This window comes from Marmota flaviventris, chromosome 17 (assembly GCF_047511675.1).
Source record: "Marmota flaviventris isolate mMarFla1 chromosome 17, mMarFla1.hap1, whole genome shotgun sequence".
Taxonomy (NCBI): Eukaryota; Metazoa; Chordata; class Mammalia; order Rodentia; family Sciuridae; genus Marmota; species Marmota flaviventris.
In genome coordinates, this window is record NC_092514.1 from 52,325,498 (window position 1) to 52,386,445 (window position 60,948).

At 52.8% G+C, this 60,948-nt stretch overlaps 3 protein-coding genes across 4 annotated transcripts; 2 read left to right on the plus strand and 1 right to left on the minus strand.

Moving 5' to 3' along the window:
• Positions 1-24,782: 24,782 nt before the first annotated feature.
• Positions 24,783-40,936, plus strand: Col1a1 (collagen type I alpha 1 chain). The gene is made up of 51 exons (XM_027924704.2): positions 24,783-25,007; positions 26,500-26,694; positions 26,816-26,850; positions 26,953-26,988; positions 27,080-27,181; positions 27,936-28,004; positions 28,248-28,292; positions 28,455-28,508; positions 28,676-28,729; positions 29,240-29,293; positions 29,418-29,471; positions 29,805-29,858; positions 29,948-29,992; positions 30,112-30,165; positions 30,282-30,326; positions 30,481-30,534; positions 30,806-30,904; positions 30,992-31,036; positions 31,135-31,233; positions 31,340-31,393; positions 31,566-31,673; positions 31,762-31,815; positions 32,033-32,131; positions 32,270-32,323; positions 32,415-32,513; positions 33,208-33,261; positions 33,476-33,529; positions 33,623-33,676; positions 33,777-33,830; positions 34,295-34,339; positions 34,438-34,536; positions 34,734-34,841; positions 35,288-35,395; positions 35,601-35,654; positions 35,801-35,854; positions 36,077-36,184; positions 36,273-36,326; positions 36,436-36,489; positions 36,614-36,775; positions 36,878-36,985; positions 37,135-37,242; positions 37,345-37,398; positions 37,486-37,593; positions 37,914-37,967; positions 38,082-38,189; positions 38,561-38,614; positions 38,952-39,059; positions 39,153-39,432; positions 39,541-39,731; positions 40,147-40,389; positions 40,514-40,936. Exons 1-51 carry the CDS (start codon positions 24,905-24,907, stop codon positions 40,658-40,660), a joined length of 4,389 nt encoding a protein of 1,462 aa, XP_027780505.1. The 5' UTR covers positions 24,783-24,904; the 3' UTR covers positions 40,661-40,936.
• Positions 40,937-46,238: 5,302 nt separating this feature from the next.
• On the minus strand, positions 46,239-58,424 carry Sgca (sarcoglycan alpha). Of its 2 annotated transcripts, none has more exons than XM_071602963.1 (10): positions 58,364-58,424; positions 57,502-57,621; positions 57,256-57,410; positions 56,977-57,049; positions 56,396-56,594; positions 55,732-55,894; positions 54,115-54,323; positions 53,834-53,860; positions 49,114-49,306; positions 46,239-47,046 (listed from the first exon to the last, which is right to left on the minus strand). In XM_071602963.1, the coding sequence occupies exons 1-9, from the start codon at positions 58,398-58,400 to the stop codon at positions 49,126-49,128; spliced, it is 1,164 nt and encodes a 387-aa protein (XP_071459064.1). In that variant the 5' UTR covers positions 58,401-58,424; the 3' UTR covers positions 46,239-47,046; positions 49,114-49,125. The 2 variants fall into 2 exon arrangements, with proteins under 2 accessions (XP_071459064.1, XP_027780600.2); XM_027924799.2 differs by lacking the exon at positions 46,239-47,046 and adding an exon at positions 48,643-48,820.
• LOC139702397 (histone H1.9-like) lies at positions 52,738-53,223 on the plus strand. Its single transcript, XM_071603487.1, has one exon. The coding sequence runs from the start codon at positions 52,738-52,740 to the stop codon at positions 53,221-53,223; it is 486 nt and encodes a 161-aa protein (XP_071459588.1).
• Positions 58,425-60,948: the final 2,524 nt, after the last annotated feature.

Below are 60,948 nucleotides of genomic sequence, written 5' to 3' on the forward strand. Positions count from 1 at the left end.
TTAGCATGCACAAAGCTCTGGGCTCCATGCACAGCACCACATACACACAAAAAATAAACCCTACAAAATAAGACAAAAAGACACATAATCCAATTTTTAAAAAAACAGGCAAGGGATTTAGTATGCTTTTCATAAAATAAGATATTCAAGTAGTTAGTGAATGTTTAAAAAGCTATTCAATACAGTTAACAGAGAAATGCAAATTATTGCAAAAAAATGAAACTTTGTATTTTAGCCATTTTGTATACTGTCAGCCTTTTGTATTTTAGAAAGGCTAAAATACAAAAGGCTGACAGTATCAAGTGTTGACAAGATGAAGATAGTTGGAACTCTTATACAGCTGGGAGGAGTATAAATTTGACCAACCATTTTAGAAAACACTCCAACAATTACCACTAAAGCTGGAAATCTGCATTCACGATATCCTAGAAGTTCTACTTTTGAGTAGACATCCAACCAAGGTGCACATATGTATGCAGCACAGGAGCATGTGCAAACTTGCTTGTAGCCATGTTACTCCTAATGGTAAAAAATGAAAGAATCCCAATGGGCTATTGGCAATAGAATGGGTCAATAAATTGCAGGCTCTTCACTCAATGAAATATGATACAATGATGCTGAAGTCCACTTCTGCATGCAACAACATGCACAAATCTCAAAGATCCAATATTGAGTAAACAAAACAAACGAAAGAATATCATGTCCTATTTATATGAAGTTTAAAATGAACCCAATCATTCCGCAGTAATGGAAGTTGGTTGTCTTGAGGAGGGCAGTAGTTGGAGGCAGGTGAGGGAGATGTCTAAGGTGCTGGTAATGTTCTACCTCATCTGGTTGGTTGCCACATGGGTGCACTCAGTTTGAAAATTCATTGAGGGATGAAATACAGTAGTTGAATTTATTAAATACCTCTTTGTCTCTTTCCTTCTCTTCCCTTCCTTTCCTTTCCTATTTGCCCTTCCCTGAGTAATTCAGCTCTCCAATCATTAGGTGAGCTAGAGCAAGGTAGGCACCCATGGTAGTGGTGGTGGGAGCTGCAGTGTCCAGAGCAGGACAAGCAGGGCACCCACTCTGAGTGAGGGGCAGCTGGAATGGGTTGGTCAGCCTTTCTGGGTGAGGGTGTATATGCTTTGCAGTGGTCCCAGACAGTTTATTTTGACCCTAGTGGAGGAGTGCATCCCTCCATAGAGATGAGCTGGCATGGGATGTTGGAGCCCAAAAAGGGATTAGGAAGGATTTTATGTGTAGGTGTGGCTAGGTGTGGGTTGTCAGAGACCTAGAAGGGTCATGAGGACATCCACATGGGGAAGGGTGGTAGCAGACACAGAAATTGGTTATAAACAGGGAGGTTGATCAAATAAGCAAATATATTAAGGATAATGGAAGCCAGGTTTCTCATAGTTGGAGAAGAAAGTTAAAAGTAGGAAGAAGGAGAAAACCAGAACGAACTTGTGGTGTTGAATCAGAATTGAGGAATCTGTATGAATCCACAGTTTCCTATAAACACAGATAAATAGAGAGATATATGTGTGACCATGTGTAAGTGTGTGCATCCCCTGGCTCTGCCCACTGAGATTGCTTAGGATCAGTGACACTCCAATAGCAGGGAGCACCTATGCCCACATCTTGGTTTCTAAGCATTATTTTCCACTGAAAGGAATCCTTGGTGAAATGGCTAGTTTGGAAGGTAGGGCAAGGAAGGTATAACATGAGCTCAGAGCATCTTGGGCCAGAAAGTAAAGAACCATTCAAAGATCGATGGGAACTATTTTAGTCGACTGGGGCAGTCTTAACATAACTCTTCAGACTGAATAGCTCAAATGACAGACATGTATCTTCTCATAGCTCCGGAAGATTGGTGTGCAGATGGCAGACTTCCCGCTGGGTCTGCACTTAGCCTTTCCTCTGTGTGCACCCTTTTCTGGTGTCTCTTCCTCTTGTGAGTACATGGGTCCTATGGGAGGGGACCCTACCCTTGTGACCTCATTCAACCCTAGTTACCTGTTAAAGGCCCTGTCTTCAAATACAGTCACTTCAGGGTTTAGGGCTTCAGTATATGAATTTGGGGGCAGGGGTAGAGGAACAAATCAAAAAAGACACAGAATGTGGCATAGGAACACAATGGAGTTTTATTCTGCTATAAAGGAAAAATGAAATTATGTCATTTGCAGGAAAAATGGATGGAACTTGAGATCATTATGGTGAGCAAAATAAGCAAAACTCAGAATGTCAAGGGCCATATGTTTTCTCTCATACATGGAAGGAAGAGAGGAAAAATGAAAAGAAGGTCAGAGGGTGAAAATTGAAGGAAAATCAGTAGAACAGAGGAAAGGGACCAGGGGAGGGAGGAGGAGAGAGAAAGGGGAAATAATGGGAATTGATATGACATTGGCCAAATCCTACTGGTATATGGTGTGCATGTATGAATATGTAACAACACATCCCAGCACTGTGTACAATTATAAAGCACCAATAAAAAATATGGAAAAAGAGACACAGAAACCAGCCCGAAGAGGTTCCCACCAGCTGTGTGTGGACATTTGAACATCTAAATTTTTAAAAAATGACTTAATATGAATATAAATAAAGGAAGAAATAAATGCGTAAAAAATAAGCCTTTTCCATTTTGTAAAATGACTGAAGAAATGATGGCATATGATCATCACCACTTGACAACTGTCAGGGACTGAACATTGGTGCCAACCCCTCACAAATTCACATGTTGGAATCAGAGCCCCCATGTGGTGATATTAAGAGGTGGGGACTTCCGAAGGTGATTAGGTCATGAGTGGAGTTCCCCCTGGATGGAATTTATCCTCTTCTAAAGGGACCTCAGAGAGCTCACCAGCTTTCTTTCTGCCCTGTGAGGATACAATGAGAGTTGGCCCTCTGTAACCAGGAAGGGGACCCTTATCAGAACTTGACGGGCTGGCACCCTGATCTTGGACTTTCAGCTTCCGGAACCGTGAGAAGCCAATTTCTGTTGTTGATAAGCCACCCAGTCTGTGGCACATTGTTACTGCAGCCCAAACTAAAATAGCCACCCTCAGAATGAAAAACACTTCGGCTAAGAGACAACAGTAGAGGCTAAAATTCACAGGCACAATTTTGATGAAGAATTTTGCATAGTCTCAAAGCTGCTCCCTACAAGAAATTTAATTACAATAGGGAAAAGAGTAGCTTTACAGTAGATCAGCCTGGTAGGCCACACCTTAGTCAAGCGAAGTGTATATATCATCAGTAATGGGACAAACTGAAATCATACACCACCCAACAAGATACACCGAGAAGTTGGGTGTGGTGGCACATGCCTGTAATCCCAGCAACTCAGGCAGGAGAATTGCAAGTTCAAAGTCAGCCTCAGCAACTTAGCAAGGCCTTAAGCAACAGAGAGATCCTGTTTCTAAATAAAAGATAAAGAGAGCTGGAAGTGTGGCTCAGTAGAAGAGCACCTCTGAGTTCAATTCCCAGAGGCGATAAATAAATAGTGAGCTCACTATTTTACAAAACAAATAAAACTTGTAAAAAAATAATGCAATGAGAAGAACTAAGCATTGTTTCAGTAATATTCCTTTCCAAAATTCATAACTTGAATCTAAACATGAGGAAATATTAGACAAACCCAAATTGAGGGACAATCTGCAAAATCATGACCTGTAATCTTCAAAATTTTACAAGATCACAAACAAAAAGGAAAGACTGAGGATGAGAGCAGTGCATGATCCTGGATTGGATCTTTTTACTACAAAGGACATTATTGTGACAAATGGCAAAATATGCATAAGTAATAGTAACGTATCTGTGTTTTTATGGTTGTTTGGGGTTATTTAGGAGAATGCAGTTGCAGGATTTACAGATTAAAGTATGCAAGGGTGATGAGACATCATGGTGCCAGTTTACTCTCAAATGTTTCCGAAAAAAAGAAAAAGAAGAAGTTCTCTTCACTATTCTTGCAACTTTCCTATAAATGTGAAATTATTTACAAATAAAAAGAAAACATGGTGACAATAAAACTCATAAAAATTATGTGTAGAAGAAAAGTATGTGTGTGCATACATGCTAGCAGCCAACGGGTGGAATGTTCTGGACATCCATCATTTCTGCCTGCCCTAGCATTCATTCCCCCTTCCAGAAACAGCATCCAGATTTTGTTTTGGAGAACTTTCCCTCCCCAACTCTGGGTCCTCGTGTTGCTGGTGTGGGCATGTACCCAAGTCAACCAGCCTGCTTCACCCGCCTAGCTGTGGTCATTGGTTGAGGGAAGGACATATGACTTCAGTCAGCTCACTATGGGTCAGTCTTAGGATTTTTTTTTTTTCCCCCTTCGTTTCTGAAACTATTGTGAAAGAGGTTCTGTTTTTTTTTCTAGCGTTGTTTAGCTTTTAGAAAATAGGCCTCGGGGCTGGGGATGTGGCTCAAGCTGTAGCGCGCTTGCCTGCCATGCGTGCGGCCAGGGTTCGATCCTCAGCACCACATACAAACAAAGATGTTGTGTCCGCCGAAAACTAAAAAAAAAATAAATATTAAAAAATTTTAAAAAAAGAAAATAGGCCAGAGTGACTGCCTGAGACCACCACATGGAGTCATACTGTGCAGGGAAAAAAAAAAGCAAGTCATTTCTGAGAAAAGCAAAAATGAGATTCAGAGAAGCCAGATTTTCATGTCATATTAGCCCACAGATCCAGCTATATTGGCCTTTTTGGTTAAATAAGCCAAATACCTTTAATTTTCTATTTAAGCCATTTTGAATTAGGCTGTTGGCACTTGCAACTGAAAGAATTATGACTAATATTAGGAAATTCCTAATTCTGCTGGCCTGGAGTTCAGAGGATGGGGACAGGGTGGGGAGAGTTATAGCCACAGCCAGACTTGGCAGGGCGTCTGGGCTTCGGGATTCAGGGCAAGCAGGGGCACCTGAGGGTGCTTCTGAGAATTGGTGAGAGCAGGAGCAGGGAGACCATGACCAGGCAAAAGTCCTTGAGTGATTTTGGACAAAGCTGAGGCCCAAGATTATTCCCAATAAACCCCACCTCCTAACATTCTGCCCAGCCCAGAGCCCAGTGGCTACACCCTTGGCACCTCCTTGACCAGAGACGCCTGCAGGCCTGGCCCAGGTCCTCCTTGCCAACCTAATGGTACCAGTTTTTGCCCTTCTCCACCCAGTCTCGGTTTAGGAAGCACCCTGTCTCCAGTCTGTACATCAGAACATCAGGAGGGAGGCAGGACAGGGATTATTCCCATTTTACAGGAAGTAAGGCTCAGGGAGGTAGAGCAAGCTTTCTAAAGTCACACAGCTATTTGGTGGCAGAAACAGGACTGGGGGACAGGACTCCTCTCTCCAAGTCCAAAGCTCATTCCAGGGCTCTCTGAGATTTGACATTTCTGAGACAGGCCTGGGAGAGAGCACATGTTCGCTGATGTGGAACATGGTGGAAGACAGGATTCTCTCCTTGGATTTTGAAACTGCCCTTGAGTGAGTGTGGCCAGGCCAGACTTTCAGAGGCATTAAGCACCTCCAAGAGGGGAGTGGATGAGGACAGGAGTCAGGGGCCAGGTGATTGGGTAGGGCAGGGGAGCCTCGCAGGAAAAGACTCCAATTCTAAAGAAGGACACAGGGACAGTTCCACATCACTCATGGGCAGGGCCTGAGATGCTTTAAGCTCTCACTAAAACCTCATTAAAAGGATCTATTACCCCACTTTAGAGAGGAGGCAACGGAGGCCCAGAGAAGAGAAGCAACTTGCCCAACATCACACCATAGGGAAAAGGAGGAGCTGGAATTTGAACCGGAAGTCTGAGCCCTCATCCAAGCCCTGGCGAGCTCCATCACACTGCTCCCACCGAGCTTAGTCCCCAGCATGCCTTACCTGCCCGGCACCGGGACAGACACTCCCAGGGCTTTAGGAGCCGATCCACTGAAGGGTGGATTGGAGTGGGCAGCCAGGCACAGCGTGGGCTCCGAGAGGGCAGTGCGTGTCCTGTGGGATACCCCTGGTGGGGGGCGGGGGCAGAGGTGAGATCTAAGGCCAGTCTCTAAAGAACCAGAGGAGTCAGAGGAGCAGGACTCTGCTGCGGGAGGAGGACAACTAGGGTGGGGCGGGGTGGGGCTGGACGGACCTGGACCTAGAGCTGGGGAAAGGAGGGTAGGCAGGCGGAGGGGTCCAGGTTCCTATTGCGCCACAGGGAGGTCGCACCCCGGTGTGCAAGAGCAGGGCCCGGGGCGGCTGTGGGACCTGGTCCCACTCAGGGCCACTGCACAGATACAGAGTGGGAGCTGGAAGCTCCTGGAAAAGACCACCTGGCGGCTGCTGTTTCAAGAAAAGGAGGGGCAGGGACAGGGCGGGGGCGGTGGTGACCCGGATTCTGCTAGGCAGCTGGAAGCAGGCTGGGCTGGAATAGGTGCCCAGGGATGGAGAGGTTGTAGGGGCAGAACTCCCAAGCCTATCTATTAGAAGTTTGTGGTAGGAGTTAGAAGCCCACGTTTAGCTGTCAGACCTCAGTGTGAATTCTGGGTTTCCACTCATTAGCAATGTGACAAAGGGCAAGTTGCTTAAGCTCGCTGAACCTCTGTTTGCTTATCTGCAAAGTACAGCGAAGGATGGACCCGTACGTCCGTCTTTCTCATGGGGCTTTGTTGGAAGATTGGAATCTCTTATTAAGTACTCATAAACCACAGCCTTATTATTCTGCAGTTGATGTTGGTTTGCAACATTGTCAGTGCAAAGGAAACAGCCTTTGAAGGTACACAAAAAGTCTTGGGTTGCTTTCATAACCCTTCCTCTACAAGTTGGGGAGCTTTGGGAAGTAGCTCCTGGGCTTCTGGGTCCTCATCTGTCAAATGGGAACACTAGCACCTCCCTCAGTGGAATTTTGAGTGGAACAGTTGGGATCTTGTACAGGCTGTGATGAGGGTCAGCAGTGGGGCCCCCATGGTTAAGCAGGGCTGAGGGATTGCAGGGGCCTCCCTGGATTCCCTGCAGGGATTTCCTTATCTGTGGAATGCAGGCCAGACTGTAGGGAAGTGCTCTCCGCCCTCTGACACCAGCCACCCTGTAATGGGCATTGAGCTCATACACCAACCATCAAGTTTAAAACAATTTTTAAAAGAATGTATTTCTAAAATAATAAAAGTGCAACTTTATAGAAAGTAATTTGAAGAATGATTGTTTCATGTGAGTGAGGGAGAAGATATGTTCCGAAATGAGCTGTGAGCCGTTTTCATATCCTGTCAGTTTCTCTTCTTACTCTTATTTGCACTAAATTAGAAAATCCTAAACCACAATTATAGGTCATTAGAAAGGCGGTAAATGTTTGGTCACTCTGTCAGATGGTACTGAATCCAGAGAAAAACAAGAATCCAGAAATCACAGAGCTATTTCTTCTTGAAGTCCACTGTCTTCTCTCTTGCACACCAACTCAACAGGTACAAGACTTCCAAAAGGTGAAAGAGTGAATATTCCACCTGAAAGAGAGTGGCAAACAGATCTACCATTTGTTCTTTGGTGGAATGTGAGTCTGGAAAGAATTCTTTAAGTTCTGATGTAATGTTTGGATGTGGTTTTTAAATAGTCTTAATAATATGTCATTGATTCCTTTCTTCTGCTCGGAAACAAGATCTCCAAGTGTTAAGACTTAAGAATCAAACTTTCATAATGGAGCAGCCACACTGCAGTTTGATTTCAAGAAATTCTGCTGGGCCTGAGGCACTCTCAGCATGCACAAGGCCCTGGGTTTGATCCTCAGCACAAAAACGAATAAAAAAAAAATCTGCTAACTTGATACTCAACAGTAAACATAGACTGGGCATACAGGTCAGTGGTAGAGTGTTTACCTAGCATGTGGGAAGCCCTGGGTTCAATCCCAAAACACACACACACACACACACATACACACAACCAACCAAAAGACAAAACAAAAAATGTTATGGTAGTTTGGCAAATCTAGAAATTCGGATGTTGAATATATTGTTATCCACTCAGGCCACTCCAGATTGTAGAAGTGGTCTTGAGAAGCCTTATCAATGACATTTTCAAAACCTATTGTGGAAACTTTTTCCTCCATAGCTAGAATATCTCAGATGGGAGAATATGTAGAATCTGGAACTTGTCACTCATGTCTTTGCACAGCCTACTGAAAAGAGGGATGCTCAGTGCATAGGATTGTAGCACAATTACTATTTTCACTATTTCTTTTAATTCTGTATTGGGTAGGATTTAGGTTTGGCTCTTCATTACAGAGATCTAAAGTAACAATGACTTCAAAAACTTTTAAAAGACATTAATTTATTTCTCTCTCATCTAACAGTCTAGAGATAGGTGGTCCAAAGCTGGAAAAGTGATTTCCCATTAATTTGTCCGGAGACTTCTTCCATCTTTTTATTCTCCTACCTGTAGGTCTTGCTTTCATCTGTATATTCCAAGGTGGCTCATACTACCTGAGGGTTTAAGCAGTAGTTGAAAGAAATTGGGGAGGAATGGCATGCCCTCTTCCTGATACTCATACTATAGTATGAGTTGACCCATTGGTAAGAACATAATCACATGACCACATCTAGCTGAAAGTAGATGGGAAATGTAGTTTCTATTCTACGTGGTCATCTGTCCCACTGAAATTGGGGAAAGTATTACTATGAAAGAGGAGATAAAGTAGCTTAAGAATATTGTGTTAATATTGCCAAAATGCTAAAAATAAAAAAGATCAGGAAACAGATATGAATTGGCATTCAGGCATAACCTCTTCAATCCTGGAGGAGAAGCCTTCCTGGCTCCAAACACAGCTGTCTCTTGGTCATGGTCACCAAACCATGAATTCATATTGTGATTATGAATAAAATAATAAAAAGTGCAACTTTATAGAAAGTAATTTGAAGAATAAAATAATAAAAAGTGCAAACTTTTTTTTCTTGTAGCATGGGTTTTTAGAACTAGAATTAAGTTATTAGATATTTTTCTCTCATGTGAAATCATACATATGCCATGTGTGCTTGGATTTTACACATTGATTTTTTTTTTTTTTTTTTTTTGGAACCCAGGGATGCTTAACCACTGAGCCACATCCCCAGCCCTTTTTAAAAGTATTTTATTTAGAAACAGAGTCTCCCTGAGTTTCTTAGGGCCTCACTAAGTTGCTGAGGCTGGCTTTGAACTTGAGATCCTCCTGCCTCAACCTCCCAAGCCACTGGAATTATAGGCTTATGCCATAGCGCCCGGCCTGCACATTGATTTTTCATCAACTTCACACACATAGGCCCACAGGAAGTTTTGAAAAGAGGTGAGATAAAACCATTTCTTCAGTTCATGAATTAAGCTACTGGAGACCTTCTAAGATCTTAAACAGCTCTCTCTAATGACAATATGTTCAATATCTGCGATAGTCCAAATCTAACGTCAGAAGAACAAAAGTTTACAATTTTTTAAAAAATATTTTTTAGTTGTCAACGAACCTTTTTATTTTATTTATTTATTTATTTATTAATTCGTATGTGGTGCTGAGGATCAAACCCAGGACCTCCACATGCCAGGCAAGTGCACAACTCCAGCCCCCAAATTTACAATTTTTAAATGAGGAGTATAAGATAGGAAAATTTATTTTCTTATGACGTATGCAATTGATATTGTGTAATGTTTAACACTGTCATTTGATAAAGGAGGTTTGCCAAAAGTTGGTTCCTCATTCTCTTAGAGAGAATGTGTGTCATTAGTGACACAGCTGTGTTACAAGTTTTTCCAGATAGTATTACTTTGTATCTATGCCTAACTAAGAGGAAAGCAATTTTAAATGCTGTCTCTCTTGTTTGTTTTTCTTCCTGCCTGTTAGTGGGGGGAAAATCCATTAATTTTGTCCTGGAAAGCTTATTTTACTCTTGTTCTGGAAAAAAAATAAAAGGTTCTGATGGTTTACCAGAAAGGTCACGGTGCTTTGTTTGAAAATTATGTGAAAATCTTAATGGATTTATGCCATTGTGTGACAAAGTTTCATAACATACAACACACTGGGGATTAAAATGGAATGGATCCTCAGTCCAATGAAATCCGGTTTCAGATATCCAACATCATATTCACTATTTACACTTTTCTTTTTCAGCCACTTGTGTGAAATCATCTGACATGCCCCAGTTCTTAGAGATTTATATTTTTGGGGGAATAGAGCCTCATTCACTATTTACTTTTATAATACTCTTCTCAGTCATAGGATTTGGGGTTGCTATTTTCATTGCTCCTCTTAAGCCTTAACGAACCACTTTTGAATCATTGACTTATTATTTGGGTTGAGGATATTACACATCACCAAAGTAATAACCAAAAGCTCATAAGTGACATGAAAATATATAGCCTGTGACAAACTGCCAAGATAAATCAACCAAATTCAAATTAGTGCATGCACAATGTCAAATGATATGACAGTTTTTAAGAACATAATGGAACAGCTGTGAAAAATCTTAATAAATTTTGAATTTCAAATTTATGAGTAAAGTAATTCCACCTCTTTCCCCCCCTTGGAAACATCCAACACCTGAGGACTATTTGAGGGACCCCCCCCCCCTGCTACTGCCCATGGACCACACTTTAGGAAAACACTATAGCCATTAAGTTTGCTATTTGAGTCATGAAATTGTTGGGTGGTGGGGGTGTTCTGTTACCCTCAGCTTTGGCCACCAACAGCTGGAAGCTCATGTTCTTGGTCAAGTGACATATTATATGGGAGAAACATTGATAGACATATTAAGGGAACAACAAAGAAAGATCCAGGACAATAATGATGACTAGAAACCTGGGCAGCAGTTTGGAGGAGACTCATGGAAACATGAGGGTGATGGGTAGCTAGCTCATGATGGGGAGCTCTGGCCATATGATTGATTACCTGGTGTCCCCTGATGAAGTGTTCTGACTACCAGGGTGCTGTAGCATGCAAAAAGCCATTTGGGGAATAGTATATTATTCTGCATTGCATCTGACCTTTCTTCAAAACCCTAGTGGTCTACTGTGTGATTCTCCACTGGAGTGTCAAAGTGTTGATGCCACCATACCTCTACTATCATAGGGTCTGCAAGTCTTACGGTCCAAGTGGCAGAGCCACTTATGCCACACCTGGAACTGGCATAGAGCTCTTTCCTGCTCTGGGTCTTGCTCAAATTTGGCATCATATCACCTGTAAATATATTTCTGAGTGTAAAACATTCTTTCTCCAGAGTTAGAGGAGGCTGGCCAGATGTGGTTTCTTATTTGTGACAAGAAGTGTTAGATGCAGTAAGCTCTCTTTTCTGTGGAAGGGATGTCCAGGCATGCCCCAGATTATTGTATTCCTAGAGATTCCACAGAAGTTATAAGCCTCCAAATCTTGGTACATTTTTTTTTTCATTCCACCTTCTGGAATGCATGTCTTACTAAGGCACCTGCCAATTCTTGCTCTTCTGGTCCAAATAATGCAATGTCATCAAAAGAGCACACTAATGCACTATTCTGCTGAATGTTCAGGTAAGTCAGGTCCCTTCAGACTACATTATGAAAGGGGTGAAAGTGTTAACACAAGACCTTACCTGTACACTGGTGTCCATCCCAAATGCATGCAAATTTGTTTCTGCTTCTCCCCTGATAGGGATGGAACAGAATGCATTTTCCAGATGAATGGTCACTTACTACACCTGAGCATGTTCATCTATCAGCAAAGAAACTACACCTGGCTCAGCAGCTGCCATGTGGCTAGTCCCTGGCTGAGGTTGCAATAGTCATCCAGCAGGAGCAGTCTGGGGGACATTTGGCTTGAGATAATATAGCTGCTCTAGCTCCACAGCTGCTTCTTTGAGCTTATGATCCTGCTTTCAACCATCTGCTAGGACAGTTCTAACATTTGTAGTTGACTGAGTGTGAAACTAACTGGTGGTGGTGAGGGGGCTCATCCAGGTCAAAAATCCTATTGGAGTATCTGCTTCTTTTGACCACTTCCGGCACCCAATGTCTTGGGTCAGGTCCCAGGAAACAGACTCTGAGATAGAGATTTATATGCAGGAATTTGTTGAAGAATGAATGAAATAGGGCTGGGCAGAGGGAGGCATTTATCTGCAGTGTGCTCTCAGGAAAGGCCTCAGCTATTGTCAAGACCTTTGGAGCTGAGATAACTCTCCTGGGGTCATTTCCCCTTGAGACAATGGGACAGAACTCTTGTTCCTTTACATCAGCCAATCAAGGATTGACTGCAGGAGGGAGCATGACTGTGGGCAAAGTGACTTCCTTTGGCTGATATTTGGAAAGGAAGAGAGCCAGCAGCCCCCAGCCTTAATATCACCTGGGACAATGAATGCCTACTCCTGCCTGGGTCAGGGGGCCTGCATGGCACACCACAGAAGTGCCTGAACAGAGCCTGGGGAGGAAAACAGATGAGGAAAAGACCTTTCCAGCCACCAGAGCTTCCTCAAAGTGTAGTCATGGCCCTGTCACTGGATATATATGAAACTTAGTTTGTAATGAACTGTCAGGCTTTTATAGCACAAAATCATGCACCGAACAGAGCTTGACCTAAATTAATGGTTTCCAAGTTTGGTTCCATAACAAATACGGGGTTTCTTAGCACTCTCAGGGGGCTCCATGGTGGTCATATTCAGGTGATCTGGCTTGCCTGGTACCGTCTTCCATCACTGCTGTGACCAGGGCAACTCCATTTATATCTATTCATATCATCAGGCTTGGAGGAAGGTTTCATTTGAGGAAAATGTTTACTGCTACAAAATAGCAGTAGGACCTTCAACAGAATATCAGACCAGTTCCCAAAACCATCAAAGTCACGAAACACAGGTAAAGACAGAGATATGGTCACAAACTAAAGGAGATCAAGGAGACTTAAATACCAAATGTAATGTCAGATCCTGGGTGGGATCCTGGAACAGAAAAGGACCATTAGTAGAAAAACTTGTGAAGTTTGTATAGTGCCTGGAATTTAACTCAGAGTAAATGTCACAGTGTTGGTGTCTCAGTTTTAGTCAATGCACTGGATCATGTAGGATGTTAAAGGTAGGGTAGTGGGACAATGGGGTGTGCACGAACTTTCTCTACCCTCTTTGCAACTTTTCCGTAAATTAAAAATCATTCCAGGGCTGGGGCCCTGGGTTCATTCCCCAGCACCCCCCCAAAAAAGTCATTTCAAAATAAAAAGGTTATTTTAAAAAATAGCATCAGAGAATCATAAAACAGATGAGCCCTGAATCTATCCAGGCAGACTGTGCTAATCCAAGAAGGCTTCCTGGAGAAGGCCATGATTTGATCTTGGGTAGGACTGAGATGTTGGGACACTGGAGATAGTGAACACTGGTAGCCCAGTCTCCCTGCCCACACATTTCTTTGGGGAATGCTGGACAGTTATATTCCTACCCGTCCTTGTTTCCAGCTACCCCAGGAAAATAAGGACCCATCTTGCAAAGAGAGACTTGAGAAAGTTGGGCTCACAAGCAGTTGGGGGTGGACATTAAAACATTAAAGTAGAGCAGACTTCAGTCCCAGACGACAGACTGATGACACCTCCCTGACCATCAGACATTAATGCTCAGGGACCAGGAAGGCTTGAGGAGGAGGGCCCCCTGTAAGAAGGGTCCCAGGGCAGAGCTGATGGGCCCCAGGGGAGTGGGTCCTGCTCAGACACGGATGTCTACTCGGGGTAAGGGTGACCAAGGCCCTGATCCATGATCCCCACAGGGGCTAAGAGCAGCTGACAAGCAGTGAGGGGACATGGAAAGGCTGCAGAGAGAGAGACAGACAGACACACAGAGACAGACTGAGAGAGATGGTCTGAGATGGAGAGATCCAGAATGGGTGACAGCATAAGACAAAAATGAAGGCAGAAGCACAGAGTTCTCACCTCACACGCCCCACCCCTTGACCCCAGAAGGTCCCCTCCCCCTGCTCTGCATCACCCTGTCCCCAAACTCCCCACCCAGGATTTTCCCTCACTGGGTGTCAGAGGGAGCCAGAGCCAAGATTCACAAGTCCCAGCATGATAGGGAGGAGGCTCCATGGGAAGAAGAGGAGCAAGAGTGAGCAAAGCTTTATACAATGTGCTGTGGCCAGGCAGGGGCAGGCAGAGGAGGGCAGGGAGGCCAGGGAGGCCCTGGGCCTGTTCATCTCTGTGCCAAGGACCTGCAGTATGGGCCCGGCAGGGCAGTCAGTGCTGACTGAACAGTAATACCCACACAACATTAGAAAACAGGCTGCATCTCAGTGGCTAGAGCCTGCATTCCAATCTCAGTTCTACAGCTTCCTAGCTGTGTGAACTTGGACATGTTACTTAACCTCTCTGAGCCTCCGTCTTTACATCTGTAACATAGGGGAACCTACATCATTCGACTGTTGTAGCCATTTACTGAGCTACAGTGTAAGCGTCACTTACAACAGTGCTGGGCATACAGAAAACACCCTGTATCCCTCAGCTTGTATTTCAGGGGTGCTCTTCTGAGGGTGTGGTTTTCCTGTGACTGTTCCATGCACATGTGCTCATGGGGCTATGGTGGATGCAGAGGGTGCTTCTGGCCTGGATGGTGGTGAGGGCAGCAGGTGGTGTGACAGAGTGGGAAAGGCACCGTGCAGGCAGGCGTGGGCTCTAGTCACAGTTTCACTGTGCCCTGGTGGAGAGAACAGGCAGAACATCTTCCTCAGGCGGTTGGCAATGAGGAGGAACAAAGCGCTGCTGGACGCACCATGGAGAGCTGTGGTTCTCTCCAGGATGAACGTGGTCTGCATGTGTCTATCAAGAGGGGCCACCTGGGGAAAGGGAAAGAAGGTTGATCTGGCTGCCGGGCACTTAGGTCCTGTCTCAGCTCTGGGGAGAGGGTCTTGGGCAATGTCTCCACTCTCCTGGGTCTCAAGACCTCCATCTGCGAGACGCAAGTGCTAAGATGCGCTCCCAGAACTGCAAAAGGTTCAACTGAGAGAGATGCATACACAGTGAGGTCCTCTCACAACAGGCCTCAGTGGATGGGCAGGAGGCAGATTGCTGAGACTGGCCGGGTTGGTCTCCAGCCACGTTGCACTGCGCTTCTTCCCATGTGTGCGCACAGATGGAGAGAGCTTATTTGTACAAACAGCCACTTATTCAGAAGAGGTGGAGTGGCATCTCTTGGCATCCATTCTGGGTCGCGGGGACCTGTCTGGAGCAGCAGTTGAGCATGAAGGCTCAGAGTCAGGGTTTGAATCCCAGCTCAGCCACTTGTTAGCTTTGTGACTTAGGTCAGCTGACTTAACCTCTCTGTGTCTGTCTTCCTTTCTGTGAAATTGCAGTGGACGACAGCACCTACCTGGGGGGTGGCTCTGTGAGGCGTACAGAGAAGTGAAGGGCTCCCAGCAGAGCCTGGTACAGATGTTCATTTTCTCTCCTGTGCAGCTGCCCGATTCCCACGCCTTTCCTGGCCAGCAGCTATCTCATCCCCTGGAACGGTCTTTCTGAGCTCTGACCAGTCTCCCTTAGGCGGAAGTTCCTAGAAGGGTGCAGCCTGGGGCAATAGCCAGGGCAGGCTGCTAAAATGATCACACTTGAGAGGAAGTCCCAGGATGTCTGCAGGATCAGGTTTTTTGAAAGTGAATGCTAGTGGTGTCCAGGGAAGAGAAGTGAAGGGCATCGCTTCTACGGGTCCCCAGAGGAGTCGGAAAGAGCGAGCCTTTCTCTGCTCTGTTCTTCCATTCCCCCCTGCTCCCTCCGTCCCAAAGCCTCAGAAGAGCCAAGGGCCCCGAGTGGGGAGGGCAGTGGTCTCTGAAGTTCAAACCTCAGAGCTTTCTGTCCTTCCTTGTTCTTGCCCTGCCACTGACCTCCAAAGGAGGAGAATGTAAAGGGATAGCAAAGTGTGGGTGGGTGTGATTGGAGTGAGAGGAGAAGAACTGGCATGGGCTGTCAGAAAGAGCGAGAGGAGAATTGTGAGGGCCTGCTGCACCCAAAATAGGCAGAGAGCCGTGTGCATGTGCAAATATGTGTATGAAAGAGTGCGTCCACGAGTGTGTGTGTGTGTGTGTGTGTGTGCGCGCGCGCACGGTGGGGAGGGAGTGCCCCTGGGTATGAGTGAGCTTGTGAGGGCCCAGAGAATCTGTTTATCTTACTGCAAAGACGTGAAATCATTGGCCAACCCAGCACAGTAACTCTTTCTGTTCACCCTCTTTATTTTACAGATGAGGAAACTGAGACACAGTGTTGGGATCGAAATGCCCAAGGTCACTGGGCAAGTCAGGCCCCAGACTTTAATCTCTAGAGAACTAATAATCCAGGGCTGGGGTTGGGGTGGGAAGGAGGGAGAGGGAGAGGGAAGTGAGGGGTGAGGTGACCCATGGAGGACCAGGAACTTTCCCCCAGGCCTGTCCTTCCTCATGATGTCCCCTCCACCCTCCAGCTTCAGGCTGGAGGGCTGCTGAGAAGACCCAAGCGAGGAAGAGGTGAGGGGCAGCTTGCAGGGCACAGGGGGTCCGTGGGAGGAGGCTCAGCCCAGGGCCTCCCCCTCTTCTGCAGACGTGGACTCCCCACCCCAGCCAGGACATGTCATCCTTGGAGCTGCTGTGGCTTCTCCAGCGTTCCTGCCAGATCCAGCCTTGAATGCGGGGAGGGCCCTTCCGAAGACGCTTGGGTGGGCTCCCAGTTCCACAAAGTTGAGCCCTAAAACAAGAGGGGGAAGCCTGAACCCATCAAAGCCCCGGCCTTCCCCTACAGGCCCCTCCTGGGAAATGGGAGACAGGGCAGGAATTCCTTCTGTGATGGGGAGGTGGAGTCTGGGGGCGGGGAGGTAAGTCCCCTCAATCCCTCCTGATGGTGTGGGGTGAGGGGAGGCCTCAGCACAGTCTTACATTTGGCCTCCTCCCCCCTCCAGGGCCTTCTGCCCTTAGTTTGAGGGAGGAGGGGAAAGAGGGTCCATGGCCAGGGGTGGGAAGCTGCACCAGAGCAGACATTCCCGATGACTCACAGGCCGGGAACGCCTTGAGAGCCTGCAGGGACAGCCCCCTGTCCAGTGGGGGCAGCTGCAGACCCGGACCTGGGGGGTAGGGAGAGAAGAAGGAGGCAGAGGTCAGAGGCAGAGCCAACTTCTAGTTTAGGGACAAGACTGAAGGGAAGGTTTCTGAGGTGTCTGGGGGAGGGGACACAATGTGCCCGGTCACTGTATCTTAGCTGCAAATTGCAATTGTGATGTGGCCAGAGAAAGGAAAGCTAGATCTCCCAGAGGAACCCCAGCCCAGCCTTCCCAGAACTCCCTTTCTTGTGAATGGCTGAGAAAAGGAGGAATAGCCTCCCTCTGCCCGTTCCTGGGTCTGAGACTAATACCCTCCTACCCTGAGGAGGCAGGTGGATGGCTGCGATGACCTCTAGGGAGCCTGACTCTTGCCCACCCCAAGCTGTTTCAAGTCTCCCTCCTCCCAGAACTCTAATCCTCTCCATTTACTGGGCTTCTAACTGTGGAGGGGAGACTGAGGCCCAGAGTGGTGGCAGCTGCCCACTCCCCAGCCCCTTCTGGCCAGGGCAGGGCTTGGGGCTCAGGCTGCCTATGTCCTGCCCTTCCTCTCCAGCCAAGGATGCCGCTCAGCCTGCAGTCTACGTGGCAGGCAGGCGACGGGGCCTGCGAGGGAGGGGAGCTGGGAATGAGGTCAGCGGGTTGGATGAGCCCAGCCGGCAGGGAAGGCATCTGGGCTGCAGCAGGCTGGAAGGTAGGGGCCTGCGGGTGGCCACGCCCAGCCCCAACCCGCCATCCGCCCGCCCACCGTGGCCTCCTGCCCCTCCCTCCCTGAAACCCACACTCCCGCCCAGGCCAGATGGTTCGCATCAAGCCTTTTCCATGTGGCAGTTCCTCCCTGCCCACCAGGCTCCCTTCCCCCTCTGGCCACATGGCTTAGCTTAGAGAGTTGGGGCATCGCTCTCTTGGACTGTCCCTGCAGGCTTGGATTAGCATGATATGGGGACCCTGTTTCATGCTGGCCACCATGGCCGATTGCTTCCTGCCAGCTCTTCACCCCCTGCCACTCAGCGTCGGAGATTCGAGAGATTGAAGCAGGAATCTTTCCTCTGAGCCCTTAGTACCAGCGATGTGACCCTAGACAATCTCTTGCCTTCTCTGGACCTCGATGTTCTCATCCGTAGAAGGAGGGAAGAGTACAAAGGAGGGAAGAGTAGAATGAGCTCAACACTTCCTTCCAACAGGACATCTCTTAATCTATGATATTTCCACCTTGAGACCCTAAAATTCCGGAACCTAACAGAAATTGAGCACTTTACTTTGGAGGTGTCATCTGGTCTCCACCCCTTAGCCTTCCCCCATTCCGTTTTCTTATTGATCCCCAGGTCCACAAATCCCAACCACTTTCCTTAAAATTTCCTCTGCCCACAAGAACCCCAGCTTCTTACTTGGATCTTTCTGTTTTTCACTAAATTAGAGATCCTCAGCACAAGTCCTTGGAAGAAGAATCAGAACCAGGCATAGCTACTCAAGAGCAGTCTCCATCCCTTTATGGACACCAGACTGAGAATCCCAGGCCTCTAGAAATTGGCCCCAGCCTACTTTTTCAGCCTTCCATGTTTCCTCTGCCCCGTTCCCTGTCTGTCTGAACCTGTGTCAGGCTTTCAGGCCTGGCAGTGCCCCCCCAACCCCCCCACCTCTATTTGAACCCTGCCTTTAACCCCTTTTGCCTTCTCTCCAGGCTCAGTTCAAATGCACCTCCTCTCTGAAGCCTGCCTTATCTCCTGCCAGCCTTCTTCTTCTCCCCTGGATCTCTCTGGAGGCTTCCATTTACCAAGCAAGACATAGGCCAGCAAGGTGAATGACCACTACCCCATTTCACAGATTAGGGAAACAAGGTTCAGAGAGTTGAAGTAATTTGCTCACACCCCCAGGGCTGCCTTGGCTAAGGAGCATTTTTCTTGTGCATTGCATTGCCCTTCAGCCTCCGCTGGTCCTCCACCTCCCTCCTAACCTCCTCCTTGCAGCACCTATTCCACCCAGGGACCACGGTGAACTCTCACATTTGCAGATCTGACTGTGATCTCCCTTGCCTCCGACCCTCTACAGGGAGGGGACAGTGCATAGCTCCTAGGACAGACAAAAACTCCTGATCAGGCTTCTATGGCCTGCCCAGTCTGCTTTCTGTGCTTTAGCCACATTGGTCTTCTCTGAATTCCTTGGGCATCCAGAACCTTCCATGTCCCCCCCAGAGCCTCTGCATATATAGAACCACTCTTGTCAGCTCACTTCCCCACCCTGTCCTCTACCCCATTATCTAAGTTATCTCCTCTTAGCCATCAACCTATCCAAAGTCCCCAGGACTAGGACAGTCCCTGCTTTGTAATTTTATGATTGCAACTTCATGTTTATTTATGGGGTTTCATTCCTGGCTGCCTCTTTACCAGGCAGAGGTCCATGATGGGCACCCACGGTCCTTACGGCTCACTCAGTGCTCAGGACTGTAAGCAGTGTTGAGTTGACTTCATGAGTAAATGCTCATGTTAAATGGATGAGGGTCGGGGAGGCTTTGGGGGAGAAGGCAGGACCATCTTATCCACATTAGATTCTTTCTGTTTTCAAGCCAGAGTCTGTCCAAAGGGGCCTCTGCTCAGGGCTGGTGCAGGTTAGCAGACTAAGATCCCCACTTCTCACCACCCCCAGCCTAACCCCTCCCACCAGAAACTCCCCAATTCCAAGTTTGTCTGGAAGAAGCCTTTGAGCTGGTGCAGAAGTGAACTACAGGAGACTTCCGGGGGGCTTGGGAGAAGGGCACAGGTGAAGGAAAGAGGTCAATATCTGGACCGGAACCTCTGCCCCAGAGGCAACCCCATTATTCCCCTTTTTAAAAATTTTTCCAATTTAGATTTCAAAGGAACCTTTGCATTTATTCCCCTACACTTCAGCTGGACGTCTGGTGGTGATGCAGGCCTCCTGGCTTGCCCCACCCTTCCCTCAGCCCTGCCTCTGAGTTTGCTGCTGGTGGAGGCAGCTGCCCGCCCGCCCGGCATCCTGCATCCTACGTGGGGAGGCTGCAGGCCTTGCACCGCCCCCCAGGACTGGGTAGAAGCACCAGAGAATCAGAGCCCGCCACAGAAACACAGACAGACGCCGGAAGAGAACATGAGAGGAAAAGAAGGAGGGAGAAAAAGGAGTGTGTGGGTGGAGGGGTGAGACCATGGGCAGAAGTGGAGGGAGAGAAAACAGAAAAAGAAGAAAACTACTCGAAGAAGACAACGGTTAAGGTTGAGGGTGGGGAGAGACGAGAAAAGGCAAAAGAATAGAAAAAAGAAAGGCAGGGAGGAGTTGAGCAGAAATGGAGTAAAACAAACCCAGAACTGACCCAAACCAGAAAGGAGAAAATGCACATGCAGTCACGTGGCTCATCCTAGCCTTCAGGAGACCCCATTCTGCCTTCAGACTGAGACGCTGCCGACAGGACTCTTGTCCCTGTGGATTCTCACTCCAGCAGGAAGGACAGGGGCTGGCCCTCAGTTTTGGTGACTAGAGAGGAGCAACAGGGACTGGGGTCCCCAAGCCGGACAACATCCTTCACCCAGCACCCTCTCAGCTGGGACTTGAGGAGGGGCTGGAGTGGGCTTGGGAAGCAATGCTGGTGTCACCCAGGGGTCACCCTGCAGCCCTACTCTCTCAGCTGTCCCAAATCCTTCCCTGATTCCTCTGTCCCAAGTTGTCCCTCTTGAATGGGTGCTTCCAGAGAGCGGGGTGGGAAATCAAGCCTTCTCTTCAGGAGCCTGGACTGAAGGCTTGCTCAGGAGGAGAGGTGGGGGCCAGGCCTCCCAGTGGACAGCTGAGGGCTCAGGTCACCTGGAAGAAAAGGAAAGGAGGAGGTGAAGCAAAAAGGCAAAGAGACCCAGAAAAAGAGGTCCAGAGAGGAGAAGCACGGAGAAAGACAAATTCACAGGGGAGAGAGAGAATGGGTGACAGGGGACCAAAATGGAAGACTGGGGTGGGGAAGAGTACAAGGAAGAACAAGAGGGAGGGAGGGAGAGATTCCCCTCTGTCTGTTCCTTTCACCCAGCTCCTCCTCTGAGCTGCGTATCCTCTGACCATTTCCTGGTGTCCCACACACCCTCAGCCCACTGAAGTCGGCTTCCTAGCCCATCTCTTCACCAAAACAGCTCGCACTAGGGGCACGGGTCACCTCCGCGTGGCTGAGTCCAGGGAACATTGCAGTCCCCATCAAGCGAGCTCTCCCTGCAGGGTTTGCCTCCCCGTCCTTCTTCTCTGGCCACTCTTGTCCTGTCTTTTGTGTGGCCTTCTTTTCTACCCAGCCCTTTAACCTGAGGGTCCTCCAAGCTCACTCCAGCCCTGGCTCTCCCCGTCCATACTTTCTCTCTGGAGATACCTCCATCCACACCATCTCTTCCATGACTGTGGTCCTGGGAGTCCCACATCTCTCTCTCCTCTGAACCCCAGGCCCAGGTGCCAGTATTTCCCCCGCATTTCACATGGGAGGTCTCACAGGCACTGAACAATCAACATGAGCAAAACTTAATTCATTATCTTCCCCCTAAACCTAGAAAAGAGGGAGAGAGGGGAGGGAAATCTCTGGAGGCTGAGGCCCTTGGGCTGGAGGCATAGGAAGAGCAGAGCTGTACCGGGAGCAAAGGAACGTAATGAAGGGCTCAGATGAGGCCATGTTGAAGAGAGGGAAGAAGAGGGGCACCCACACACCTGGGGTCTGTCCCCAGACTCTGCTCAGGTTCCCTCAACTGTGCAGAACTTCACGTGGGGATTCTGGAGAGCTTCGTGCCTGGGGTCTTCGCTGCAGCCTCCTCTTTCCTCTTGTAGGTACCCTCTCTCCATCACTAGTCTGAGGACAGTGGAGGGTCAGAGTGGGGAAGAAAGACAACAAAACCTCAAATGGGGGCCAGAGCAGCTGCAGAGGTGTGCTGGGGCCGGGGTGTGTCCCCACTAGGTGCCTTGACGTTGCCTTTTCAGACATGCTCCTCCCACTGTCCCACATCACTGGAGTCCAGACAGGGGTCTGAGGAGCTCCGGAGGCCTTCCCCTCCCTTTTGGGGGGGCACTTGGGAAAATTTGGAGAGGGAGAGAACTCAAGAGCTCAGCACTTTCCTCTTTCTGTTTTTCTTCTTGAGGATTTTTTTTTTCCCCAACTGCTGATGAGTTTACCATTCTTGGGGGCGGGGGGGTGGAGATTCTGGCTTTTGCTCCCCCCCCCAACTCCAAGTGCCGGACAAAAATCCTACATTCCACACGAAGCCAGAGCTTCAGAGTTTCCTAAAGATGAGGTGGCGTCTCCTCCCCTTGTAGCCCAAGCTCCCCCTCCCCCAGTCTCCAGCCCTCAGCCCTGGCCAGGGAGGCCCAGCCAGGCTGGGAGGAGACCCCAAGCACATTCTTCCTCTCACTGTCATGCTGCAGAAATTAAAGACACATCTTTGGGCTGGGTGCCCGCCAAGCGTTTCAAGTCAAGAAGTGGCAGAGGAGGACCTGGGCCTCAGCTCTGTGCCACGTGTAAAGGATGCTTGGAAACCCTGGACATTGGGGGTAGCTGCTGTCATCCACCACACACACAAAGCCCCAGTGCCAGGGGTCCCTGAATATCTGGCAGAACCCCAGGTGCATGGTACAGCAACTCCCATCCATACCTGTGAGGCTTCACCTCTCCTCCAAGGTGTACCTGGGACAGGAGGCTAGACAGGAAGTAAGTGGGGAGGGGGCTGTGGGCAGAAGCCCTTTCCAGGAAGTAAACTCGCCAAGCAGGGAGGTGGGCAAGTCACACCAACCCTTACTTTGAGTCCTGCCATACCCTTCCCTGGACAACTACTTCAAATGTTCCTTCTGGGAATGGGGCCCTTGACCTCTGTTGAGGAGGGGGCTTGGAACTGACCAAGTGGAGCTCAGAACTTTGGTGGGTCTAGGAATTGCCATCTCAGCACCTCAGCCCCCAGTCTGCCCTGTAGTTGCTGGCACTAGGCGGGGGCAGATCCTGGGCCACAAGTTACTGCCACATGGTTGGGATAATTGATGAAGTCCCGTCCCTCCATTGCTGTCTCCAGCCCTGCCTCTCTGGAAACTCTATATTTTCCCTTTAATTATAGCCCCTGCTGTCTCCCTCCGCTGCCCCACCCGCACTGCTCCTAGCTGCCCACGGCAGGCCGACAACGTGGCTCCCTCCCCTTCTGTTCCCTTGGTCTTTATTTTTTTTTTTTTCCTTTGCCTTCGTTGCACAAAACCAGCTGGGGGAGGGCGTGGAGAGGGGCGGGGGGAGGCAATGGAATCTTGGATGGTTTGGGGGAGGAGGGACTCCCTGCTTCCACGTTTGCAGCTCTAGACCAACGAGGGTGGGGGAGTGGTATAGGAGGGAGGGGAGCTTTGGGGGCACAATGAGGAGACCCCGTTGCCTCCTTTCAGACCCATAGATTTTGGCAGATGAGGGCCCTGATAGATTAGGTTGAGGCGGAGTACTGTTGGGAGTTGGAGACCTAGGGGAAGGAAGGATGCTAATTTCCAAATATTTGCCCTTGTTCCCAGGGTCCCTGCTTCCTAGGAACAGAGAGCAATGGTCAGAGCTTTCAGGAAAGCGGTGAGGCAATGAGAAGTAACCTCTAAAATAAGATCACTCAACTTCCCCCGTACCTCCATCTCAAGCCCTAAAGGCCGGGTTCCCCAGGCACCCAAATTCTTCTATGTGTCCCCAACCCTGAGTACGTCAGGTACTTCCAGAGAAGAGGCTTTACGCAGCTACCAGGACACATTCCCTGGCCAAGTGCCCTCCACTCAAACTCTCTGAATTGACTGTACAGAGGGGAGGGGTCGCTTACTAGCCTCTGGCCACAGTCATGGCAGACACAAGACCCTTTTCTAAGTTATCAATGATCATAGGCCTCGTTTCCCTACATACTCATCCCCCAGTTCCAGCCAGGGGAGTGAGTTGTAAGGGACTGCAAAGCCTTCTCCACACCTCTGAGTCCCAAGTACTCCCCCACCCCTACCCTGCTGCCCTGCCCCATCACCCAACACCAAACTTCCTTCTGGAGAGACACAGCCAAGTTTCTCACCCTGCACCTCAGCCTCTCCACCCCAACCCACTCCATCATGCCTGGGGAAAGGAGGATGGTCGTCTTAGGCTGTCTTGGAACTTCAGACATGGAGGAAGAACCGACACCCTATAAATAAATAAATAAATGTAAAAACATTTTTTAAAATACCTTGCCAGCATCCCCTCCAAGTATCTGATTCCTAATGTCTATAAAGGAATATCTAATTTAGTCCTCAAATATTCCTAACTTCCATACCCTCAGACACACCAGGAGGTACCCCCATAACGGGCCCATATTTTGTATTCCCTGTTTCTTCTGTTCAGTAGAGGCTCCTCGCTAGCCACTCTAGACCCATTCCTTAGCTCTTGCCAAGGCTAGGAGGAGAGTTAATGAGGTATGGTCAGGAAGACCCTCTCCTAAACACCCCCAACCCCTCCACCTTTGGAAGGCTCCCCACTCAGCTTTCCAGTTCAACTTCCTCCAGATTGGAGGTCCTGGGAAGAAAGGCAAGGGGCATCCCTATCCATTCTTTAGCCCCCACTCTACTGAGGACCCAGCAACACTCCAGCAGCAGCACCTCTGGCCCAGGCTGGGCTGGGGGGCTGGGGAGGCAGAGCTGCAAAGGGGGGAGACGTCGGGTGGACTCCCTTCCTTTCCTTTCCCTCCTCCTCCCCCTCTTCGTTCCAAATTGGGGGCCGGGCCAGGCGGCTCTGATTGGCTGGGGGACGGGCGGCCCGCTCCCCCTCTCTAAGGGGCAGGGTTCCTCCCAGCACTCCATCAGGACCGTATAAAAGGGGCCCGGGCCAGTTGTCGGAGCAGACGGGAGTTTCTCCTTGGGGTCGGAGCAGGAGGCACGCGGAGTGTGAGGCCACGCATGAGCCGTCGCTAACCCCCCACCCCAGCCGCAAAGAGTCTACATGTCTAGGGTCTAGACATGTTCAGCTTTGTGGACCTCCGGCTCCTGCTCCTCTTAGCGGCCACCGCCCTCCTGACGCACGGCCAAACGGAAGGCGAGGTCAATGACCAAGAGGGAGACAGTAAGTTCCAAACTTTTGGGAGTCCAAGGCTACTTGGTACCGCGCCCTAAGCCTGATCCAGGGCTTAAACAGAGACTCGGGATGCTTTGGAAACTCAGAGATAGAAGGGACATGGCGGGGGCTCTTCTTCAGCACCCTGGGAGAAGAGGGACTTTACCCTGGGGTGGAGGTTGGGATGAACACTTCCCAGGAGTGGAACGTGAGAATAGAGCACGTTTTGAGACGGTACAGGAGGAAATCCCGAGCGTGCACTGTGGAGCACAACGGGGAAAGTGGGGATCTGGGCGCGGGTACGGGCAGATCACGTCGAAGATGGGGAAGATGAGATAGGGATGCCGAACTAAGGTTTGGAGCCCAAGATGTAAAAGCGATCGGGAAGGCGGTGGGATGATTCATAAGGAAAGATTGTTTGCCTTCTGCACAGGCTAGACAGTTTTCCTGGGACCGCGGGGGTGCTGGGCTGCTGGGGGATGGGATGTGCGGAGTGGGCGGGTTGGAGGACAGAAAGTTTGGCGCGGACTTGGCAGGGCGGCGTCCTTGCGCCCCCTGCTGATTAATGCTAAACGCTGCGCTTCTGGGTCCCGCACTTTCCCGCAAGGGAGAGGGAGTTGGAAGAAACTGGGTTATTGCCAGGCGTAGACCCCAGTTCTAGAACTGGAAAATAAATCTAGTGATGGGTAACCCCTGCTCCTAAAACAAGTAGCCAGTCCAGGGAAATTGGCCCCTCCCCGTTCCCTTTGCTTAGCGTTGCCCGCCACCTAGTGACCGTCTAAGTAGATGCTAGCGCGATGGGCCTGGCTAATTTCATTATTTGAGATCTTTGGGTTCTGTGGCTAAAGAGTGACCCGGAAGCACTGGTTGGTTTTGGGGGGGTTGATGTTAGCCCCGAAAACAAGATTTTAAGATATTTGAGAGCCGGGGGTTAAGATGTATCCTACTTTTAGGGGAACATTTCAAGTCTCTGGGCGGGACGCCGCTAAAAGTCGCCCCACCCTACTCTGGCTCCGCCTACGCCATCCCACCTGCCCAAGGAATGAGGGAGGAATGAAGGCTGGACCTCCCTTCTCTCCTCCCACCCCCTCTTCTGGTCTCTACGCCAAACCACTCCCCACAGCCTGCCCTCTGGATGCGGCCCCAACTACCCGCCCCCACCCCCCGCCATGGCTTTTTATTTCACTTGGCTTCAGCGCCCGTGGGCTGAGGTTGGAGTTGGAAGCAACCCCGGCCTCGAGCTTTGTTTAAATTCCTGAGAACTGGAAAGAGTTACTGGCTAGCCGCCCTGGCCAGGGGGCCTCGCGCTGTCACCGACGCTGATGCGGAGCTTTTAAGAACTTGGGAGACAGTGGGGTAGGGAGAAGGAGGCGGGAATGGAAAATCGAAATGTGCTTCGTAGAGGGAAAGGGCGTGTAGATCTGGGGTCCCTGGTGCCCCGAGATGAGAGGCAAGGGTCTCGGGTGCCGCTGACAGCCCGCGTCTTCTCCCCCTTATCCAGTCCCAGGAGTCGACTGCATACAGAACGGCCTCAGGCGCGCTCATAACGATGTCTGGAAACCCACGCCCTGCCAGATCTGCCTGTGCCACAACGGCGAAGTGATGTGCGATGAAGTGGTCTGTCCTAATGACGCCAAGTGTCCGGGAGGCCAAATCCCCCCTGGCGAGTGCTGTCCTGTCTGCCCCGACGACGCCGGTATGGTTCAGGCGTTGGCCTAGGGGAGGTCTGGGCCACTCCCTCGCTCTGCTTCTCGGAGGCTTTTGCCACCGGGAGCATCGTTGGCAAACCACCTCTAACTGTGCCTCTTCTCCCCCAGCATCACCCACGGACCAAGACCTCACAGGAGTTGAGGTAATCCTGGGCTCTTTACTGTTGCCGTCAAGTCCATCTGTCCATCCTCACTGTCCTCTCCTTTCTAACCGGCCTCTTGTTTCTTCTCTCCCAACCCCACAGGGACCCAAGGGAGACACTGGCCCCCGCGGCCCAAGGGTAAGCCGGTGGATTCCCTGGGCTTCGGGAGGCTAGAGTGGGCGTGGCTTCTGCCTGCGCTCACCCCGGCCCCGCCCTTGTCCCCTTACAGGGACCCGCAGGCCCCCCTGGACGAGATGGCATCCCTGGAAATCCTGGACTTCCCGGGCCTCCCGGACCCCCTGGACCCCCTGGACCCCCTGGCCTTGGAGGAGTAAGTGGAGAATCAAGTCTCTCCCCGAAGGCCACATGTGCCCCCCTCCCTACTATTTTGTTGTTGTTGTTGGCAGATGACATAACTTTGTATTTTGAGATAGTCTCAAACTTAACAGAAGAATTGCAAGATTAGTGCAGAGAATTTTCATATAACTATCACACTTAGTCACATCTGCTTGATCAATTTCCATATATACATAATGTCAGTATTTTTTTCTGAACCATTTGAGGATAGGTTGCTGACATGATGTCCCTTTGCTTCTAAATATTCCAGAGCTATTTTCTCAACAAGAACATTTTCTTATGTGACCATAGCACAATGATTAAATTTAACATCGATCCAAAATGATTATCTCATATACAGTCCAATTTTTACCAATATCCCAACAATGTCTTTTATAGCATTTTTTTCCCTCCAGGATCATGAATTGCACTTAATCATCATATCTCTTTAATTCCCATGAATGTAGACTATTCCTGAGACTATTTCCTGGGTCTTTCATAACACTGAAAGTTTTCTAAAGGCCAGTCATTTTGTTAATCTGTCCCCCTAATTTGTATGATTATATTAGATTCTGGAGATGCATTTTGGGTAGGAAAATCTCGTAAGCAATGTTGTTGTCTGACAGAACATCACAAGGGGAAGCACATGTTGTCAGTTTGTCCCATTATTGGATGTGTTTTCTGCTTTTCAGTTTCCTGTCCTGTGCTGATTTCTCATGCATTCTCTCTCTCTCTTTTATTTTTTCCAGAACTTCGCTTCCCAAATGTCTTATGGCTATGATGAAAAATCAGCTGGAGTGTCCGTGCCTGGCCCCATGGTGAGCCACCAGGGGGAGCAGAGATGACAGAAGAGGATTGGGATCCAGAGGAGATGGGCCAGAGATATAGGCATATGGGGGTGGCAAGAAGGCTTGGGAAGTAAAGGCTACCACCTTTGGGACCTCAGCGTCTAGAAAGGCTACATGACAACTATGCTCCCAATGGGGCAAAAGGGGGATAGCAAGACTTCTTCCACATTGTGTTTTCCTACAGAAGTCTCACCACAGCCTCCTTTCTTCTAGGGTCCCTCTGGTCCTCGTGGTCTCCCTGGCCCCCCTGGCGCACCTGTGAGTATCCAAGAGATCTTCATATTCCATCTTGGGCTTTGGACTGTTGGTGGGGAGATTTGGATGAGGGCAGAGAAGGGGCTCAGAGAGTTTTTGGTGACATGGGGACAGCTTGGCAGACACCTGCCCTTCTGACCTCATCCCTCTCTCCTTATTCTCCAGGGTCCCCAAGGTTTCCAAGGCCCCCCTGGTGAGCCCGGCGAGCCTGGAGCTTCAGTAAGCACTTTCCCCACCGACACACCCTCCTCTGCCAACACGGACTTCTCCCTTAAAACGACCCTCACCTGGGGACCACCTCATCACCTCCTTCTAATCTGAACCTTCCCCTTCTTTTTTTTCCTTGTCCTGGAGATTCTAACCACCTCTCCTTCTATCTCTTCTAGGGTCCCATGGGTCCCCGAGGTCCCCCTGGCCCCCCTGGCAAGAATGGAGATGATGTAAGTAGCCCTAGTGAGAAGATGCCATCTGACCCCATGGCCTCCATGGGTTGGGTCCTGTAATCTCTACCAGGGTGCCCCCCATCACCTTTGGGGATAATGCCCAGAGGAAGAAGGACAAGTCCCCTGCCACCCTCCACTGTCATGCCCAAGATTGCTCTTGAACAATGACTTACATTTTAATGATGCTTTCCCTAGAATGGGTGATTCTTCCTCCCCTCCCCCAGTCATTTTAAAGGGATCCCCCTATCCCTCTGACTTTCTCAGGTTTAAGTGATCTGGGGGCAAAGAAGATGAGATTAAAATGCTGGTTTCAGAAAAAAAAAAAGTTCTGGAGGGACCCAAATGTCACCAAAGAAAGGTGTTCATGGTAGATCTAAACTGAGCTCTAGATTCAAAGAAAGATTTGGGACCCCTAACCTGACCTTCAGCAATCTCAAGAAGACTGAGACCTTCCACACTTTCTCAGCCCCAGGACCTGGGCATGACGGTCTTTTCCTCTCCCTCCAGGGTGAAGCTGGCAAACCTGGTCGTCCTGGTGAGCGTGGACCTCCTGGGCCTCAGGTGAGTGAGTAAGGGGTTGAGGCCAGACCCCTCCACATCACTGCATCTGTGCCTTTGGAAAACTTTCAGTGTTATGAAAGTTATTCTAATGGTTTTTCCTTGTCTCCTTTGCTTTTCTCTCCAGGGTGCTCGTGGATTGCCTGGAACAGCTGGCCTCCCTGGAATGAAGGGACACAGAGTAAGTCCCCTTTGGGTCATCTAAGCTCCCAAAGTCCTGGACCTTCTATCATTCCTGCCCCTTCCCCAACAGATCCTGGTGTGCATCTTGGTGGGTGGCAGCTACAGAAATCCCAAGGGGTGTCGGGGTAGATATGTGAAAGAATTTCCTTCCATGGGGATGAAATCCCAGTAAAGAAACTGGAGGGATATTGGGCCATTTGGGGTTTAGTCTAGCTCAGAGACAGAGGAATGGCTCTGGTGGCCTCCTGAAGCTCCTTTTCAGATCTGGGTGGGTGTCAAGGTGGTCTACCTCCTCCACAGGATCTCACTTTGGGCCTCTTTCCTATATTAGGGTTTCAGTGGTTTGGATGGTGCCAAGGGAGATGCTGGTCCTGCTGGTCCCAAGGTAAGAGGCTGTGGGAATGTCCAGGTCCCCTGCCTCCCCTTCCCAGTCCCACCATGCATGAATTCCTCACTCTATTCTCTGTCCTGTAGGGTGAGCCTGGTAGCCCTGGTGAAAATGGAGCCCCTGGCCAGATGGTGAGTGAATGTGTACAGTTCTCGAGGGAAGAGGAGCTGGGTACTGGGGAAAGATGGCGGCTTGGGGGGCCAGGAGGTTGACTTCCATCTCACTCGGCTTCTCTTGGTTTGGTTGTTAGGGCCCCCGTGGTCTGCCTGGTGAGAGAGGTCGCCCTGGAGCCCCTGGCCCTGCTGTAAGTATTCCTGGATCCTTGGGGGATTCCCTAGGCTGTGGACAGTGTTCCCCCAAATCTACAGGGACTGGCCAGCACTCAGTGGACATAACTGGGGCTTCCCCTCTCTCTTGCAGGGTGCACGTGGAAATGATGGTGCTACTGGTGCTGCTGGTCCTCCTGTGAGTATGGCCCTTGGACTTAAGGCCTGGGAACAGGGAGGGTCTCTGTGTTGGCTCTTGGTTCTGGAACCAGCAGTGGGCCGTGAGGGTCTGACACCTCTTCTGTCCCAGCATTTGACTCTTCCTCTTGCTAATGCCTCTGTTTCATTCACAGGGTCCCACTGGCCCCGCTGGTCCTCCTGGTTTCCCTGGTGCTGTTGGTGCTAAGGTGAGACCCCTGCCCTCCTCTGAACACTATTCTCACTGGCCAAGGGATGGCTGTCTCCCTGCTCCCCAAACCAGAGGAATCCAGAGAAGCAAGAGGGAAACTTAATATCAACACCTTTGTCCTGATGTCCACTTCCCAGATCCTAGAGTCCTCATTCTTGGTCTCCTGTCCCTGTCTCTCCTCCCCCTGCCCTGCCCCCTGCCCCTCACCATCCAGAGGTAAGGTTGGGTTCCCCTGTATGGTCTCTGATGTGACCTTCCCTCTGATCCAGGGTGAAGCTGGTCCCCAAGGAGCCCGAGGCTCTGAAGGTCCCCAGGGTGTTCGTGGTGAGCCTGGCCCCCCTGGCCCTGCTGGTGCTGCTGGTCCCGCTGTAAGTGTCACCTCTTAGTGTCCCCTGAGCCATTTTCCAACCTTAGAGACATTTCCTCTTGCTCACCCTCCTTTCTCTGTGCCACAGGGAAACCCTGGTGCTGATGGACAACCTGGTGCTAAAGGTGCCAACGTAAGTATCCTGCCAGGTCTCAGTGCTCCCCTGGCGCCCACCTCCCCCCGCCTCTGCCCTCCAGTCCTTTACTCAACTGTGTGTCTTGTCTTTCACAGGGTGCTCCCGGTATTGCTGGCGCTCCTGGCTTCCCTGGTGCCCGAGGCCCCTCTGGACCCCAGGGCCCCAGCGGTCCTCCTGGTCCCAAGGGTAACAGCGTAAGTCCACACCTCTCCAGAGCACTGACTCCAGAGCGCCCCCTGTGGGGAGCATGAAGACACACGCCACTTGGCCCTCAGCTCATCCTCTCCTTCTCCCACACAGGGTGAACCTGGTGCTCCCGGCAACAAAGGAGACACTGGTGCCAAAGGAGAACCCGTAAGTCCCACACCAACACTCCTGCCCTGCGACCCCTTGAGGGAGATCCGGGCAGGGCCGGTGCCCCTTGTCTGTTGGGGAGGCCCTGGTGCTGGAGGCTCAGCCTCAGACAGGCTCCAGGGCTGGCACCAGGATGGCTCCTCATCAACATCACCTTCCCTGCCTGCTCCAGGGCCCCACTGGTGTTCAAGGACCCCCTGGCCCTGCTGGAGAAGAAGGAAAGCGAGGAGCCCGAGGTGAACCTGGACCTGCTGGCCTGCCTGGACCCCCTGGCGAGCGTGTAAGTGCTTTCCCCTTCTCTGCCCCCAGCGCCCAGCTGGTGCCCTGGACTGTGACTCTGGGCTCACCGGCCTCTTCTCCTTCTGCAGGGTGGACCTGGTAGCCGTGGTTTCCCTGGTGCAGATGGTGTCGCTGGTCCCAAGGTAACCTCTCTTCACTGCTGGGAGGCTGGCCCACCACTCCCTGGCCATCACCTCCCTCCCAGCGCCACCCCATGGTCATGAGCTCCCCACTGTGGCTGCTGCCCCTTCCCAAGCAATGCCCCTCAAAGCCCACCTGCCCGCCCCTGCTGGAAGGAAGCACCCGCTGGCCCATAGGAACCTCAAGACCTCATGCTTCCTGTGACTTCCTCCCCTCCAGGGTCCTGCTGGTGAACGTGGTTCTCCTGGCCCTGCTGGTCCCAAAGGTTCTCCTGGTGAAGCTGGTCGCCCTGGTGAAGCTGGCCTGCCTGGTGCCAAGGTGAGACCCCAGCCCTCCAGCCCAGCTCAGCCAGGACCCTGCCTTCTGTAGGGTCTGGGAGGAGCACTCTGGAGGAGCCCCCCTGGCCGGCTCTTGGTGTCCTTCCTCCCACCATTCACACCTCTGCTTTCCCACTAGGGTCTGACTGGAAGCCCTGGCAGCCCTGGTCCTGATGGCAAAACTGGCCCCCCTGTAAGTATGCCACCCCTGAGGCCTCTACCCATCTCCAGCCTCCCGTCTGCCTCCGTTCTGTCCTCAACACCACCATGTTTCCCACCCTCAGGGTCCCGCTGGTCAAGATGGTCGTCCTGGACCCCCAGGTCCCCCTGGTGCCCGTGGTCAGGCTGGTGTGATGGGATTCCCTGGACCTAAAGGTGCTGCTGTAAGTATTCAGTGCCAGGGACAGACACACCCCAGAGGCAAGAGCCTTGGACTCTAGGCCCAACTCTGATGACTTGCTGTGTGACCTAGAGTGACTCATTGCCCCTCCTGGCACCTCGAGCATTGCTCTGCCCCTGGAAATAAGTATCATTGGTGCCTTCGCTCCACAGAAAGCCTGGTCCTTTTATGATAGTGGCCCCAAAATTTGATCTTTTGGGGGCTTCATAAGGAGATCCCAGAGGAGATAAAAGCCCTTTGCAGTTCAGATCACGGCAAGCATATAACAGGGAGAAGGAAAGCAAGGGGGAAAAGGAGGGGACTGAGAGGGCATCTTGGGGAGTGGCAGGGAGCTAAGGGACCAAGCACTAAAAACCAGCAAAGCACTCCCCAGGGGACCGCCACCTGTGAACAGAGCCTGCCTGTTGGCCTTTTCAAAAAGAAAACCCCTTAGAAAAGGATTATAGATGCATGTCTATAATCCCAGTGGCTCATGAGGCTGAAGCAGGAGGATCACAAGTTCAAAGCCAGCCTCAGCAATTTAGTAAGGCCCTAAGCAACTTAGCAAGACCCTGTCTCTAAATAAAAGATAAAAAGGGCTGGGGATGTGGCTCAGTGGTTAAGCACCCCTGAGTTCAATCCCTGATACAAAAAAGTTTCCCCTCCTTGGGCCTCAACTCTGACCCCCTTCTGCACAGGGAGAACCTGGCAAAGCTGGAGAGCGTGGTGTTCCTGGACCCCCTGGCGCTGTTGTAAGTCTCTCCTTTCAGTCTCTAGCTCCTTCCCATCCCTGCCCCTCCCCGCAGGAGGGACACAGAAGTCTGTACCCGCAGCCAGTCACCTGGCTGATCTATGAGCCCCTAGGGAGACTGCTGTGTCTGGGAGCCCCAGGCCCCGCCCACTGCCCACTGCCCACTACACCCTTTCCGGCTGCTGCCACCTGAGTTCTTCACCTTCTCCCCACAGGGTCCTGCTGGCAAAGATGGAGAAGCAGGAGCTCAGGGACCCCCCGGCCCTGCTGTAAGTGTCCCTGACTGGGAGGCCTAGGGATAGGGAAAGGAGACCCCTCCTCTTCTCGGCCTTCCCATGACCACAGTGTTCCCTCCATGACAGGGTCCCGCTGGTGAGAGAGGTGAACAAGGTCCTGCTGGCTCCCCTGGATTCCAGGTGAGGCCACATGGTGGTAAAAGGGATTTGGTGAGGGGGGCCTCCTTGTTCTTTTCCAGATTCTAAACCTTCTTCTTCCCTCTCTATTTCCCACTTACAGGGTCTCCCTGGCCCCGCTGGTCCTCCCGGTGAAGCAGGCAAACCTGGTGAACAGGTAAGTAGTAGCAACTGGCCAGAGGTATGAGGAATGCAGGAAATACAGAGGAATAGGCCACAGCCCCTAGCTAAATTAGATGACCAGAGGCTAGAGGGATTAAGGGTAAATACCCAGAAGGACTTCCTATCTTGAAGGGAGCTACACAGAGGGATGTGGGTGCTATATGATATAGTCTATAAGGAGCCGCATGGCTCCTAGGCTGGGTGACATTTTTAATGAGTTGCTGGAACACTCTGGCTTTCCCTCAAGCCTTCTGATTGCCATTCTGGGAAGAAGGGAGGTCTTTGACAAATCTTGGGGAGTCGAGGGGCTGTTTGGGGAAACTCCCAGTTCCATGCTGAGAAGTTCATCTCTACTCAAGGGCCCCAAGGGCCAGCCTCCAGGAACAGGGACAGGAGTTCTTTCTTGTGGGGAGAACCCTAGTGGGTTGTGCTCACTGTCACTCTCCCTCTCTCCCTCAGGGTGTTCCTGGAGATCTTGGTGCCCCTGGTCCCTCTGGAGCAAGAGTAAGTAGACTCTCTCTCCCTGCTCCTGCCTCCATGTGCTGGGCCTGAGCTGGGCCTGTCTCTGGAGCAGCCATCTCATGGCCTTCCTTCCCCTCTAGGGCGAGAGAGGTTTCCCTGGTGAGCGTGGTGTGCAAGGTCCCCCTGGTCCTGCTGGTCCTCGTGGGTCCAACGGTGCTCCTGGCAACGATGGTGCCAAGGTGAGGGCAGGGTGACACTGGGATATGGGGGTGGGGGTGCTGCACTCAGCCTCCAGCCTCAGCTCTGAGTCTTTCCTCTTAGCTGACGCCTGTCTTTGGCCTTAGGACCAAGTCTGGGAGATGTCAAGAGGGGCTCAGGGCTTGTGACCCACTTTGGGGCCCTGGGTCTCACTCCAGTCTTCTTGGTTGTCACTTAGGGTGATGCTGGTGCTCCTGGAGCTCCCGGAAGCCAGGGTGCCCCTGGTCTTCAGGGAATGCCTGGCGAACGTGGTGCAGCTGGTCTTCCAGGCCCCAAGGGAGACAGAGTAAGTTCAGCTTCCACTTCCCGTGAGCCTCCTGGCTCCCGTCTCTCCTCCTGCTTTGGATCCCTCAGCATCTCTCCTTCTCCTAGGGTCTTTCCCTCTTGCCCTTAATTCTCCCTCCTTCCCCTCTCTCTCCTTTACTGGCAAATCCTCTGACTTCGATCCTGTCCCTTTTCCCCATGAATCACTATAGTGATGACAGGTGGGACATGTCCTTGATGGAGGCCTCCTTATTCATCCCCTGCGCGAGTCAGGGGCCTCTTCACCTACGTTCTGCCCACATCCACAGACAGGCCCTCTCCGCCCCCCAGAATGAATCTTGTATCCTCAGCACGGGCAGAGTGGTGCAGAGCTGGCCAGGGCCTCTCGGGGCTCCCGGACAAAAGCAGAATGCTACACGTCACCTCCTGGCCCCACACTGGAAGTCTCAGGCTTTTCCCTGTCTTTAGGGTGATGCTGGTCCCAAAGGTGCTGATGGTTCTCCTGGCAAAGATGGCGTCCGTGGTCTGACTGGCCCCATTGGTCCTCCTGGTCCCGCTGGTGCTCCTGGTGACAAGGTGAGTGGCCACCTCTTCCTCTTCTTTCCTAACACACCTTCCCCAGCAAGCCTGGGCAGGGCTCTGAGGGGTAGGCAGGTCCTGCTGTACCAAGTGAGTGGCCTAGGAAGCTGGAGGGACCAGTGGGGGGAGGCTCTCCTGGGCTCCTCTGCCGGGAGCACTCGGTATGGCCCCTGACCATGAGCTTCTTGTCTTTGCCTCTCAGGGTGAAACTGGTCCCAGCGGCCCTGCTGGCCCCACCGGAGCCCGTGGCGCCCCTGTAAGTACAGAAGCACCTGTTAAGACCCGTGCTCAGCCTTCTGCCATCTGCCTTCTTTTTGTCCCTCTTCACGGTCCCCTCCCTTTTCTACTTTCCACCTTTCCCCACGTTGTGACATCTTTCCCATTCGCCTCCTTTCCTTCCAGGGAGATCGTGGTGAACCTGGTCCCCCTGGTCCTGCTGGCTTCGCTGGTCCCCCTGTGAGTATCAAGATCCGCTTCATTCCCCATCACCAACTGGGACATGGATCATGGGACCCTGGGTGACTGAATGAGGACAGAGAGTCCGGGGAGAAAAGTGGAGAGGGATCATCTCCCGCCCAAGCATCTCCCTGCTCTTGTCGCTGTCCCCACCAGCCCAGAGGCCCTCCCTGCCCCGCTGTGGCTGTATCTTCTCCGCTCACTGCTCTCTCTCTTCCCTAGGGTGCTGATGGTCAACCTGGTGCTAAAGGTGAACCTGGTGATGCTGGTGCTAAAGGCGATGCTGGTCCTCCTGGCCCTGCTGGACCCGCTGGGCCCCCCGGCCCCATTGTGAGTACCTTACACCCTGCTAGTGAAGCTGCCAGCAGCCTTGGACCCGGGACTGGCGTGGACCTCACACCTCTGCTCTTTCTTGCAGGGTAACGTTGGTGCTCCTGGACCCAAAGGTGCTCGTGGCAGCGCGGGTCCCCCTGTGAGTATCACCAGCCTCTCCACAGAGCCTCCCCAGAGCCAGTGTTCCAAGGGGGCTGGGCCAGGTGAGGTGACAGTTCTCCTGACTGTGCTGTGTTCTTTCTTACCAGGGTGCTACTGGTTTCCCTGGTGCTGCTGGCCGAGTCGGTCCCCCTGGCCCCTCTGTGAGTATCCGTGTGGAGCCGGGGCGGCAGGGGCACTCTGTCAGGAGGATGGCGGGCTCCACTGAGGCCTCTCTGATGCTTCAGAAGTCACAGGAGTCTGACAGCCCCTCCTGTCCTCATCCAGGGAAATGCTGGACCCCCTGGTCCTCCTGGCCCTGCTGGCAAAGAAGGCGGCAAAGGTCCCCGTGGTGAGACTGGTCCCGCTGGACGTCCTGGTGAAGTTGGTCCCCCTGGTCCCCCTGGCCCTGCTGGTGAAAAAGGATCCCCTGGTGCTGACGGACCTGCTGTGAGTGCCAGCTAAGAATTCTGAGGCTCTGGGGCGTGTCCAGAGCTGGGGAGTGGACCCTGTGTCTCCGTGAGGCACCTCACCCACCTCTGCCTCCCACAGGGTGCTCCTGGTACCCCTGGACCTCAGGGTATTGCTGGACAGCGTGGTGTGGTTGGTCTGCCCGGTCAAAGAGGAGAAAGAGGCTTCCCTGGTCTTCCTGGCCCCTCGGTAAGTGCCCCCTCATCTTAGAGTCCTCAAGAACCATCCTAGGACTTGAAGGGTACTGGGTAGGGGTGGGGACCAAGGAAGACAGATCTGATAGAGATGGTCTCAGCCCCCACACCCTGTCTCTGGCCTGACTCTTTCCTTTCTCTTAGGGTGAGCCCGGCAAACAAGGTCCTTCTGGAGCAAGTGGTGAACGTGGCCCCCCTGGCCCCATGGGCCCCCCTGGATTAGCTGGACCCCCTGGTGAATCTGGACGTGAGGTGAGCAGTCCCTAGCCTCTGAGCCAGTGTCCACAGCAGGGCCTGTGGGTCTGTCCTGAGCTTTCTTCCTGGTGGACTCACCTCTCTCCCCTTTCTCTTCAGGGAGCTCCTGGTGCTGAAGGATCCCCTGGTCGAGATGGCTCTCCTGGCCCCAAGGTAAGAGAGCTGCAGCCCTGCCTGCCGCCCCTGCCACTGGCCCCTTCAGCTGGGACTGGCCCACATGCCCCTGCTCTCCCCTCCTAGGGTGACCGTGGTGAGACTGGCCCTGCTGGACCCCCTGGTGCTCCTGGTGCTCCTGGTGCTCCCGGCCCCGTTGGCCCTGCTGGCAAGAGTGGCGATCGTGGTGAGACTGTAAGTAGCTGGGCTCAGCTCAGGCCAGGGCCTTCCAGGCCTGGGGATAGACAGCTCCCTTCCTTGGGCTGCGGGAAGAGAGGTCTTGTAAGATGTCTAGGCCCCCAGCCTCCCTGGAAAAACTGACCTCGAGACCCCTCTCCAGACAAGACCCCCGTCTCCCCCGAGGAATGGGGTTTACCCCAGCTCACACGAAGCCTGGCTCTGGGGAGGTTCGTCTGGGAGTCGAGAGAGAGCCACAGTGGAGGGACCCAGCTGAGGGGAGGTCTCAGCCTCAGCATCTCCTGGCCAGCATCTAATGCTCTCTCTGCTCTCCCCAGGGTCCTGCTGGTCCTGCTGGTCCCATCGGCCCCGCTGGTGCCCGTGGTCCCGCTGTAAGTACCATGCCAACCCCCATGCCCTCCGTACCCTCACCCGGATATGGACAATGCCCTCACTGAGCATCAACAGAACTTCCACCTGATGGCCTGGCCCCTCCTCTCTCCTAGGGACCTCAAGGCCCCCGTGGTGACAAGGGTGAGACAGGCGAACAGGGCGACAGAGGCATAAAGGGTCACCGTGGCTTCTCCGGTCTCCAGGGTCCTCCTGGCCCTCCTGTGAGTATGCACAACCGCCCCCACCCCCAGTCCCCCGCTGCCTTTGCGCCTCCTCTGTCATCTGCCCAGGCTGTACTGAGTGATGGGGGCCAGGAAACCTGTGCCCCCACTCTCTCCCTCTGGATAGACATTCTGTTACCTCCCTATTGAGGACTCAAGTTTGAAGATTTGGGGCATTTCCAAGTAGCTTCCCGGAGGGAGAGAGGTGCACAGAGAGGGATTGTGGGAGAGGTCTCAGCATACGGACAGCCTGGGGCTAGACTTCCAGAATGTGGAGGGGGCTGCCCACACTGCCCCTCACCTCCCCAGCCACACACCAGGTGGCCTGTGATCCACGCGGGGCCTGAACCTCCCTTGCTTCTACCTTTCAGGGCTCTCCTGGTGAACAAGGTCCCTCTGGAGCTTCTGGTCCTGCTGGTCCTCGTGTAAGTCATGCTTCTCATTTCCTCCGCCTGGAACCCCAGTCCAGGCTCACCTCGGGGCCCTTTGCCAGGGACATAGGCATCCCTGAGTTACCCAGGGACAAGGAATGGGGGAGGGAAAAGGATCCTGAAAGTCTTCTCCCCACTGCTCACTCCGTCCCCCACATATTGTCTCCTGGCACAGCCGTGGAAACCAGTGAGGCTGCTGCTTAGGGTCAGAGGTGAGACTGGCCCTGTGAGCCACGGGAATCAGAGCCAGCAGGGACAGTGGCGGGCTTCTCGGTGGGGTGGCCCTGGGCTCTCCAGCCGGTTTTCTGCAATGGTTTTTCTCCCCCTCCAGGGTCCCCCTGGCTCTGCTGGTTCTCCTGGCAAAGATGGACTCAACGGTCTTCCAGGCCCAATCGGTCCCCCTGGTCCTCGCGGTCGCACTGGTGATGCTGGTCCTGTTGTAAGTAGCCCCACCCTCTCTGCCTCATGGTTCTCCAGCCCCAAGAGTCCCCGGACACACTGGTAACGGCTGATCTCCTCTGTTTCTGTGCAGGGTCCCCCCGGCCCTCCTGGACCCCCTGGTCCCCCTGGTCCTCCCAGCGGTGGTTTCGACTTCAGCTTCATGCCCCAGCCACCTCAAGAGAAGGCTGGTGATGGCCGCTACTACCGGGCTGATGATGCCAATGTGGTCCGTGACCGTGATCTTGAAGTGGACACAACCCTCAAGAGCCTGAGCCAGCAGATCGAGAACATCCGCAGCCCTGAAGGCAGCCGCAAGAACCCTGCCCGCACCTGCCGGGACCTCAAGATGTGCCACTCTGACTGGAAGAGCGGTGAGAGCCCCGGCTGCCCATTATCTCCGTCTCCTGCCATCTGTGTCCCACCTCCCATATGTTACTGGCCACCCACCTCCCCTAACTACTTGTCCTGCCCCACTGCAGGAGAGTACTGGATTGACCCCAACCAAGGCTGCAACCTGGATGCCATTAAGGTCTTCTGCAACATGGAGACAGGTGAGACCTGTGTGTACCCCACCCAGCCCACTGTGGCCCAGAAGAACTGGTACATCAGCAACAACCACAAGGAAAAGAGGCACGTCTGGTTCGGCGAGAGCATGACCGGTGGATTTCAGGTGTGTGAGCTGGACCCTAGAACCACTTTCAGGAGATGGGCTAGCCAAGTTAGGAGGGAGAAATCCTGGAGTGGACAAAGTCTTCCCCAGGGGCAAGTGACACCCTTCTTGACAGAAAAGTTAGTTGGACTGGGTGCCATGTTGCACACCTATAATCCCAGAGACTCAGGAGGCTGAGGCAGGAGGATTCTAAGTTTGAGAGCAGCCTGGGGAATTAGCAAGACCCTGAGTCAGAATTAAATTTTTTAAAAAGGGCTGGGGGTATCACTCTTGGGTTCAATCCCTAGTTCTCAAGGGTAGGAGGATGGAGGGAGTTAGTTGGGAATACTCTGGGAAAAGACTCAGGAGCAGGGAGGCCAGGGACTAGAGGCCCCCATGTGGTCACTCACTCTTCACTCTCTCTCCTGCCCCACAGTTCGAGTATGGCAGCGAGGGCTCCGACCCTGCTGATGTGGCCATCCAACTGACCTTCCTGCGCCTGATGTCCACGGAGGCCTCCCAGAACATCACCTACCACTGCAAGAACAGCGTGGCCTACATGGACCAGCAGACTGGCAACCTCAAGAAGTCCCTGCTCCTCCAGGGCTCCAACGAGATCGAACTCCGGGGCGAGGGCAACAGCCGCTTCACCTACAGCACCATCTATGACGGCTGCACGGTAAGACCCCAGGCTCTGGCAGGGCCCCGCCCCTCTGGGCCTTGACTTTGGGGGCAGGGTGGCTCCCCTCCGTCCATCGTCCCCATGTGTAATGGCCCTCTCCCTTTACCTCCCCTCACTCCAGAGTCACACCGGAGCCTGGGGCAAGACAATCATCGAATACAAAACCACCAAGACCTCCCGCCTGCCCATCATCGATGTGGCCCCCTTGGACATTGGCGCCCCAGACCAGGAATTCGGCATGGACATTGGCCCTGCCTGCTTCGTGTAAACTCCCTCCACTCCAACCTGGCTCCCTCCCACCCAGCCCACTTTCTCCCCATTCTGGAAACAGACAAACAACCCAAACTGAAATCCCTCCAAAATTCAAAAAATGGGAGACAATTTCACATGGACTTTGGAAAATATTTTTTTTCCTTTGCATTCATCTCTCAAACTTAGTTTTTATCTTTGACCAACTGAACATGACCAAAAACCAAAAGTGCATTCAACCTTACCAAAGGGAAAAAAAAAAAAAGAATAAATAAATAAGTTTTTAAAAAAGGAAGCTTGGTCCACTTGCTTGAAGACCCATGTGGGGGTAAGTCCTTTTCTGCCCATTGGGCTTATGATACCCCAAGGCTGCCCTTTCTACTCCTTTCTCCACCCCATCTTGGGGCCTCTCTTCCACTGCTCCCCATATCCAGGTCTCCCCCAAAGACACAGAAAACAATGCATTGTCTACCCAGCAACCAAAGGCAATGCGGAAACATCTAAGTGGTCCTGAGCCCCCAGCCCATTTCTCCCACACAGCACCCCCAAACCCTGGGGGGACCTGGGGTTCTCAGACTGCCAAAGGAACCTTACCCTCTGGCATCCCCTGTCCCCTGCAGCACGCCCCACTTTGTTTTCAAGGGGGCCATGCGGGGGGGAGCCCCTAGCCCCTCACTGGGTTTGGAGGAGAGTCAGGCAGGGCCACAACAGAACAGAGACATCATGCCAATCTCCCCACGCATGCGCGCAGGGCTGGGTGGGAGAGATTGTTCTGTTCCTTGTAACTGTGTTGCTGAAAGACTACCTCGTTCTTGTCTTTGTGTCACCGGGGCAACTGTGTGGGGACAGGGATGGGGGCAGGGCGGCAGCAGCTCCCCATTTTATATCAAAGGTGCTACATCTATGTGATGGGGTGGGGTGGGGAAGGAATCTCTGGTGCTATAGAAGTTGAGATGCCTCCTAGACCAGCAAATATTCCTTTGGCTCAGTCTTTTTTAATTCTTTGTTCTCATTCTTTTTCTTTTCCTTTTCTTTTTTTGTGGATGGGGACTCATGTGAATTTTTTTTTTCTGACGGTGCTATTTAACATGGAGAGAGAGAGCGCCAGGCTCCAGCCTGCTCCCTCTCGCCTTCTCTCCACTGGCTTCTGGGTCTGCCGCTCTCTGACCTGTCCCTCCTCTGAAACCCTCCCCCTTCTTCAGCCGTGCCCCATCCTCCCCACCTCTCCACTGGTCTGTCCTGCATCCGGGTTTCAGAGCACAACTTCCCAAAGCACAAAACAGTTTTTCCCAATAGGGTGGGAGGAAGCAAGGGAGGAAATGAGACTCTGTACCTATTTTGTATGTGTATAATAATTTGAGATGTTTTTAATTATTTTGATTGCTGGAATAAAGCATGTGGAAATGACCCAAACACCTCAGCAGTGGTCTCCTAATTTCCTCCCTGGGAGCTGGGGGAGGGGGTGGCCTGGGGGAGGGGGTGGAGTGGGTGGGCCCATCTCCCATCCCCTGCCCTTACTCTCCGCCCACTCCTGCTACATCCTGCCCTTCACCCTCCTCTCTTGCCTTTCTCCTGCCTTAAGCCTTTTTCTTTCCTCTTGTATTTCTCTCTCTCTTGCAATCTTCTTTGCAGGTTTCCAATTCCTCTTCTTCCCTGCAATGCTGAACAGGTAGCCTACATAGGTCAGCGACACACGCACACGTGCACGTGTGCACGCACACACACACACACACACACACAAGCACACGCCCCTTCAGATCCTGGGTCGCACGGCCTCATGCCCACCCTCCCATGAACACCCATCCGCTTTCTACACTGTGGGCAGGCTGCGGGGCTGGGCTGAAGGAGGTGCTGCCTGTGGGTTCTGGGAGGGGGAGAGACATGGGAGTGCTGAGGGGGACCTGGGAGCCCCTCTGCACACCCTTTCCCTGGACAAACAGAAAAGGGACATCTGGCCTCTACCCCCTCTTCACGCCAAGGAGCCAGCAGTTCAGCACAGGAAGGGGTCTGCCTAGCCTGCTAGGACACCTGGGAGGGGACAGTGGGAAAGGAAGGCTCTTGCTTGCTCTCCTGGGGGTCTTGGAGAGTCTCAGTTAAGACTCCTGCAGGTGTTACCCCCCAGGACAGTGTAGGGCCCTCTTGGTTTTCTGCATGCCCAGAATGCAAGATGGTAGGGAGCTGGCAGCCTGTGGAGGTGCCCGGCCCTGCCTCTGGCCCTTTTCTTCCTCTCTCTCTCTCTCTCTCTCTGCTTTCCCCAAATTCTTGCTTTCTCTTCCTCCTTCTCCTTCCTCCCTTCTCTTTTCCCTCACCTCTGCCTGCCCCTGGCTGCCCTTGCCTTACAACCTGAAGGGAAGGTGGCCGGCCAGCTCCCGCATCTCAGGGAATAGGGACAGTGGCGTGTGATCAGTGGGGAGCAGAGAATCCAGAGAGTCGGAAGCCTGCAGCAAACAGGACGTCCAGAGATGGGGAGACAGGGAGATGACAGCTGCCCCCACCCCCGCCCAACATCCCAGAGCCCAAACCTCAAAGGAAAGAGAAGGCTGACCTGTGCACCTCCCTCAGGTCTATGGAGAGAGGCACAAGTCCTCAGAGGCCATCCATTGGCAATGCCAATACTGTGTCTGTCATTGAGTATCCATGGCCATTAATGATGGCCTTTAATAATTCATCATTAGCACCTCTACTATAGAACAGTGTAAAAACGAAATTAAAAATACGGCCTATAAATGAAGCCTTACTCACATACAAAATATCCAGAGGTGCATGGGTCCTACTGATCAGTTTATCGATGCATTTGCTTGGTGATGTCGGTCTGCCTGACACGCTGCCCAGGCAACCCCACCTAACTAAACCTTTGGTGCCCACGACTCTTGCTGTCCAGGCTCCATCCCCATCTGGCCCCATGGGGATCTGAAAGCTTCCTGAGCTCAACATCCAAGACTCTACCTGGCCAGTACCTACCTGAACAGGATCACTGTCTCCTCCACAGCCCACATCTGTCACACAAGCCAGAAAGGGTGACCATGATTCCCACATATGCACCCACTACCCGTTTTATGGCTTTTCTTTGCCTGACATGATGTTCCTTCTCTCTGTTTGCTCCAAGCCAGGTTCAAATGTCCCATTGTCCCTGCCCATTCCCCTGTCCACCCCAGGCTGAGATTGGCCCTCTGAGCTCCCAGAGGCTGCTTCCACATCCATGTCACCACATCCCACCCTGTTCTCCCCAGGCCAGAGGCCAGGTCCCTGTGCATAGTCTGTAGATATTAGGGAGAAGGAATAGTAAGAATGTGAGAGAGGCGCCCCTTACCTGTGCGCAGGCGTACTAAGTGTGAGAAAGAGCAGTGAAAACCGCCCGGGGCAGGGGAGCCGAAGGCAATGACAGACAGGTCCTCTACCTGGGCAATGCCATAGAGTAGCCGGGAACCCCTGGGCTACCAAGCATTTGAAATGTGACTAGTGACTGAGGGATGCAATTCTTACTTTTATTAACTGTCATTAATATAAGTAACTCTGTGGGTTGGTGACTACTGTGTCAGGCAGCATAGCTCTGAGAGAGTGACCGTGCCTCTTGCCTACATGCCTGCAAATCTACTTGTGGATGTGTTATTGCGTGTGTGTACCTGTGTGTACCCATCTGTGGGCTGTAGAGGTGGCAGGCCCACGTGGCAGTGCCCCACCTTGCGACCTCATGTCTGTGTCACGTGGTATAGGGATGGTGTGTGGTTTCAGTGTGTGTTCAGGACAGAAGGGGAGGGGGACAATGGAGCCATTGTACCACACTGCCAACTCAAGCCCTCCTTTCCGCTGACATCACAGCTGCCCTAAATACAGCTGCCAGACCCTGTCTGGGGACCCTCACTGTGTCCTGCATGGTGGCATGGTGCCTGCTGCTCTCAGCTCTGCTCCGCAGGATTTGCCTTGGTCCTCTCTGTGAGCAGGAAAACTAAGTTCCTATGGCTAACTTTTCAGTCAAATCCAGATGGAAAACTCTAGAAAAGGAGGAGCTTTCAGTTGAATTTTTTATTTTCACCACTGTCCTGGAACCCTGGGTCCCTTCGGAGGCCTGATCCCATCCATCTCCTGGCAGGATTTTCTATATCTGGAATCTGGTGGGTTTTCCCTCTTTTTTCCTCCCCGCAGCATCTCACCCCTTAGTTTTCCAGGTCCTCTGACTTTCCTAGACATTGGAGCTCTTGACAGGGAGGAGGGGTGGGGGAAGGGCTGACTCGCTGGAGTGTGGAAGCCTTGGCATGGGGGTGGGGGCTGCATGTGGGACAACGTGGGGCTGTTCACAAAACCAGTACCCACTTGGGGAGGCCTGAGCAATGATGTGAGGGGGTGAGGCAGGTGCCTCTGGGGGTCCCTACTTGGGTCTCCTGGTAGGTGCCCATGAATGGGAATGTGCCTCGCTCTGCCCACCCACAGGTGTCCTATCCATGGCATGAGGTCCCACACATGTGTGGAGGGGTGTGTGGTGGAGAGGTATGCGGGGGGGGGTCTGTACACAATGAGGGCAGCTTTGTCACATGTGGGGCAGTGGAGGAGATGCCATGTGAGCTGTGGAAGGCATGGGTCATAGCATTTGGGACATATGTGTCCATAGGCATAGGAGGGTCCTCCTGTGTGAAGAAGGATAGACGGGATATGAGTAGGGAGGGTGTGGGGAGATGAGGAGAGGGTGAGTGTGGGGACAGACTATCACCTTGAAGTCCCAGCACCAGTGGGAGCTCTGGTGCTAGTGAGAAGCCGTGTCTCTGTGGCCCTCTGGGTGTGTGCTCTGGAAGGTACCAAGTTGGGCTGGGGGGCATGTGGATGGCCCAAGAGGCAAGACCCGGGGAAGAGGGCTGGCCTTTATCTGGGAAGGTGACAGATCCTTAGACCCTTGGAAATTACAACACTGAGCAGAGGCTGTGCGAGACCAAGCCAGGGAGGAGATGAGTTTGATACCCACGGGTGCAGGAAAAATTGGTATTCTCCTCACATAGGACAATGAGGGACCAAGAAGAAGAGCTACTGAAAGAGAAGGGCAGAGAAGCAAGGAAGGGGACAATGGTGAGCGGAGGTTGGGGCTCAGTGGTAGTAGTGAGTGCCCTTGTCTAGCACGGGTGAGGCACTGGGCTCAAGCCTCAGCACCGCATACAAATAAATTAATTAAGTAAGTAATTAAATAAAGGCACTGTGTCCATCCATAAAGTAAAAAAAATTATAAAAAAAGGAGGACGATGAAGGTCATTGTCAGGACCCAAGCATATTCTAGAGCAAGGAGGCTAACATCCAAGTTCTAGGGGACTCACTTCTGTGGGACAAACTCTTTCACTCCCCACCAGGGTTCCCCGGATGCAAGCAGGAGGGCTGAGTGAGCAGGTTCAGTAGAAAGCATGACTGAGTTCTGAGCCGGAGTCGATCTGGAGCAGAGATAAAGTAATCTGGAGTCATGGAACCTGCACCTTCCCCTAAAAATAGAATGTGAGCCACACATGTCATTTTTTATTTCCTAGTGGCCACGTTAAAAAAATAAAAAAAGAAACAAGCAAAATTACTTTTAATATTGTCTTTTATTGAGCCCAGTATCTCCCCAAATATAATTTCATCCTTCTACTTAACAGCACCTCTTTAGTTTGGACCGGGCACATTTCAAGTGGGCAGGACAGCGCCACACCACATAGCAGTTCTGTACCAAGGAGAGTGCGAATTTAGGCGTCCGCCCTAATTCACAGGGAGAAGCTGAACTTTTCAGAAGGCCTAGGTGAACATGGAGTCCATTTAGCCTGGGTCTTAAGGGAGGCAGGGAGACCTCAAGGACAGCTGGCCTTGGAGAGACTGCAGAGGGCTTGTGTATAATCAGGTCCCCAACTCCTGGGAGCCATGAGGGTGCCCTTGTCCTCATGAAGTCCCCCAACAGCTCAAGGCAGGTATGATCATTGTTTCATGAGTGAACAAGGTGTGGCAAAGCCCCATCCAGTCCTGCTCAGGGGAAGTGTGCCTCCAGGGGCTGAGGCCTACTGTAGGTGGTGTGTCCACAGGTCTGTCCCATTGAAGGGGCTGAGGAAATGTGGAGAGTCAGGCCACGTGTTGTCAGGCCCAGCCAACAATGGGACTGGAGATGGGAAGCAGAGTGTGGGGCTGTCTGGGGGTGGAGGTGGGGCTTGGGGGCAGCTGCCCCTCTGCCAGGGTTTGTGGGGAGTGGGGTGTGACTGTGGTAGACTCTTGCCCTTCTGGGAGGGGCTGGCAGCGCAGCACTGAGTGTGACTGAGTCTTCCCTGTGCGCCGCTGGGCAGCTGGCTGTCGCGTGTGTGTGCCTGGGCACGGCTCTCCGTCCTCTGCAGTCACGCCATCCTCCGGCTACTTGTCTGGGCCACTTCCTCTCAGGCAGGCGGCCAGACTCCCGTGTGCTCCTTGGAGCTGAGCGGGGAGGAAGGTGCTGCCAAGACCCCAAGACCAGGCCGGGAAACAGGGGGCGGGGAGCTGGCCTCGCATTCCCCCATCCCTGGCCAGCACAGGAAGAGCACAGAGGAGGCCCAAGGTCTGCCTGCCGCTGGGGCCAGACGGTGACTGGGGAGACTGCAGCCCCCTCCTCAGGGGGCCAGGGCGGGAGGGAGCCAGCCCAGGCAGCAGGCTGGCTGCTCCAAGCCTCTGGACTGAGCAGATTCCCTGCAACTTCTGAGCTCTCCATCAGATGATGGGCCCAGGGGAAACAGAGGCGCCCTGGTCTGTCTGGGTTTGCGCCTAGTTCTTAAGGAGGCTGTTCCTTCTCTCTGGGCAAAGGGCTGAGCATAGTTCTCAGTTTTCTTATCTATAAAACGGATGTAATGATCCAGGAATCTCAATCTAAAGCCTCTCCTCCCCCACCCCCAGTGCCCCATGGCCATTAGGTAGTTAATGAATGCACTGAGCACTGAGTCCATAAGCATTCATTGAGGCTGGCAGAGGCACAGAGCTGGCGCAGTGTGTGCCCCCATGTGGGTAGAGGGGGCACCTAGAGCCATCTGTCAGCAAGCACTCATTGAGCACACACAGAGCGAAGCAGGGAGCCCACGGGGGCATCTCTCAGAGAGCAAGGAGGACTGTGAGGGGGCCCCAAGGCCAAAGGCAGGCTGGGAGGCCTCTTTGAGAACATGCCGTTAGGGCAGAGACCAGAACTGCAGCCTTTAGGGAGGTGTTGGGGTGAAGGAATGCTGGCGTTCCCCAGCAGAGAAAGGGTGAGGCGGGCCAGGGTGCTGGGTGCCAGGCCCTGGCTGGATTCTCTTGCAGTTGCCACCTAGAGAAGCCTGAGCCATTGTCCCTGCTCTTCTGCTTTATCTGGGTCACCTCTCCGGTTTGATCTCAGACCTGCCCTCACATGGGAGTGGTAAAACTTGAGACTGGAGGAGGCACAGATGGCAGTGAGCTGGCCCACTTTGGTTGTAGCCACCTGGAAAAATAACCTCGGGCCCCTGCACAGCCAGCTGAGCTCTCCCAGGCTCCTGGGGAAAAGGCACTCTGTGGCACTCAACTCAACGAGTATTCTAAGCTGTGCAGATTCTCTTGTCCTTTCTCTGGAGGAGCCACCAGGAGGGGAGCCCTCAAGCCTGGGGCATTCTGTCCTGCCTCCTAACCTCTCTCCATTTCTAGATTGGCTTCTCTCTCGACACAACCTACAAAGGGACCCCCTCCAAGGGACTGTGACAGGTGTTAACTAAGTTTCCAGGTCAGAGCTGAGATCTTCTGCTTGGCGAGCCCCTCAGTCCTCCAGCCGCTTGCTTTGGGACCTTGGGTCAATCACTTCCTCTCCATAGTTCTCAGTTTTCTTATCTATAAAACGGATGTAATGATCCAGGAATCTCTCATTGTCAGGTTCATATGAGGGCTGCATATAGCAGCAGATCCTTCCCTCTTCCTGAAAATCTGAGCAAACAGCAAAATGCTAGGAGCCCAGAGTTGGCTGGCAGCCTCCGGGGACTCCCAGAAGGTCAAAAGGGAAATGTAGACAGTGAGGACCTTGGGAGGCTGTTAGGAGGAGGCTGTGGGGAAAAGCATGCTGGCAGCTTCAGATGAGCAGGGCAGCAGGCATTTTATTCTGGGGGTCCTGACTCCAAACACCCTTAGCCCTCCCCACCTCATCCCTCTGCTTGTTCAGAGCCTGGGGTCCAACTGGGCCAGGAGCAAGAATCAGCCAGTGGGAGGGGTCTGCAGCTCTCTGAGTGGAGAGAAAAGGGAGTCTGAGATCAGGGCTGGAATTGGAAGCAGGGGAGACAGTCAGGAGGACAGAGAGAGACAAACCCCGGTTTGGGTCGCCTGCTTCCCCACCTTGACCTCTGACCCTGAGTGCTCAGCAGCAGCGGGAGGTATAACCTTGACCCTGCTGAGCGCCCCCTGCCACGAACTGGCTGGTCTCTGGGCCCTGCCTTGCCCTGACCTCATCACCCCATCTTTGAGACAGAGGCCATCTTGTTTCCAGAAACGAGGCTGGCGCTGCCCGGCTGGACCTACCTGGCAGAGTGCTCAGTGCTGGTCCAGGATGAGGGGCACCTGGGCGCTGTCCACGCGGGGAGGCAGCCGCTGGCCCGTGCGCACGTTGAACATGGGCAGGGTGGAGAGAGGCCGGGGCACCTCGCGGCTGGCTGCCATCTGCCGCAGCTCCTCTGTGTTCCCGTGGATGGTGTAATGGTGGACCATCTGAATGCTGGAGACATGGGCAAGGAGTCACTGTCAGGGTTAGTCCCCCAGGGCCTGGCACTGCCTCTGAGCCACCCTGCAGGCTGCCCCACCACTTCTTGGTGGGGAGTGGGAAGGGGGCTTACACAGCATGTGGGATCAGGGAACAAACAGGAAATTCCATGATGTCTGTTTGCGCCCAGTGATGGGGACACAGGCTCTGGGTGCCGACAGTCTGAACTCAAAGCTGTGTGTGCCTGGCAAGTTGCTTAACCACACTGTGCCTCAGTTTCTCCAACAGTAAACTGGGATAATAATGCCCACCCTCTAAATTGTTCTGAAGATTAAATGAGATTGTGTCTCAGTGGTAGATAATGAGACACAGGCTTAAATACATCCACAGTGGATATATATTTGCAGAGGCCAGTGTTTTCTAGGCTTTATATTGTTTTGGCTTTTTAGTTGTTTTTTTTTAAAATGTTGTTATATTTTATTTTATTTTCCATACTGGAAATTGAACCTGTGGGTACTCTGACACTGAACTACATCCTGAGTCCTTTTTATTTTTTATTTTGAGACAGGGCCTCGCTAAGTTGCTTAGGGACTTGTTACATGGCTGAGACTGGCCTCAAATTTGTAATCCTCGTGCCTCAGCCTCCTGAGTTACTGGTATTGCAGGTGTGCTCTGCCAAGCCTGACTGCATTCTGCTCTTGTATTCTGATGACTCCTGGTCCCTTCTAGCACTCAGCTCCTTCTCTCAGTACTCATTCCAAACACAGATCTTCTAACCGTCTCCCTTCCCTCCTGTCTCTTTGTCCGTCTGGTAAACCTACCGTCTCCCTGGCCTTCTCTCACTTCCTACTTTTGCCAACCTGTCTCCCTTCCCGGAACACCTTCCCCATGTCCTGCTGAGACACGGGCATCTCATCATTTGGCTCCTCAGGCTGCTCTCTGGCCCCTTTATATCCTGACCCCCACCTCCCAGCCCCAGCTCAGCCTACCCCATCACTGGCCCTTGTCCCTGTCTGTTTCAGACCAAGGCTCCTTTACGCCCAGCCTCAGGCTCCATCCTCAGCCGCTGGAAGTCCCAGCAGTACTGAATGGCTACGCCTGTGGGGGAAGTCCTTCCTGAGCTCTAGCTTCAGGTCCTCCTCAGAAGACTCAGCCTTGTTTTCATCTGATGCCCTCACTTGCCTGCTTTCTGCTGCAGGGCCGAGTTTCAGTTCTTCTGAGGAGCTGGGTAGCACCACGGTTAAACAGGAGGACCAGCTTTGGGTTGGAACCTGGGTTCCAATGCTTACTGCTAAGTGACCTTGGGGCAAAGGACAACCCCCTCTGTGCCTCTATTTCCTCACCTGCGATATAGTTGTATGTATTAAACCAGTTAATCCAGGAAAATCACCCGGGGCCATCCTCTGGTCAGGCTTGTAGCCAGCAGTATCTATGATTATGGGACCCTTGCCCCAGGGGTGTGTCCAAGCCCTTTTTACACAAACCCATCCATATTTGTTGGCCCAGCGTGGTGACATTTCCCCAGACTACCTGGTTTCCTGCTGGTTCAGAGCAGGGACTTCTCATTCTAAACAATAAGAATTGATTTTCTTAAGGGTGGCTGGGGTCCTGGGCAGGCTGAAGCGAAACCTCACTTGTCACCAAGTTACTGATCAGGTGGGGGAGGGAAAATTGTCCCCAGCCCTGTCTTAGTTTCAGTGAGGGCCCCAGTTAGAGCCTGAGAGGTTACAGAAACGTGTGCCACCTCACACAGAATGGGCCACAGTCCCCAGGGGGGAGTGGGACCCAGTCAGGGGAAGAAGTGCTGTCTAAGGCCAGGGGAAGGTTAAGGTGAGCTCTTGAGTCTGGAATTTGGCAAATGGAGTTCTCCAAAACACAATTTTCCATTCCTGAGCAAGGAGAGGCTGAGGGGAGAGAGCAAGACAAGACGTGTGTGGGTGCTGAGATAGAGAGCCACTTAGTGACATCTGGGAGGGAGGGACTCCTCGGTGGGTCCCTCCCACCCCAGCCCCACATCCGGGCTCCTTACTCTGGCAACACACAGGTGGAAAAATATTCTGGGGATATTTTCTTAGAGCCAAAGCAGATGCCAGGCCCCTCGGTGCCTTCCCCCCCAGGCCTTCCACATCAGCACTAGAACAGAGGGACGTGTAGACCGGCATTCACACACGTGGCCCGAGGTCTCACCCAGCTGACACGTGACCCTGTATGCTGTGCATCCGGCACAGTGTCTTTGGGGCCTGGAGGAGTTTGTTACCAGTTAAATCTGATAGAGGTGAAAAATAGGCCGCAGAATCACAATTTGTGGATAATTTGGAAAAATGGCAGACATTGAACAAAGCGGAAAAATGGAATTTTGTGGAAATAAATCAGCACAAAACCCAAGATGATAAAGGCTAATATCACACTTGGCAAAATTGGTTATTGATTCCAGATTGACCAGGGAAGCAGATTTCCCCGACAATATCAGAGCTACATAATTGACCCAAAGCAGAAAGCAAAGAAAAGACGGGTCACAAGACAAAATCACAACAGAGACAATTAATCAAATTTGGCACCACCATCACCACCCCCCGCCACCAAAACTGAGGAATGAAATCCTCCCTGTGAAATTTATATGGAAAATCATTGATCTCAACTACCGGGTTGGGGGGGAGTCTGTAAAATAACAATGAACACAGAAAATAAAAGCAAAGCCCTTTGACTGCTTTGCATAGAAAGTTGTTTGAGGAATAAAATCGACCTACATAGATCAAGGATTTTCATTTCTGCTTACACTGGAAAGCACATTCCCCATAAAAATTATGTTGGTATAATTCTGATGTTTAAATGTTTGTATTCTCCCGACTCAGAGGAACAAAGACCCAGTGAGCAGAGATGGTGAGATCAAGCCGGTGGTTTAAAGCTGAGGGCTGAGGACACCCTGCAGTCCTCTCGGGCACAGGTACATAAGCGTGCAAATCTGGGCTGGACCCTTCCATGTGGTCCCCAGAAGACACAGCCCTCACCCACAGGGCACCTGGAAGGTCAAATACCCACACTTCAGGCTCTCCTCCTGTCTACCCTGCCCAGGAGGGAACTATGGGGCCACTGTGACCTCTGCAGGATTCTGGTGGCCTCACAATGCCTCCCTGAGGTCACCACAGAGATAAACCCACCACCCCCTGACCCCACAGCACAAGACTGCAGAGGCCAACCGTGGGTGATCATCCTTGGTCCTCCTTCTAGCCACCCAGGGCAAGGCGAAGCCAAAGCCCTTCAAGAAAGCCTCTGAGGAGAACAGGAGCCAGGACGCAGCTCACCCACCATCGAGAGCGGCACAGTGGAGACTTCCAGCCGCCACCCTGGAGGTCCCTGCACCTAGCTCCCTTCAGCCATCCCAGGGAGAGATGCAGAAAGTCACCTTGCTGCAGTCCCCATCCGTACCCTCGGCTTCAAACGCTGCCATGGGTGGAGGCCAGCAGGCCAGCGCATCAGGAGCCCCTAACAAGAGTGAGAACGCACACTGCACCTCCCCCAAAGGCCACCGGAAGCTCAGCATGTCCAAGGTGATCATGAGGGCTATGGCAGAAAAGGGGACACGCCGCTGCGTATCCCTGGCGGCTCTGAAGAAGGCTGTCACCAACAACGGCTACAACATGGCCCACAACATCTGGCGTTTCGAGCGTGAGCTCAAGAAGCTGGTGGACAACGGCATGCTCCAGCGGGTGACCGGCAGGGGAACCTCGGGCTCCTTCCGCCTGGGCAAGAAGCGGGCCTCCAAGCTTAAGGCCAAGAGACGGCAGCAGCAGCAGCAGCGGCGGCAGCGGCCGGGGCACGGCAGATCTGGGCAGCGCCGGTCTGGGCAGCGCAGGTCGCGACTGGGCTCCAAACAGGGCCACAAGCGGCTTTTCAAAGGGGTTCGCAGGGTGGCCAAATGCCGCCGCCATTAACAGGGCAGGCCAGCCAAGCAGGCAGGAGTGCCCGGTGCCACAGGCTCAGGGCAGTGAGAATAAAAAGGAATCCCAACTTACTCCTCTCTGGCCTCCTGGACTCTCTGGGGCTCAGGGAGCAAGAGGGGAAGAGGGCTGGGGTTTGGGAAGGAGGGGCAAAGCTGTGTAGGGGGACCAGAGACAAAATGAGATGGATTGGGGAAGGACAGGCAGAACCAAAAGCGTCCATAGCTGTCACAGTTGCATCTAGGTCCTTGCACGGGGAGAATCTGAGGCTAGAAAGACTGATGGAGTGATTGTGTAGTGGAGTGCAGCCTGGAGAGTGTGTGTGTGTGTGTGTGTGTGCGCCCACCTGAGAGATTCTCAAGCACTTTCCCCAGGACAGTAACAGGTCCCCCTGCCCTTTGTTATAGCAGACTCTTCTATGACCAGAAATAATGCCAGATCAGGCCCAGCACCCACTCAGCCTGGGGCCAGGGCTCCAAGGTCAAGGGCAACCCCCTCCATCTCAAGAGTAATCTAGTTTGTCTCTGTTGCTTATGGAGGTTGGGGAGCCCAATGGGACAGTCAAGGGGGGTTCCCACCCAGCCCCCAGCTTTCTCCTACTTACTCAGAGGTGGCCAGGTCTCTCTTCAATCTGTGGAAGAGTAAGGGAGAGGGTTAGTCCTGCTCTGAGCTCACCCCTGGTGTCCCCAGGGCTGCAATGTGGGTGTTCATCATAATCTGGTCCCAGGCTAGGCAGGCCTAGAGTCCCAGCTGCCCAGAAAGGGGCCCCTCACTCTTCCTCTAGCTCAGAACCTCACTCTTTGAGAGGGTCCCACACAGCCCAAGAGCCACAGGGGCCCCTTGGATGTGAGAGCCACCCTGCCCTCCATTTTTCCCCACACTCACCGTCCTTCTCGCCGGCAACACATGACATAGGCCAGCAGCAAGGTAAGCAGAAGGGCCACCAGCAAAGGCAGCAGGAGAGTGACCAGGAAATCTGCCAGGAACTCTTGGGCTGTGGCCTCCGTAGGTGGACAGAAGAATGGGTCATACTCCAGAATTCCGTCGCCTGGGGTGGTCACCTCATCCACCGGCTCTGGCACTGACTTATCCACCTGCACAGAGAGCCCACGGCTGACCCAGGAGCTGCTGGCTGGACACAGCAACCTCCAGGGGACAGGTCAGAGGTTACAGGGCTCTACTTTATATGCCCCTATGCAACCACAAGGATTCTTCCAGCCTGCTGCTCCTAGCTCATGTGACTAGCAGGACAAACACTTGACCAGGAGACGAGAGGCCAATGCTAGGAGAAGTAGGATTATGCAATGGTTAGCGTCCAGTTCTAGGGTCTGACTGCCTGGGTTTGAATCCTGACTCAGTCTGGTGGTTCACTGGGGAGGTTTGCCTCTGTGCCTGGGTTCCTCATCTGTAAACTCAGAGTGATCACAGTGTACCTGCCTCCCGGGGTAACAGGCTGAATCATGCTTAGTGTACAATTCCCAGCACATACTGAGTGCTCAGATGTCATCAATGACAAGTCCCTGATTGTGGGACCATGAATGAGTCCCTGTCTATTGGTCCACTCCCAGGAACAGAGAGCACCAGTGGTTTCTAGCCTGAATTGGCATCTCTAGGGACCCTTAACATGCCAAAGCACTGTAGTGAGCCTCCCTGGTTTATTACTTGGAAACTCTCTGCTTCTGTTGCAGGTGTGTATGCAAAGAGGCACCTCAGAGAGAAGCAGACAAAGCTGTCACACAGAAGCTCTCAGTGGGCAAAGGGTTTGGGGACTCCCCTGTGGGGAGTCATTACTGGATTTAGCTTTTGGGCTGGGCAGATCTGGACACTAGGAGCTGGAGACTCCAGATGTTTATCGTAGACTCTGTCGCCCTCTTGTGGCAGAAGGTAGAACTTCAGAGGGTGTGTGTGTGTGTGTGTGTGTGTGTGTGTGTGTGTGTGGTGTGAACAAGACAGAGCACAAACTAAAGTTGAGACTGAGACCAGGGATATACAATACACACCGAGCTGGAGAAGTCAGAAAGGCTGGAGTGAGAAGCAGCAGGAATGGAGGGAGAAACTTGAGGGGGCCATGCCCCAGCCCCAGGCCTGGAGCTAGTTCACTGCTTACCCGGGTGCAGGATCATTGGGATTAATGGAGCACCTTTCTTAACAGACATTTGGGAAGGCTTGTGAAACCTTGTTAATTGGTGAACACTTTAGGCCCCCTGGTTTTTCTACACTAGATCTCCTCTTTACCTCAAATCAAAGGGGTTATTCTTTCATCCATATAGGTACTCAAATCCCTAAGAAGCTATCATCTAGGCAAATGATGAGCTTCTGTGTCTTGAGCATGATAACTCCAGGATAGTTTGCATTTGTCTAAGAGGAGAGACAGTGTAAGATACCTGGCACAGAGTTGGCATGCAGGGGAATCCAGCAAGAGGGAGCTATCTCTTCTTGATTTAGCAGAAGCTTGGTTTTAACCACCTGAATAAAAATGGAAATAAATGACCCACTCCTCACCAGGGACACATTGCACCAGTCAACACGGAAGTGAGGTGCCAGGTTGTCGTAGCAGGATAGAAGTGGAGGCTGGCCCTGGGCACAGCGGGCGTGGCTGTCAGGGGAGGCAACCATCTTCAGGCAGGTAGAGAAGGGTGAGGCAGAGCCCACCTTGATGTACACCCTGGGCACAAGTGAAAGCCAAAGTCAGCAGAGTGGTGGTGGTGGGGGGCACCTGGGCACCACTCTGCTGGGGGTGTTGAAGCTGACCTGATTGTAGGCTGGGACCTGGGGATGGGATGGAGGGTGGGGCAGAAGCATGGTGCAGCTGGGGCCCAGCAGGAGAGGTCCCAGCCTCCTCTCCCTGAGATCTGGGGTAACGGTGACAGGACATAGAGCACCCCACTCTATTCCCCCAGGGATGTTCTTGGATGGACCTGCAGGAAGTGCAGGATTCAGGGTAACTGGGGTTTAGGCCCACGAAGGACAAGAAGGAAGCAAGGGTTGGCTGGAGGGGAGTGGATGGCCGTGTGACTCCAGGAGGAGATGGACGGACATGGCGAGGATGTGCAGTGGGGACAAAGCCCTACCTGGAAATTAGGGGGAGTCCCTGCTTCATGCCCATCACCCTGATCCCAAGTGGACAGCCTGTCCTTTAGGAAGCCCTGCTGGACTGCACACTGACCCTTCCTTCCGGCCCTCAATGGGAAGAGGGACACGGCCCCCACGGTCTAAGGCAGAAGTGATGTTGAGCAGCTGCAGCTCCCCGGGCTCCCAGAGCCCTGCCAAGGCTGTGAGGAAGCGGTGGGCAGGCGTCAAGGGCAGCACCTCCTCCACATCATGGCTACGCACCAGGAACTCAGCTTGGTAAGGCAGCCAGGGGCCTGGGAAGCCAGGTGAACACTTTAGGCTGCCCTAGCCCCCGGTTCTGCACCCCCACATCTTTCCCAAGCCTCCCCTAAGCTCCTTCCCACATCCCCACACACGCCTTCCTGCCCCCAGCACCCTGAACCTCACAGGTGCCAAACGCCCTGGCCCGACCCCCATGGCCTCAATGACTCACCCAGCCTCACCGTCTGTGGGCAGCGTGGACAATAGCACCGCCTGAGACTGGACCCCCAGCCAGCGCTCATTCCCTGAAAGCTACCAATGTCACATCCTTCCTGGCCCCCACTCTCTCCTACTGTCCAAGCCTCTCCCTTCCACAACCACCACTCCTCCCAGGAGGTTCCTCAAGACTGGCATTAGCTGGGAAGCTGACCATACCTTCCGGGTCCCCAATCAGCAGCACCAGCCTCTGCCGAGTGGTATCAAAGCTGTCCCGGTTGTAGGCTGTGACCTGGGGGGTAAAAAGGGGGATGTGGGGTTAATCGGGGACCGTGGCACAGCTGGGCCTGGCAGAGAAGACTGATAAGGAAACTCAGTTAGAGGTAATAGAAATTCTATGTCAATGACCATGAAGGAACTCAATTCCCGTGGGTAAGGCTGCCCCTAGGAGGCCAAGGTGACCCGCCCCCGGGAGGTTCTGGGGGTCCCTGCTGGCACCTCGATGACCTGGCGCCCACGATCTTCTGGGGTGGCGGTACCATAGAGGAAGCCAGGGTTGTAGGGGCTGCGCTGGGTGTAGCGGAGCCACCGGGGCAGATCTGGGTGTCCCTGCAGGTGGGCGTGGTAGGTGATGCGGACGGTGGGCGGGACAGCTGGTGGAGGAAAGAAGAGGGGATTGGATGCCTGACCAGAGCCCAGGGCCAGGCACCCCCCAGCCCGTCAGGTGCCCACCAGGTCTCTCACCGATGTGCTCCGGAAGACGCAGGAAGGTGGCATGATCCAGTGTGTGCACAAAGACACGACCCACCAGCGGGTGAAGTGTGGTCTGCTGGGCCTCCGTGCCCCCCAGTCCTGCCAGGAGACCTGAGGGCACCCCACAAACCCCAAACACACGGATGGCCTCAGTCCTGTCAGAGCATAAGCTCCATTCCCCACCAAGCCCTTGCCTCTGCTGTCTCTGAGCAAAGGAAGACGTGTTGGATTGACGGGAGGGCTCCCCCCTCAACAATCTAGGCCCCTGTTGGGGTCGCAGTGGGCAGGGACTAGTGTTTGACTGGGAGGGGTATGTGGGGTGCATCTGTTAATGACACTTGGAAATGAACCCCATGCTGAATGTCTAGGAGGCTGGTAGGGACAGTGGGATGAAGGAGCCTTCAAAGGAGCCATCTGGAACCCCGAACCCCCACCTGCCTTCCCTAATATGCAGGGAAGATCAGGGCTTACACTAGAGGCCATGGGAAATCTAACAAAGAGGACATGCCTCAGCCGCCCCACCCTCCCTCTTAGGGCCAAATTTAGCCCGGGCCTGGAAGAAGCTGTAGCCCAGCCAGCCCATTAAAGGGCCCATGCATGACCCTACGGCCTCTGCACTCAGGCCCACCTCAGCCCCCGGACAACTTCAGGCCTCAGACCTCCCAGGCCCTACACCCCGGAGCCAGCTCCCAGCCCCTGGATACTGGCCTGCCTTGATGCCAGCACCCCAGAGCCCTTCAGGCCCTACCTTGCCCTCCACAGATCCTCCCCTAAGGACCCCCATTCTTCCATCTCATCATCCGAAAACCCACCCTTCATCCTGGACCTCCCCCTGAGAAAGTCCCCAACTTGCCCACAAGGAGAGGAATCCAGATTAGTGCTGCTACCATGGCTGCCCCAGCCTGGCCGGCCCCTGTGAGTGACAGAGACAGAGGCAGGGAGAAGAGGAGGGAGGGAGAGAGGGAAAGAGGGAGGGAGGGGGGAGGGACGAAGGGAGGTGGCCCAGAGCAGCTGGGTCCCAGCCTCAGCCTCGGGGGGCCCTCCCCATTGCCACCTAGAGCAGGCACTGAATCTAGGGTGGACACCCTCCTCACAGTGTCCTTCCAGTCGGTCGCCCCCTCCCCGTAGCCACAGTGATTTCTAAACCACCCACCTGCCTACTTGAGATCTTCTAAAATCCTAATGGCCCCCATTGTTCTTGAGTTCCTAGTAGCTTTCAGGTCCATCCTGTCTAAATCTCTCCACTACACTATAGACACACACACACACACACACACACACACACACACACAGGCTCCTCCAGGGAATTTCTGCCTGAAATTCCCTCCCTCCCTCCACCTCACCATCCAAACCAGCCAACTTTGGCTCAATGCACGAGTTCCCTCCTCTCTGAGGCAAGGTTCCCCTTAGCTCCTGTGTGCATCCCTGTGTCCAATCCAAGGTCACAGCTGGGGTGATATGGGTGCTGTGGGCTCCTAGGGGACTATGATCACTGTACTTTCCTATCCCTGACCTGACACAGGTCTGAGCAACTAGTATGTGTAAGGGACAGGGTGACAGCTTTCTAAACAGCAAATGGAAGTGTCTGTTCACCCTGTGCTCATTTCCTGGCCAAGCATCCCCAGTGTGGAGGTCTGGGAGGAGCAAGCTTTGCATGGAGCCTGTCTCTGAGCAGAGGAGGCGCCCTCTCTGGTTCATGCAGCTGGGGCTACCTGAATGGGCTTGGAGGCATGCTTGTCTGGGCATATGCCCCACCTTGAAGCTCCCCAAGATGTGGCCTTGAGTGAGTCACTTGCCCTCTTAGGCCTCTGTCCACAAGTACAAGCCTGCATGAATAGTGCTCGCCTCTCAGCGTCATTGTGGAACTTCTGCATGATCATGTTTGCAGCACATCTGTGACACCGGATCTACCAGGTACCAGTTGCCAAAGAGGCAGAGCTGAGCAAAGTCCAGGCTGTGTGACACTTGCACACAAAGTCAGGAGAGCTGAACTGCCTTGCCCCTGTGCTAGAGGGTTCACATAGGTTTACAACCATTACCCTGTTGCATACCATGGTGGTTCTATGAGGCAGCATTACTACTGCCTCCACTTTACAGATGGTAATACTAAGGCACAGCACTGTATTACTTCCCAAGACATGCTGCTGATGAGTTGAATGTATGGTAGGTGCTTAGCCCAGTGCCCAGCTCCATCAAAGCAGCCATTGAGGTGCTTGCTGGCAGGGCATGCTTCCTTCCTCCTGTATCTGCCAAAGGACCTTGGTCCAGGGGGCTCTTCTTTCCCAAAGACTTGCATTCAGAGAAGGCTGAGGGGGCCCCCCCTCTCCAGGTGCTGGAGAAGGAGGCAGGACCCCAGGGCTGCCAGTGTTCCACTGTCCTTGGTATCCAGGTAAGCAAGCCTGCAGGCCTCAAAGTGAAAGGTGCTTCCCACCTCACCCCACAACCTAGCAACCCGGGCAAGGACGTCTGGATTTGCCCTGGATTGGGCCTCCAGGTGTGGGCCTGCAGATGGGCTTGGCGTGTGGACTAGCAGGTAGGTTGCTTCATCTTTGTCCTCTCTCTTTCCACCTGACCACCTCACCTGTCTCTGGAGAGCTACCAAATTCCAGAGTCAGCAACTGCTGTGGATCTCAGGCAGGTGTTTGTCCCTGAATCACCTTGACATCTCTCTGACTTCTCAAAGATGAAGGCAGAGAGGAAGAGCGATTCTGGAGGCAGAGGGCCATTGGGGCAGGCGGAGGTGCCCGAGCTGGGCAGCTGCCCAAGCCTCAGCCCCTGAGCTTCCCCATGTGACTCTTCTCCCTCCCCCCTGCTGCCGCCCCTGCTATTTTTGGAGCCACACACTCACACCCTCAGCTGTCTTAAGGCAGAAGTGCCTGCACCCAGGGTCACCAGGCCTGAGGAGGTCACCCTACCTCAATGGAAAAGCTGTAGCCAACTCCCCTCTGATCCTCCCCAAGACTGCCCTCTTTCAGAAGAGCCAGAGACTGTTCTGGAGCCAGCTAAAAGTAACCAGGAAGCCTCCTCAGTCCCTTAGATTACCAGATGGATTCCCTACCCTCAGAGCTGCCTGAATCCCAACTTGCTGTTGTAACACATAGCACTTTCTGTTGAAGCCTAGGGCTGGAATGGGCAGGGTCATAGGGTCTTTAAACTTCTTATTTGGGGAGTTTTAAAAAAGTATACAGAGCTGGGCGTGGGTGGTGGAAGCCTATAATCCCAGTGGCTTGTGAGGCTGAGACAGGAGGATGGCAAGTTCAAAGCCAGCCTCAACAAAAGTGAGGTGCTAAGCAACTCAGTGAGACTATGTCTCTAAATAAAATACAAAATAGGGCTGTGGATGTGACTCAGTGGTGGAGTGCCCCTGAGTTCCATCCTTAGTACCTCCCCCAAAAAAGAAGTATACAGAATAATATAATAGCGTCTATGTATTTATCG

What these genes read in the sequence shown, in the direction of transcription:
- Col1a1 (XM_027924704.2), top strand. Translation starts at nt 24,905, where the DNA reads ATGTTCAGCTTTGTGGACCTCCGGCTCCTGCTCCTCTTAGCGGCCACC. An exon ending in CTGGCAAGAATGGAGATGAT is followed by an intron (nt 28,730 to 29,239) that starts GTAAGTAGCCCT and finishes CTCTCCCTCCAG; the next exon opens with GGTGAAGCTGGCAAACCTGG. An exon ending in CTGGTGCTCCTGGTGACAAG is followed by an intron (nt 35,396 to 35,600) that starts GTGAGTGGCCAC and finishes TTTGCCTCTCAG; the next exon opens with GGTGAAACTGGTCCCAGCGG.
- Sgca (XM_071602963.1), bottom strand. Translation starts at nt 58,400, where the DNA reads ATGGTAGCAGCACTAATCTGGATTCCTCTCCTTGTGG. An exon ending in GTGGGCGCCAGGTCATCGAG is followed by an intron (nt 57,050 to 57,255) that starts GTGCCAGCAGGG and finishes TTTACCCCCCAG; the next exon opens with GTCACAGCCTACAACCGGGA. An exon ending in TGTTGCCGGCGAGAAGGACG is followed by an intron (nt 53,861 to 54,114) that starts GTGAGTGTGGGG and finishes ACTCTTCCACAG; the next exon opens with ATTGAAGAGAGACCTGGCCA.
- LOC139702397 (XM_071603487.1), top strand. Translation starts at nt 52,738, where the DNA reads ATGGGTGGAGGCCAGCAGGCCAGCGCATCAGGAGCCCCTAACAAGAGT.